Source organism: Trachypithecus francoisi, unplaced genomic scaffold, assembly GCF_009764315.1.
Source record: "Trachypithecus francoisi isolate TF-2019V2 unplaced genomic scaffold, Tfra_2.0 Lachesis_group6, whole genome shotgun sequence".
NCBI classification, from domain to species: Eukaryota; Metazoa; Chordata; class Mammalia; order Primates; family Cercopithecidae; genus Trachypithecus; species Trachypithecus francoisi.
The window spans coordinates 88,560,513-88,632,601 of record NW_022681471.1 but is presented as its reverse complement, the minus strand read 5'-3'; the positions used below and the strand labels follow the sequence as shown (position 1 = coordinate 88,632,601).

The window sequence follows — 72,089 nt, the reverse complement described above, 5'->3', positions numbered from 1 at the left end:
CTCAGGAGTTTGAGACTAGTCTGGGCAGCATGGTGAAACTTGTCTCTACCAAAAAATATAAAAATTAGCTAGGTGTGGTGGTACATGCCTGTAGTCCCAGCTAATCAGGAGGCTGAGGTGGGAGAATCACTTGAACCTGGGAGGCAGAGGTTGCAGTGAGCCAAGACCACACCAGCCTGGGCAACAGAGTGAGACCTAGTCTTGAAAATAAAAAAGAAAGAAAGAAAACTACAGGCCTATATCTCTGATGAACATTGATGCCAAAATTCTCAACAAAGTACTAGCAAACTGAATTCAATGACACATTAAAAAGGTCATTCATTATGATCAAGTGGGATTCATCCCTGGGATGTAAGCATGGTTCAAAATATGCAAATCAATCAATGTGATACATTATATCAACAGAATGAAAGGCAGAAACCATATGATCATTTCAATTGATGCTGAAAAGAATTTGATAAAATTCAACATCCCTTCATGATAAAAATTCTCAAAAAACTGGGCATAGAAGGAACATATCTCAGCACAGTAATAGCCACATATGACAGACCCACAGCTAGGATCATACTAAACAGAGAAAAATGGACAGCCTTTCCTCTAAGATCTGGAACACAACAAGGATGCCCACTTTCACCAACTGTTATTCAACATCATACTGGGAGTCCTATCTAGAGCAATCAGACAAGAGAAAGAAAGGGTATCCAAATTGGAAAGCAAGAAGTCAAATTATCCTTGTTTGTAGATGATATGATCTTATATTTAGAAAATCCTAAAGACTCCACCAAAAAGCTATTAGAACTGATAAACAAATTCAGTAAAGCTGCAGTATATAAAAATCAAAATTTAAAAAAATCAGTAGCAGTTATATATGCCATCAGTGAACAATGTGATAAAGAAATTTAAAAAGTAATCCCATTTACAATAACTACAAATAAAACAAAATATCTAGGAATTAACCAAGGAAGTGGAAGATTTCTACAATGAAAACTATAAAACACCAATGAAAGAAATTGAAGAGGACACCAAAAAATGGAAAAATATTCTGTGTTTATGGATTGGAAGAATCACTGTTGTTAAAATGCCCATACTACCCAAAACAATCTATAGATTCAATGCAATCCCTATCAAAATACCAATGACATTCTTCACACAAATAGAAAAAAAAAATCCTAAAATTTGTATAAAACCAAAAAAGGTCCAGAATAGTGAAAACTATCCTAAGCAAAAAGAACAAAACTGAAGAATCACATTACCTGACTTAAATTATGCTAAAGTATAATAACCAAAATGGCATGGTACTGACAAGGAAACAGACACAAAAATCACTGGAACAGAATAGAGAAATAAAACTACTACAAGAAAACATTGGAGAACCTCAAAGATTTCTTGAGAAATACTCCAAAAGCACAGGCAAATAAAGCAAAAATGGACAAATGGAATCACATCAGGTTAAAAAGCTTCTGCACAGCAAAGGAAACAATTAACAAAGTGAGGAGACAACCCACAAAATGGGAGAAACTATTTGCAAAGTATCCATCTGAGAAGGGATTAAGAACCAGAATATATAACGAGCTCAAACAACTCTATAGGAAAAAATCTAATAAACCAATTTAAAAATGGGCAAAAGATCTGAATAGACAATTCTTAAAAGAAGACATGCAAATGGCAAACAGGCATATGAAAAGGTTCTCAACATCACTGATTATCAGAGAAATCCAAATCAAAACTACAATGAGATACCATCTTGCCCCAGTTAAAATGGCTTTTATCCAAAAGACAGACAAAAGCAAATGCAGGCGAGGATGTGGAGAAGAAGGAACACTCATACGGTGTTGGCGAGAATGTAAATTAGAGCAACCACTATGGAGAACAGTTTAGAACTTCCTTAAAAAATTAAAAATCTGCACTCCATGTTTATTGCAGTTATATTCGCAATAGCCAAGATTTAGAAGCAACCTAAGTGTCCATCGGCAGATGAGTAGATAAAGAAAATGTGGTACATATACACAAGGGAGTACTATTCAGAACTAGAATGAGATCATATCATTCGAAACAACGTGGATGGAAGTGGAAGTGATTACGTGAAATAAGCCAGGCACAGAAAGACAAATTTCACACATTCTCACTTATTTATGGGAGCCAAAACTTAAAACAATTGAACTTGTGGAGACAGTAGAAGGATGGTTACCTGAGGCTGGGAAGGTAGTGGGGGGTGGAAGGAAGTAGGGATGGCTAATGGGTACAAAAATATAGTTAGGTAGAATGAATAATATGTATTATTTGATAGCACATCCAGGTGACTACAGTCAACAATAAATTATTGTACATTTTAAAATAACTAAAAGATTGTAATTGAATTGTTTGTAACACAAAGGATAAATGCTTGAGGTGATGGATACCCCATCTTCCATGATATGATTATTATTGCTTTGTATGCCTGTATCAAAAAGCTCATGTACCACATAAATACACCTGCCATTTACAAACAAAAATTAAAACTTAAAAAAAAAATAGCTTTTGAGTCAATGAACAAAATTGAATCCCCAATATAACCAACATGGGAATAACCCTGAACTTAATTTCTATGTAAATACTAAACCATTGTTGTCAACTGAAATAAGCGAAGAAAATGGGTGGTAAATATTCTTACACTTGATTATCTCAGATTTGTGAAGGCTCTGGAAGCAAGGTATCAAAATTGACAGCTTAAAGAATACCAAAATTTAATTCAGTAAAATCAGCTGGCCAATGTAATTGACCTAATGCTTTCAGTAGCATAATATCAGAGGACTGTGTTGGGGAGAAATAATATCTTTTCCTTCTACCCTTCTTAGTTTCATTGGCTGGAGCCCCTGTAACAAAAGACAAATTAACAAGAGAAAAGCATATGAATTTACTTAATATAAGTTTTATGTGACATGGGTGCCTTCATAAGGAAATGAAGACCTGAAGGAGCAGTTCAACCTGAATGTTTTTATGCTAGGTTGGATAAAAAGTGAAAAGTCATGGAGAAATATGATAGGACAAAGAGGTTATGAACTAAGCGTTAGAAACTGTGGAAAACTTAGCAAAGCCTGTTCATTCCTACTCCTTTCTGCGTCCTGTTTCTTTGGAGATAAGGATGCTGCTTTCCTCCAGGCATAGGGGTCACCTCTCATTATGGTCTTATTACCTGCTTCAGAAGAAGGTCAGAAAATCCTTGCTAAGTTTTATATCTTGCTTCAGGAGAGAAAAGCAGGAGTGTGGGGGAGGTCAGAGTGACCTTCCCAGTTCTGCGGATTTCTGAAATTCCTCCATCTTAAAATATTTAATATGCTAATGTGCCATATTTTGGAGTAGCATGTCCTGAACCACATTGTATGAAAATAGGCTTTTTTAATAGAAGGATTTTTTTAAATGAAAAGGAAGATGCTGAAGCAATAGGTAACTTATAGATTGTTAACATCCTTTCTGTTAAAGAAAAAATTATTCTGACATTTTTCTGAATGGTAAGGAAGACTTTATTCAGGACTATTGTGATAGAGTCAACACTATCTTAATAGGGGAAAGAGATTGGGATGAACTATAAATACTACAAAGATAGCTGAGGGGTTATATCCAATGAGCAGAGTGAGGGGGTCAGTGGGTAGAAAATTACTAAGAGAAGATCTCAAAGGTAGGGAGAATTCTTGATAAACCAGTTGAACAAGAATCTTGCTAAAGGCAGGTCAGGTTGATCCGTAACAAGGGTGGGGGAATTCTCACTAAACTGATTTAGTAGCATTCTTGCTACAACTGGATGAAGTAGATCAGTATATGCCACCTCAAAACACGCCACTTTGGCACACAAATTATTTTGAGTGGAAAGTATTTGAGTTTCTGAAATCCTTTGTATGTCTAAAAGCAGAGTCTCCAAAAAAAAAAAGGAAAAAACAAATTCAACAAAATTCAATTGTCATAAATCCCCTGCCCAAGAGCAACTTCAGTCTTTTCAGAAGTAAGAAGTCAGCACCACACTCAAACACATATCATCACAAGACTATCATATCTCCCATCTATTCTCCTAAGGGTCCATTTATATTTCCAAAAAGTTATTTGCTTTTCTACAAGCACCCTTTCTCCCTCCTCCCTTTCTTCTACTAAGTTGGGTATATGGTCCCTAACTTCTAGCCACCCCTTTGAGTTACTCATCACTGAGTGCTCCCCTGTGTATATAAGATGTACATGTTAACAAATTTCTGCTTGTTTTTCTCTTGTTAATCTGTTTTTTGATGGTGAAAGTTATGGGGCCCCAGACAATGAATCTAAGGTGGGTAGAGGAAAAAGTTTAGTTTCCCCCCCCTACATAGCCTAGGCAGGCTGTAGACAGGACCCAAGGCCTAGTAGGCAAAAAGGACTCAAAGGAGCCTGTCTAAAGTTTGGCCAAGGAATGAGTCTTTGTCAGGCCTGAGCTCAAACTGTAGCTGACCACACTATTTATACGGCGTCATCTAAACTCCAAAGGCACTCTGTGGCTATGGTCTAAATGGAGCCAAAGACACAAATGTGGCATTTGAGCCTTCTGGCTTTGTATCTTAGTTTCATGTTGCTTTTACTACACTATTCACAAAAAATGAAAGGACAAATGTCACCTGACTAAAAATGACCCAGTGGTTTTTCATAAATCTCCCCCCAAATCCTATAAAACTGAAGGTTCTCCTGGGATTTTGCCATAGAAGAAAATATTTAAATTATTTTTTAATTACAAAGTTATTTTTTAATAAAAGGGGTAGCAAAGATTGTTGGCTGCATTCAGGAAGCTTTTGAGCAAAATTAATATGGGCACATTCTAGCAGGAGTGTAATTTTGGTGCCATTTCCTGACTAAACCATTTGTTGTGATGAGTCATTCTAGTTCTTGTCTTTTATATCTCCCCCACCACACACACCCTGCCCCGTCATGCTTATCTTTATCCCCATTCCTCCTCTTACCTAATTATCCCCCTTTGGGGCCACTTCTATCTAACTTAGTCCCTCTGCTCCAGCAGGCAGTTTATGAAGCTTTGGCCATTCCTTTTGACTCACCAGAGCAAGACTGTAGCCATTAAAATGATGAAGGAAAGGAGAATATGTGGAGGAAAAACTGTTCTGAGGGAAAACTGAAAAGGTGTACAGGGTCATTTTAAAAATAAAAGCCAACTACAGAAAGATAAAGTGTATCTAATTTCTCTTTTTCTTTCTCTCTCCATCTGTGATTTGTTTTTCTAAGACCACCAGAGTGGGCACAAAGAACCAGGGAGTAGGCAAGGGTAGGAGCAAAACTGCAAATTTATTTTTGGTCACCTAGCTTCAGGGAAGAAGGTGGGTAGGGAGAGGTCTGTCGGCCTCCGGCAAAGGAGGCCAAGAGAGTCGCCCAGTGGAGCTCTGGGACGGAGTTCCTGCAGTCCCGACAGGAGTGGGGACTAAGGAAGTTCGTGCCGTGCGTCTGCCCGGAGCGGCTTTTCTAGGAGTGGGAGGGCAATAGGCGGGGCATGGGCGTGTGGGGGGGGGGGGGGCGTTCTGTACGTGCGACCAGGTAAATCTTGGTCTCTTCGGATTGACGTCACCTGGCGCATGCCCGGTTGGTCTGCACCTTCCCGGGCGCCGGCTGCATTTTCGCGCCCTTGGGAAAAGTTGGTGATGAAGAACCTGGAAGTGCGCCATCCTGCTTCCGTTCCTCCAAACAATCTGCCCCTACAGTTCTAAGCTTTCCAATATTTTCAAAAAGCCTCTTAAGGAACAACTTCAGAGAGTACCTGGCTCAGTGAAAAGGTCTGTAGCTGCAGCAACTAGAAGGAGCTAGAATCAGGTGACAGGAATCTGTTAAAGGACAAAATTACAGCAAATTTAGCTATAGATCTAATTGGCTTTTATTCACAATTCATGACTCTGGAAAATCTCTATTCTACAAGCAGAATGAGAGCTCCCACTAGGCAATGGCAGAGTGGTGTAAGGCAGGAACAAGGTAACAGAACAATAGAAAAAAAAAAAAAAAACTGTTGATTACCATTAGGTTACTTCAGGTTACTTTGGTTTTTAAGGTTAAAACAGAAGGGACTTCCTTAGTATGCTGACTCGGGTAGACTGGAATCTCCTGTTTTGTTTTGTTTTGTTTTGTTTTGTTTAAAAAAAACTGGTCTGTTTGGGGATCTATCTACTTCTTTAAAGTTTCAACTTGATAATGTGGCATTTAGCATATGTGACTGCATTTTGGTTTGGTCTGGTCTGTTGGGGCCTAGTGCAGGAGCTCAATCTGAAACAATGGCTTCCCATAATTTTGTTTATAAACCTCAAAGCCATTAAGATCAAATATGCTTCCAGATTCTCGGCTGGGTCTCTGTAACAAAAGACAGATTGGCAAGAGAAAACCATACAAATTTATTTGATGTAAGTTTTATGTAACACTGGAGCCTTCATAAGAAAATGAAGACTGGAAGAAACAGTTAAACCTGAATGTTTTTATGCTACATTTGATGAAGTGTACAGAGTTGTGGGAAAATGTTGATAGGACAATAAGGAGTATTGTGGAAACTTAGTAAGGTCTGTTCATTAAAATTGTTCTCTGGGTCCCTTGATAAAAATGCTCTTATCCTCCAGGTATAGGGAGGACACCTCTCACATAAAGGCCTTATGATCTGCTTCAAGGAAAATTCAGAGTCCTTCCTGCACCTGCCATTTCTCAAATTCCTTCAGCTTAAAATATTCAATATGCCAAAGTGACATATTTTGGAGCAGCATGTACTGAACCCTATCAGTGCATACCCTGGAACTCTATGCATTAAACATTTAGAGACTCTGAAATCAAACCTTTTCTTTCAACCTGAAATTTAAAAAAAAAAGAAAAATCACTGTCTCATGCTGATCTAACTGCAAGTCCAGTCCAATAGGTTTACTTTTCCTGACTTCTTTACTATTCCTAAATTTCTACTCTGACTTCCCAGCCTTTAGCCCCTTCTGAGTTGCCTTAAAGAGAAATATTTGTTTTTCAATGGAAAACTCTGCCTTTCAGGGTTATCAGAGTCTTGCCCTATTCGTTCTCTTTGAGCTATTTTGCAACTCTTTGTACGCTGTAGGTAACTGATAGATATGTAAATTTTGTTCTGTCTAGAGGTGGTTTTCATTAACTTCCTCTCTCTAGTGGAAAAACCAGTTTTGTGGACATTTGCAATTCATTTCAACATTCTTTCATTTCATATAAATCAGTGCCATTTTGACTTTTCCTTTGAACTGGTTATAACATTGGCCGGTTTTCTCATATCATAGGACTGACAAACACTCTACCCTCAAGCTCCTCTGAGCCCTCTTCCCAGCCTTGCCACACCCTATCACCCACTTTCAACCCCCTTATTCCTGAGCCTTCATAGCCCAACTATAGTCAGAATCCTGCTTAGTTAGTTTAGCAAGAATCCTCTACCTTCTGTCTCTTCTTAGTAATTTTTCATCCACTGACCCCTCTCATTCTTCCCCTGACTGTAAATCCCCAGCTGTCTTTGCTGTACAGTATTTGGAATTGAGCACACTTCTATGCCAAGGTCTCTTTTCTCCTATTGCAATAGTTCTATACGGGCCAATGGAAAACTTCCCCTTTGCCCTCTGAAGGTTTGCTGAAAATAAACTGACAATAGCAGATCAATAGGCCAAAAACATACAACATTTTATTTTAACAAGTCTAGCACAGGGGAAACGCAGGAGAAGGATTACCCAATAACCCAACGGGGTACAGAAGCTTATATACCCTTTTCCATAGTGGGAGACGGCAGATAAGGAATGTAGACAATTCTTTTGAGGGGCAGTATATGATTATTAGCAAGAATGAATAAATAGAAATTAACTTGTAAATTATTCTATTTGAAATTTAAATGAGCCCAAGAGGCAGGCATTATTGTGTTTCTTTTGCAAAGAAGCCTTTCTTGGTTAAGTAAAAAAAACATTCTAGAGAGAGTTACTTCCTGTGCTTGAGGATGAGGGAACAAGACAAGGTTGGAGGGACCTTGATTCTAAGGCAGCTTCTAAGGCCTCTCAGCATGTCAAAGCACCAGTCTTTGTGGTATTTCCTTCTGAGCCTTATCATTCCCCTGTCTAAAACTACCCTAGAAGTTCCATACGTTAAAAGCTGGGTTGGTAGCTGTGGAGAGGAAAATCGAGTCAATAGCTGAGTGGTAAAAGATCCCATTAACCAGTATCTCATTTTGTGCTTCTCTCTTTTTTCTTTTTTTTTTTTTTTTTTTTGAGATGGAGTCTCACTTTTGTCACCCAGGCTGGAGTGCAATGATGCTATCTCCTCATTAAGTGGAAGAGACAGGGTTTCACCATCTTGGCCAGGGTGCTCTTGAACTCCTGACCTCGTGATCCACCCGCCTCAGCCTCCCAAAGTGCTGGGATTACAGGCATGAGCCACCGTGCCCGGCCCTATTCCTTTACTTTCTTAATAAACTTGCTTTCACTTTATGAATTTGCTTCAAATTATTTCATGTGCAAGATCCAAGAACCCTCTCTTGAGATCTGAATCGGGACTCCTTTCTGGTAACAGGGAGACAGGACAAGGTTAGAGGAACCTTGATTCTGAAGCAGCCCCTAAGGCCTGTCGGCATTTCAAAGTGCCAGTCTGTAAGTCTCTGGTTCACTTCGACAGGAGTAAAATAAATTATTTAACATGAGTTCATTTTCCTATCTTTATGAGAGTCATGATTTTACCTTTTCCTGAAAATTATCTTTTTACAGCCTTCTCTGACTCTCACCAAAGCATATCTCTCACTTTTTCAAAGAAAAATTGATTTAATACATATCTCTTCCAGAAAATCTTCATGATGTATTCCTTTAGTGCTTAACCACTTTATGTGTGATAAATCTGTGATGTTGTTACTTTGTTCTTATGAGGATTTACTATCTAAAATTAGATCAAGTTCCCAAGAATTAAGTCATGTGTTTCTTTGATATACCCAAACAAGGATCTTGCATAAGACTCTGTGTGGAATTTATGTTTGCAGTAACATCCTTCTAAGGTGTCAGCCTGACAGCCACCTCCACAAAGGCAGAGGCAGAAGGCAGGAATCATGCAAAAAAAAGGCAGTGGAGCTCAGAAAACAGCCATTAACAAAGCCAATGCTCTAAAACTGACCTATTTCATTGCCCTGAGCCCTCATTCAGACTTTGGAATTCCTCCCCTTGCACAACACTCACTAACAAGCTTGTTGTCTAGTCTCCTCCTATAGCAAATTAGAAGCAATTACATGAAGTAGGTTCTTAGAAATAGGCATGTTGACAGAAGAATAAGGAATAACTGTTGAGTAGTTGAGGGAAGGATTTTTTTAAGTAAATCAAATAAAATTAGTGATTATATTGCTGGCTACTTTAAAAGCAATGGATATCTATAGAAAAGGGCTTGGAACTGTGAATAATATCTTCTGCTAATGCAGAGCAAAATATAATGTATTGTTGGAAGATGTACTTCACATAAGTGAAGGATTCATATATATGACATGCCTCCATTCACAAGTATATTATATTTGGTATACTGAAAGACAGAGAATACTACCAAATTATTGTTTGGTTAATATTATGATATCAGTACCTGCTAAGGCACTTACATTAGAGTCTAATGATCAGAATACTGGAAAACTGATTATCATTTTAAAAACAGCTGCTGAAGACACATCTTATAGTCAGGTACTACAGAATATACCTCTTTAGCATAATGATATTTTGAGCTGATTATTTTGAGAAACTGCAGACACAGGAAAAGCTTTGAAAACAGAGTAGAAGTTACTATTTTATTTTATTTTTTTTTTTTTTTATTTTTTTTTGAGACGGAGTCTGGCTCTGTCCCCCGGGCTGGAGTGCAGTGGCCGGTTCTCAGCTCACTGCAAGCTCCGCCTCCCGGGTTTATGCCATTCTCCTGCCTCAGCCTCTGAGTAGCTGGGACTACAGGCGCCCGCCACCTCGCCCGGCTAGTTTTTTGTACTTTTTAGTAGAGACAGGGTTTCACCATGTTAGCCAGGATGGTCTCGATCTCCTGACCTCGTGATCCGCCCGTCTCGGCCTCCCAAAGTGCTGGGATTACAGGCTTGAGCCACCGCGCCTGGCCGAAGTTACTATTTTATAAGGGAAATTTACATGTATAAATGAAACCTCAATTTATAAGGGTGTCTCTCTCTCAGTACCAGGAAGAAAATGATTACCGTAAATCACTAGAGATTCTTATCAATGGGGAAGGCATAGACTTAAATCTGTATAACAACCCTTGCCCTTATTTTCCTTGCTTTTCCTGGTCATCTCCCCATAACTGGCCTCCCCAGCACCATTATTTCTTTGTTTTAATTGAAGATGTCATTAAGACTGAATTCTAAGCCACCTCTTGGAGATTATTCATTTCTCTGGGTATCTCTCATGTATACATGAGGTTTACATGTGGATAAACTTCCGTTTGTTTTTCTCTTGTTAATCTGTCTTTTGTTACAGGGGTCCCTCCCAATGGAGAATTATGAAGGTGAAGACTAAGCTCTATTTTTTTTTTTTTATCTTGCCCAAATTCCTATCTAAGGGGCCTGGGGAGTCATGCCCTACAAACCATAAATTCTCATCAGATGTGTTTTATTTAACTCTATATATCATGGCTTACTTTCCAACCTGACTCTGGCATAATATTACGAGACATGGAAGAAAATCAAAATATTTTACCCCAAAATATGTTTCTCTGCCATATATTGAAATGACCTTGCAAAGCCATCCTTTGTGGGGGACCATCTGCGTCTATAAAGAATCTCTATTAACATAGCTAGATCTTTTTCTTCCATGCCTTCCCAATCCTAAAGAGATTAACTAAAGTCTACCACCTTTTAAAGATCTGAATAGGAAATACTTGTCATCTATTGTCTCTAAGGGCAGCCACTATAAAACTTTTTCTTTTCTATTGATCCCAGGTTCCCGGGTCTTTAGACAAACTCAACCAACTGTCAATCAGAAAATGTTTAAATTTATCTGTAGCCTGGAAGCCGCCCCACCATCCCTCGCTTTGAGTTGTCCCGCCTTTCTGAACCAAACCAATGTATTTCTTAAATGTATTTCATTGATGTCTCATGCCTTCCTAAAATATATAAAACCAAGCTGTACCACTACCACCTTGGGCACATGTTCTTGGACTTCCTGAGGGCTGTGTCACAGGTCACGGTCACTCATATTTGGCTTAGAATAAGTCTCTTCAAATGTTTTACAGAGTTTGACTCTTTTTGTCAACAAAGGGTAAAGAGAAAATTAGTTTTCTTCCCCTACAAGTCCAGTATTCTAGAGAACCTGCTTTGGGGTTCAGATGACAGCAGGGCTTTTCATCCCTTAAGCAAGCCTTGCAACAAACCCAATTTTGAGTATTCCCAACTGTGCTAAGCTCTTCCTACGAAAGGCAAGACTACGTTTTGATGAGCTTACTCAAAAATCAGGAGCTTATCGTAAGACCATCACTTACATCTCTGGCCATGTGGCCGAGGCTCATCTCCCCTGTTTATATGCCATGGGGCAGCAGCTAGATTTGGTGGAAGCTCCAGCAGATAATCTTCTTTGCCTCTCCCTCACCCTAGAGATTCCTGAGGAGTAGAAATCTTATTACTTTAGAATAACACACAATGGTTATCAGCCAGTCTCATTGCCTTCTATGAAGTTCTGTTATGTTCTGCTTCACGCAAAACTGTTAAATGTTGTTCTAATCTAAGTGCTGATATCCTACTTCCTCTTTTGAATGACTGAATGTCATGACTGTCTAGCAGCTATTTAAACTCTCAGTATTCCTCAGACTGACACTTGATACTCTTCTACAGCAATGCTTCTCAAAATATGGTCCCCAGACCAGCAGCCTTGGCATCATCTGGTACTTTTTCTGGGATCCACATTGTTGGGCCCCACTCCAGATCTTCTGAATTCAAAACTCTGGGAGTGGAAACCAGCATTGTGTAGTTCAACAAGCCCTCCAGGTGATTCCGACACATGCTAAAGGTTGAGAACCTTGAGAACCACTGGCTAGAAAACTCTGATATGATGTTTGTTGATGGCTCATATCTTGAGAAGAAGCAAAGCATATTTTGTGCTGGATATGCCATAAGTTCTGATGATTCTGCTATTATATCTGTTCCTTTATCAATAGCTCACTCCATTCAAATAGCTGAATGACAGTTACATCACCAGCATGTCACCTTACTAAACACTTGAGTGCACATCTATACAAATAGATGTATCTTTGGAGTTGCTCATGATTTTTTAGTACATTATGAAAACAAAGAGGTTTTCTAATCTCTTCAGGCACCCCAACTAAAATGAAAAAATAGTAATTTATTAGATGCACTATAACATCCAAATGAAGTATAGATTGGAAACAGAGAAACTCATTCTGAAGGTAATACTTTTAAAGCAAAAGGGAATTTCTGACTACTATGTAAAACAAGCAGTCCTTTCTGTTCTTGCTACAGTAGGTATTCTAAAGACACTTACTCAGTCTGACTTAATGAATCCTGAAAGGCTTATTCAAATATGATAATCTGCCACCTCAGAAGAAAAGAAATAGTGGCCTTCTCCAAACTGTCACATGTGCGATAATGGGCATTGGCATTGCCAGGATGAGTGCTTAATGTCACCAGAGGCCATCTCCAGACCTTTAGTGCTTTCTCTGTGAAATTATTCACAATGATAAACTGCTCAAACTTTTCAAAAATCTTGCTGAGAAAAATCTTCCTCAAGACAGGTGGCCAAATCTTGCTTTCTCTGTTGTTATCATGACCCAGGAAAAGCTGCAGAAAAAGGCAAAGTTCAGAACCTTTGCCTCAAAAACCGTTTGAACATTTCCAAATGGATTTCATTCAGTTATAATGGTATGTTAGGTTTATAGTTGGATTAAAGTTTTGCCTTGCTAAAAGGTGAAAAGATAGATAGATAGATAGATAGATAGATAGATAGATAGATAGATAAATAGAGATAGATAGATAGATAGATAGATAGATAATAGATTGATAGATATTGTTTTTCCCACCTGCATTACTCTCTAGTGATAGAAAGAGTACATATATTACTCTCCAGTAATAGAACATCTTACTTTACAGGTGGAAATACTTAAGAAACTGTGTAAAGTGCTCCCATTAAAACAAAAACTTCCTTGCTCACATTTATCTACTCACTAAGTTTTGGCAAAATAGAATGGGCCAATGATCTCTCATAGTACTCAGACGAGTTTAATCTCCCCTGACCTAAAATCTAACCATCAGCTGTAACCATAAGGCAATAGTCATATCATCTCAAAATCTTTACGGACTCTCCCCTTGAAACAATTCCGGGAAGACCCATGAGACTGTGATGACTCCTCCTCTATTGGATTCCACCTTGTAAACACTTCAAGCTTGTCAAATATTGTCCAAAACGACATCATATGCCCAACTGATATGCAAGTTGCATTTTCAATGAGAATATTACCAGATATACCCTTACATGATTTGTAGTCAGGAGACTGGAGATGCTGCAAGAGAAACCAATGAAAGTCAGCCTTAGAAATGCACTAGATGGGCAGGACAAGGTGGGAGGATCACTTGAGGCCAAGAGTTCGAGACCAGCCTGGACAACATAGCTACACCCTGTCCCTACAAAAAACTGTAAAAATTAGCTGGGCATGATGGTGTGTACCGTAGTCTCAGCTACTCAGGAGGCTGAGGCAGAGGATTGCTAGAGCCCAGGAGTTCAAGACAGCAGTGAGCTATGATCACACCACTGCACTCCACCCTATGCAACAGAATGAGACCCTGTCGAAGAAGAAGAAGAAGAAGAAGAAGAAGAAGAAGAAGAAGAAGAGAAGGAGAAGGAGAAGGAGAAGGAGGAGGAGGAGAAGGGGAAGGGGAAGGAGAGGAGGAGGAGAAGGAGGAGGAGAAGAAGGAAGAGGAGGAAGAGGAAGAAGAAACACACTAGAAAAGACCATTTCAGGTCCTTTTAACTACAAGCACTACATTTTAACTCCAGGGTGTGTAGCCATGGGTACATGTAAGCCAGTGTCAGTGTGTTAAGTATCCTACCACTGAGCCATCTCTCCAGTCCCACTAGAGACTTAACTCTGAGAGTCATCAAAAAGGACTGCATAAGCAAATACTTCCTGAAGTGGACAGCCCTCTCCCAAGACCTTCTAGTTAAGATCCAGAATCAGGGCAACAGACCCTCATTTTATTATTTGACTCTTCTTTTTCCCTTTATTGTTTTTATTTTGTGGTATCTCAAGATACTAGATTATTAAAATGGTCACCCTACTCTTTTTTTTTTTTTTCATTTTTTTAACACTTTCATTTTCCAGAAACTCTGTGAATTCTCCTTTCTCAAACAACTGCAACAACAGCCAATCTTTTCAGCTGCTGGATTTCTCATCCAGCCCCAGATATTCTAGTAAGACTCTTATACCCATGCCTATAGGACTAAATGGTACCAGATCTCACCCTAAGACTGACCACGTCATTCCCTTGTATCTTCAATACAGAAATATTAACCTTGAGACATCTATATGCCTTAACTTGATACTAGGCCATTAACAATTAACTATTGTTTCTGATATTTCCAAGAACTTGCAACAAAAATATGATAGACATGAGACTAATGATGCAAACTATAGTCCAATTATTTTACCACAAATCTAAACAGAAACTATATAAATGATTTATTTAACTCTAGGATGTTGTCATCAACAAACAGATCTATTAAATTCAGACAATAAGTGGTACCTACCATAAACAACACATATATGCCTTCTCAATGTGCACTTCTGGGACTTTCTTTGGATGTAATAAAATGGATTTTCTATGCTCGCTGCATTAAAATACGCTGTACACTTTCGGTATATTCATTCAGCCTTTCCAAGCATTCAAAACAGAACTTTCCAGTGATCTTATTTTATTAATATTTTGACATGCTACCTTGCCAGGAGGTATCCATGATACTGTATTTTACTGATTTGTGCAGGGATTTATACTCTGAACAGGAGTTCCTGAAATAGATCATGTTATCCACAATTTATGTCAGACTTTGGCTCAAATAGCAAGTGAAATAGCTCAAGCATTAGAAGCAGAACATGTAAGCGTAAATCTATCAGATAGGATTTTTATTTGCTCACCAGCCAAGCTGGAATCTTCGAATTTTTATTTGCTCACAAGCCAAAGTGAAGTCGGGGCAATGGGTAACACATTTTATTATGTCTGGATAAATACTTCAGGAGAAATGGGGCAATAAATCAATGAATGAGTGAAAAAGCCACTTGCTTCTCTAATATTGGCCAAACTAATCTTTTGGCAAGTTTGACAAAGCCCAAATTACTCTCCTGGTTGGGCTTTGGGAAACTAAAACATTGGACATGAAGTGAGTTTCGATATTTATTATCATTATTGCCCTTAGGCTTTTTGCCCTCCTCCACCGTCTAACTCCAACTGCCTAAATGTGGCTGCACAGCCAGGATCTCAAAACAACAGTTAACCCACGATCAGAGTCAAAAGGAACCTGAAACCTTCATAGTCAGCCCAGCTTGGTTGCTGAGTGACTGAGGCAGTAGTTGAGAAATTCTGGAAGGGAGCTGGTGCCCAACTGACATAGCTGAGATGGAGGTGTTAACTAAAGACAGTGACAGCCGAAACACAGAGACAGCCTGTCACACATTGCCCAGAGCTAAACTTCCAAGGCCTTATGCCGAATTTGTTTTATTTGAGGACCCAGTCTGCTGTCCAAGGGCAGAACAGCCCACCTGGCCCCTTGCTGGTCACCAGTTCGCCCAGCAAGAGGAAAGCAGGGTTCACCATTTTCAAATATGCCTGTGGTTTTCCTCCTTACCTCTCTCTTCTTCCTTGTAGATAAATCCTTTGTTAGATGAAATCAATCTGTTGTTAGTATTTTGCATTCAAGTAAGTTAGCATGATAATAACTAACAATATGCCTTTGAGTTATTCTTTGATACATGCCACCTAACCTCAATGAGCCTCAGTTTACTCATCTTGTGAAATGGGAATGCACGTTACACATCTAGAGAGAATTAAGTGAAATCAGGAAAGTGACAGTGCCTAGCACTGGATCTGGCACATATGCAGAAAAGTTGCCTGCCCAGATGGAGTTAATGAGGAAGGTGTTCAATCAAGCAGTCAACAAGCATTACAGGTAGGTAAGTGCCTAAGTGGAATGCTCAGTGAAATCCTAATCAATCAATTAACCATCATGTGTGTTTTCAGTTCCTCGCTCTGGGGAAGATATGAAAGGACAGACAAGATCCCTTCCTTTAAGGAAACAGAAGATGAGTCAGAGAGAGAAAATACACACATGGCGCAATATGTCAAGAACATGGCTATGGTGGGACTTCACAATTTGAAAAAACTGCAGAAGGACAAAGGAGGGTGAGGACGCCTAATGTAAGAGTGCATGAAGGTAAGAAGGAGCAGAGTCAGGCCCACCAGGTAATCAGAACCCTCCATCTCAGCTCCCTTCTGGTGCCCCAACAGAGTTCTTCAGCACATGTTATAGGCAATACCCTAGAGCAAGCTTGTTCAGCCTATGGCCTTCATGCCGCATGCGGCCCAGGACGGCTTTGAATTCGGCCCAACACAAATTTGTAAACTGTTTTAAAACATTATGAGATTTTTTTTTCAATTTTTTTCTAGCTCATCAGCTGCCGTTAGTGTTACTGTATTTTAGGTGTGGCCCAAGACAATTCTTCTTCTTCCAATGTGGCCCAGGGAAACCAAAAGATTGGACACCCTCACCCCTCCCCCAGATTGAAAATTATCTGTTCCTCAGTTTCTTCATCTATAAAATAGAAATAACAATACCTACTTCCAAGAGTTGTGTGCTTTAAATGTGATAATGGGTGAAAAGCACTTAGCACAGAGCCAATACAAAGCAGGCAATATATAATAGTTATTATTATTTCAGTTTTTGTCTTTCTAGTCTCTATTCTCTCACATCCTCTCTTCCAACCATGTTAGAAAATACCACTTTGCTCCCAGTTTCACAGATTCCTTGCTCTTTCTGGCTTCTACCTTTGTTTATGCTGAATGTACTACAGCTCGTTCCCTCCACCTTTACCCTCCAAACCCACACAGAACACATCAACCTGCCACTGCCGTTTCCAGTTTTCAAGGCCTAGATTAAATCTGCAAAGACTTCCCAGATTAATTTGCTCACCACTCTATTGCAAGGTTTTTACCTTTTATAGCACTCTTCACGGACAGCATTGCATTATGATTGCTTTTGTAGGCAAAAGCCTCTAATTGGCTTCTGAGGCAAGCATACTGCTTTATTAACCTTTGCTTTCCCTACGGCCAGTCTAAACAAGGTACATAGTAGGCTAGTTAGAACCAAAAGCCAGAAATTCTTCATTTGGGTTCTCCAGGATAAAGGACAATTAGCAACCCCTGCTTCTAGAGCCCACCAGGATTCTGCATTGTATGCATGGGTAGGCTATAGGAGGAACTGATCCAGGAATCAGAACCAACAATCTGAAAATATGTGTGAAGTGTGCATCCTTACAGCATTTTGAACAACACTTTTGGCGCTGAAACCCCTAATGATGATAATTCATAATTACTGGATTGTATGTGTGCTGGTGTGTGTCCATGCATGCCCACATGTGTACAAGTCCAAATGCCAAATCTCTGTATTGTGTGGCTTCCTGCATGTTTTTCAGGGTTGCAAAACCCACTAAGCAGAGCATATTCAGCTTTAGCCTTGGCTTATATGAGAGCTTTTGCTGTGTTGAAATCTAAGGCAAGTATTTTTTAACAAAAGTAAAGTGTGCCCTTTGGGTGAATTGAATTCGATCTCACAGTGAAAGATTGCATTTGTCAGTTTTGATGTACTGTTACTTTAAATATCACATCTTCTTTTACATGTTTATTAGCTTCATTAAAGATATTCTGTCTTTTTCATGACATATCTATCTTTTCCACATCCTTAAAGGCAGAGAAAGACTCAGGAGCCATCAGAGCTCCCCGTAGAGTCCCCCTTCCTCTCTGCTCCGTCCTACCAGCTACTGCCCTGCCATTGGGAAAGATAAACAGAATAATCCAAAAGATGCCCTTGCAGTTGCAGGAACCTGGAGCCATCTGGTCAGGACAGAAATAAGTCAGGAATGAAACTTGAATGAATCTCCAGGGGACTCTGGGACTGAATTAACATTAATCACGTTGAAGAGCAGAGGAAACTGGCAGCAGAGACCACTGAAATGACTTTAATTAATACACAGGGAGCAAAGAGCTTTTAAAATGAAATGCCTTGTATTGAAGCTAAAGCCCAGACAATAATGTGAAAGTCCCCCAGCTTGATAAAGGTATATCACAGCATGTATGATTGGCAGATAAGCTCTGGCCTGGTACAGAAACACAACACAACAAAACAGAAATGTCATTTAATTGTCACTTAAACCACAGAGCTCAACTGATCAGAACTATCCAGCCGCCTTTTGTTAAGAAAGCAGTACACCTCTCAGAATTCTGTGTGAGCTTGCATTTTTATATATGCATAGAGTTCCAGATATAGCAAATCACAATTATGCAATATTTGAAACATACAGTCATGCATCTTATAAGGACATTTCAGTCAATAATGCACCATATATATGACAGCAGTCCCATCAGATGATAATAGAGCTAAAAATTCCTATAACCTAATGACATCATTATGGAAATTCCTATTGCCCAGTGATGTCACAGCCATAATGACATCATAGTATAACTCATTACCTTGTCTATGTTTGGATATGTTTAGATACACAAATACTTAGCATTGTGGGACAAATGCCTACAGTATTGGGTACAGTAACATACTGTACAGGTTTGTAGCCTAGGAGCAATAGGCTATACCATATAGCCTATAGGTGTGTAGTAGGTTAGACCATCTAGGTTTGTATAAGTACACTCCATGATGTTCACACAATGATGAAGTCACCTAACAATGCATTTCTCAGACCATATCTGTATTAGTCCATTCTCACACTGCTATAAAGAACTACCTAAAACTGGGTAATTTATCAAGAAAAGCAGTTTGGCTGGGCGTGGTGGCTCACACCTGTAATCCCAGCACTTTGGGAGGCTGAGGTGGGTGGATCACAAGGTCAGGAATTTGAGACAAGCCTGACCAACATGGTGAAATCCTGTATCTACAAAAAATACAAAAATTAGCTGGACGTGGTGGCATGTGCCTGTAAACCCAGCTACTCAGGAGGCTGAGGCAGGAGAATTGCTTGAACCTGGGAGGCGGAGGTTGCAGTGAGCCGAGATTGGGCCACTGCACTCCAGCCTGGGCGACAGAGCAAGACTCCGCCTCAAAAAAAAAAAAAAAAGGTTTAATTGACTCACAGTTCTGCAGGCAATACAGGAGGCATGACTGGGAGGCCTCAGGAAACTTACAATCATGGCAGAAGGTGAAGGGGAAGCAAGCACCTCCTTCACGTGGTGGCAGGAGAGCGAGAGAGCAGAGCGGGAAGAGGAACACACTTTTAAACCATCAGATCTTGTGAGAACTCACTCACTGTTACAAGAACAGCAAGGGGGAAATCCACTCCCATGATTCAATCACCTCCCACCAGGCCCCTCCTCCAACACATGGGGATTACAATTCCACATGAGATTTGGGGAGGACACAGAGCCAAACTATATCAATATCCCTGTTGTTAAGTGATGCATGACTACAGTTATACTAAAAAATCGTTTACTGTTTATCTGAAATTCTAATTTAACTGGGTCTCCTATCCTTTATTTGGCAACCTTACTGTGGAAATAAATGAAGACCACCCAAATGAGAACAAACAGAGGCTATTTATTCAGAGGTTGCTACAGAAAGAAAGTCAGCCACCATCATTTGTGGTTGGCAGAGATTCAAAGGCAGGTAGGGGAGTGGAAAAGAGCTTCAGGTGTGCCCTGGTTGGAGGTTATTGGTGGGCTAACTAGGAGCTGGACATGTTATATGATTGGTCTGGGGAGTCCGATTTGGCTTTCTCCAGTCAGATGTAAGTTGGAAGCTGGGGCCAAAAAATAGGGCAGTTGTTGATGAAGATCTGACTGTTCTGGGCCAGCTGCTGCAGAGATTGTGGTCTGAATTTCCAAGATAGCTGTTGCAGAGGTGGTAGTTTAACCTGCTATAAAGGTTGCAGCACAGGTGATAGTTGGGCAAAGGACCTGAATAGACATTTCTCCAAAGAAGATATACAAATGGTCAGCAAGCACAGGAAAAGATGCTTGACATTGTTTGTTATTGGGTAAATGCAAATCAAAATCACAGTGTGATACTACTTCAAACCCACTAGGATGGCTATAATAAAAAAGATGGAAAATAACGAGTGTTGCTGAAGAGGAAGAGAAAGAAAACCTTCACACATTGCTTGTGGGAATGTAAAACGGGGAAGCTACTGTAGGAAATAGTTTGGCACTTTAAGTTAAACATAGAATTAGTCTATGATCCAGCAATTCCACTCCTAGCTGTATACCCAAGAGAAATGAAAACATATGTCTATAGAAAAACTTGCACACAAATATACACAGCAACATTATATACAGTGACCAAAAAAGTAGAAAGACCCTAAATGTCCATCAGCTGATGAATTGGTAAACAAAATGTGGTACATCAATATAATAGAATATTATTCAGCAATAATAAACAATGAAATACTAATACATGGTACAATGTGGTTGAACCTTGAAAACATTATACAAAGTGAAAGAAGCCAGACACAAAAGGCTACATATTGTATAATTCCATTTACGTGAAATGTCCAGAATAGGAAAATCCATAAAGACAGAAAATGGAGTTTCTTTTAAGGGTGATGAAACTGTTCTGGAATTAGTACTAATGGTTGCACAACTTTTGTGAATATACTAAAAATTACTGAATGGTATACTTTAAAAAAATACTGATTTTCCTTAGGGGTACATTTTCTAGTCACCACTCTTAATAAGTAAGGTATGTCTTCTAACTTTTGCAGCCCTCGTAAATGTACACTCCCAGGCAGCTGTACAAAATGGACCTGCTTTTGGTCTCTTGTTATGTCTTATGTTCTACAGACATAGCTTCAATGTCTTCTATCTCAGTCCGTTAGTTATGACTGGCAAATGCTGATAGAGACCCACATAGAGGACTTTAAAGGTTATCCAGGCCGCTTTATAAAATAGACTAGTTCAGGTGATATAGTAAGGACCTACAAAACACACTAAGGGTTTAGGAAGGTTTTTAAAATAGTTATAGTTTTTTCTCCCTTTCCTTCTGCATTTATTCTCTCTATAGACTTAGAAAAGATAATTGTCATGGCCTCTGATTAGTTTTAATCATCTGGGAAAACCTGAAAGGCCTTAAATTGCAGCTCTAATGTCCCTTTAGCTGTCTCTGCTTCAACATCTACAACTATTTTGCTTATATTTGATTTACCTCAAGCAGGTAAATCAGTCTTCCAAATGTGTCTGATCAACCCATCTCCAACAAGCTGGTTGACTTTAAGATGGTAAAAGCTGGCCGGGCGCGGTGGCTCAAGCCTGTAATCCCAGCACTTTGGGAGGCCGAGACAGGCGGATCGGAGGTCTTACTAATCTGGGAAAACCCTGAAAGGCCTTAAATTGCAGCTCTAATGTCCCTTTAGCTGTCTCTGCTTCAACATCTACAACTATTTTGCTTATATTTGATTTACCTCAAGCAGGTAAATCAGTCTTCCAAATGTGTCTGATCAACCCATCTCCAACAAGCTGGTTGACTTTAAGATGGTAAAAGCTGGCCGGGCGCGGTGGCTCAAGCCTGTAATCCCAGCACTTTGGGAGGCCGAGACAGGCGGATCACGAGGTCAGGAGATCGAGACCATCCTGGCTAACACAGTGAACCCCGTCTCTACTAAAAATACAAAAACTAGCCGGGCGAGGTGGCGGGCGCCTGTAGTCCCAGCTACTCGGGAGACTGAGGCAGGAGAATGGCGTAAACCCGGAGGCGGAGCTTGCAGTGAGCTGAGATCCGGCCACTGCACTCCAGTCCGGGCGACAGAGCGAGACTCTGCCTAAAAAAAAAAAAAAAAAAAGATGGTAAAAGCTTTATATCTTATCTTTCTCACTGCTCTGAACGCTTTGTCAAATGCCTATTGGTATTATATGTTCTAAACTAGCCATCCTCAACACCAGATACAAATTTAAATAACCTGAGAAATACTTTTTAAATGCTCATAAATAAATGACTAAGCCCCAGACCCAGCTTAATTGTCCTGGGGTGGAGCCTGATAATCGATATCTTTGTGTGTTTGTTTTGTTTTGTTTTGTTTTGTTTTGTTTTGTTTTTCTGGAGACAGAGTCTCACTCTGTCACCAAGGCTACAGTGCAATGGCACAATCTCGGCTCACTGCAACCTCTGCCTCCCAGGTTAAAGCAATTCTCCTGCCTCAGCCTCCTGAGTAGCTGGGACTACAGGCACTTGCCATGATGTCCAGCTAATTTTTATTTTTTTGTTTGCTTGTTTGTTTATTTTTGAGACGGAGTCTTGCTCTGTTGCCCAGGCTGGAGTGCACTGGCGCAATCTTGGCTCACTGGAAGCTCCGCCTCCTGTGTTCATACCATTCTCCTGCCTCATCCTCCCAAGTAGCTGGGACTACAGGTGCCCGCCATCATGTCTGGCCAATTTTTCATATTTTTAGTAGAGATGGGATTTCACCGTGTTAGCCAGGATTGTCTCGATCTCCTGACCTTGTGATCTGCCCACCGCGGCTTCCCAAAGTGCTGGGATTACAGGCATGAGCCACCGTGCCCGGCTTAATTTTTGACTTTTTGTAGAGATGGGGTTTCACCATGTTGGCCAGGCTGGCCTTGAACTCCTGACCTCAGGTGATCTGCCTGCCTTGGCCACCCAAAGTGCAGGGATAACAAGTGTGAGCCACTGTGCCCAGCCAAAAATCAGTATTTTTTTAATGTTCTACTAGGCAATTCCAATGGGCAGCTAGGGTTGATGAAAACTGCACCAAAAACACAGCTATTAGAATGATCAAAATTCAGATTACTGACAACAACAAATGCTGAGGAGGATGTGGCGCAACAGGAACTCTCATTCATTGCTGGTGGGAATGTAAAATGGTAAAGCCAATTTGAAAGGCAGTTTGGCAGTATTTCTTACAAAACTAAACAAACTCTTACTATTAAGTCCAGTAGTTGTACTTCTTGGTATTCACCCAAGGAGTTGAAAACTTGTGTCTGGACATAAATGTTTAAAGCTTTTTTAAAAGAGCATCTTTAAAGGCTTTCCCAGATAATCTTAACATCTCTGGTGTCAGTTGTTTGTCTTTCTTCATTTGAGATTCCATAACTTCCTTTTTTTTTTTTTTTTTTTTTTTTTGAGCTGGAGCCTCACTCTGTCGCCTAGGCTGGAGTGCAGGGGCTCGATCTTGGCTCACTGCAACCTCTGCCTCCCGGGTTCAAGCAATTCTATGCCTCAGCCTCCGGAGTAGCTGGGATTACAGGTGACCACCACTATACTCAGCTAATTTTTGTATTTTTAGTAGACACAGGATTTCACCATCTTGGCTAGGCTGGTCTTGAACTCCTGACCTCGTGATCTACCCACCTCAGCCTCCCAAAATGCTGGGATTACAGGTATGAGCCACTGCACCTGGCCGAGATGCCTAACTTTCATGGTTCTTCGTATTCTGAGTAATTTTGAATTACATGCTAGACATTTTGAATATCAGGTTTGAGACACTTGAACAATTTCTTTTTGCTTTGTTTTAGACACAGGGTCTCACTCTGTTGCCCAGGCTTGAGTGCAGTGTGTGATCATAGCTCACTGCAGCCTTGAACTCCTGGGCTCAAGGGATCCTCCTGCCTCAGCCTTCACAGTAGCTAGGACTACAGGCATGTGTCATCACGCTCAGCTATTTTTAATTTTTTTTTGTAGAAACAAGGTCTCACTATGTTGCCCAGGTTGGAAACTCCCAGCTTCAAGCCATCTATCTTCTTACTTCAGCACACAAAAGTGCAAATCGCGCCCAGCCCACGCATTTATAAAATAGCATCTTTAAAGGCTTTCCCACATAATCCCAACATCTCTTATCTTAGCAGTCGTGTCGGTTGATTGTCTTTCCCCATTTCAGTGGCCCTATTTTCCTGGTTCTTCATATTCTGAGTAATTTTGAATTATATGCTAGACATTTTTAATATCTGGTTATGAGACTCTTAGTCTTGTATAATGCTATTGGCCGGGCGCGGTGGCTCACGCCTGTAATCCCAGCACTTTGGGAGGCCGAGATGGGCGGATCACGAGGTCACAAGATCGAGACCATCCTGGCTAACACGGTGAAACCCCGTCTCTACTAAAAATACATTTAAAAAGAAATTAGCGGGGCGCGGTGGCGGGCGCCTGTGGTCCCAGCTACACTGGAGGCTGAGGCAGGAGGGTGGTGTGTGATTTGCTTTCTAGGAAACTGATTTGCTTTCTAGGAAACCGATTTGCTTTCTAGGCTCACCAGGGCGAGTATTAAAGGACCAGCGAGTAGGCAAGGCTAGGAGCAAAACTGCAAGTTTATTTTTTGGTCAGCCAGCTTTGTGGGGGAGGGGTGAGGTCCCTCGGCCTCCCCTGACGGGGGAGTCACCCAGTGGAGCTCTCAGGCGGAGTTCCTGCAGTCCGAACAGGAGTGGGGGGCTGAGGAAGTGCCTGTGGCTGGCCGGGAGCGGCTTTTATGTCCTGGGCCTGGGAGTGGGAGGGCAGTGGGCGGGACATAGGCGGGTGGGGGGGTAGGCGTGGCTAGGTGGGTTCCGGTTTTTTTCCATCGGAGGTCGGGTTGCGCCTGCCTAGTGGACCTGTGTCTTTCCTGGGCGCGGGAAAGCTGAAGGTGAAGAACCCGGAATTGCGCCATCTTGCCTCCGTTCCTCCAAACAGTGTGAACCCGGGAGGCGGAGCTTGCAGTGAGTGGAGATGGCACCACTGCACTCCAGCCTGGGCGACAGAGCGAGACTCCGTCTCAAAAAAAAAAAAAAAAAATGCTATGGGGTATGTTGCTATTTCTGTTTTAGCAGGTGGTCTACCTCGCTTCACAGGCAGCCACCATGGTCCTTGCTCCTATGGTGGGGCCAGAGCAAGAGAGGGCCCTGGACTGGAGGGTGGCTCAGTTGAAGGTGGAATGAGTTTTGAGGGGAGCACTATTTGAGGTATTTGAGTACGCGAGGCATATGAAACAGCCGAGGGAGGTCGGATTCCATTATCTTCACAGGAATGAAAATCGGGAGTGTGGGGCGTGGTGCTGGGAACTGAAGCCCCCCCTCTTCCCCCGCACCACGGTAGCTGCGCATGCTCCTTGGGTGCCGGCCTCAGTGCGCATGTTCACTGGGTGTCTTCCCGTCCGCCACTTCGCCCACGTGGAGAACGGCAGGGAGCTGTGACGGTGTGCAGTCACCTTTGTGCTATCCGGACACTTTTTCCTCTACTGAGACTCAGCTGGTAGATCCACAGGTCAGTCCTCCTGGGGGCTGAAGTGTGAGTGAGGGTGAGGAGGAGCCAGTGGGCTTAGGGCAGGTTCGGTGGGTCCTTGGTGTGGTGATCTGTGGCTTTTGAGGGAGAAGGGCCTCAGTGGCCTCCGAAAGAGAGGGGCCTCGAGCTCGTCCTCCTTCTCCTCACAGGCTGCAACACCACCATTGACTTTGTGGTCATGAAGGGGCCAGGACAGGAGGAAGGTGGGCCGTGAAGGGGAGGCGGTCAGGGGCTCAGGTGAAAATGGGGCGAGTGTTGTGGGTGCTGTTGGAGGGGTCAAAGTCCCGAGGTGATAGGAACCCGTGACACAGGGCACATTCCTGAATCCTGAATAGGGCCCTGGGGCGGGATGTGGGTGGTGAAGATGGCGGTAAAGAAGGGGCCTGGAACCTGGCAAGGCTGCGGGCTGGTGAGTGCCCCCCAGCGGTGTGGAGTGGGGAGTGCCTGAGTGAGAAGCACCCGAGTGAGAGGCGTGGCGAGGTCTCACCTCTGCCATGGAAGGTCCAGAAACAATGGGAAGGACTGGGAGAGGCTGTGCCGTCCAACCAAACTTGATTTGAGGCGAGTGATGGCTCTAGTAAGTGGGAGTGTGCCAAAAGCAGCAGTCACGGGAATTGTGATTCACTAGTGTTTTCATGTGGAGTCTGCTTGTGAAACTAAACCTCATCAGAAATGCCCTCTGTCAGGGGGGCGCAGTGGTGCGCGCCTGTAGTCCCAGCTACTCCAGATGAGGCAGGAGGATCGCTTGAGCGGGAGGTCGAGGCTGCAGTGAAGTGTGATCACGCCACTGCATTCCAGCGTGAGCAACAGAGCGAGATCCTGTGTCTAAAAGAAATTTTAAAATAATGTCCTCTGCCTTTTCCACACGCCTTAAGATGACTGCACTGCCAGCTTGGGGAGCATAAGTGGCTTTGCAAGCACTCAGAAAACGTACACACTTACACTTAACTCTGGGACTTATTTTGAGAGTATTTTCAAAATTAAAATGACAAGTTAATATTTAGCCATGGAAGTGATCGAATATAGCTGTCCTCTCAAGTGCATGTTCCCAGTCACGGTTTTCTCTTTTCAGTGTGAAATATGGGTTTTCGGAAAAGATTAATCTATCGGCGTAGACCAAGAATGTTTGTAGAATCTTCTGAGGTAATTGGGCATATGCTGTTGAGCGCTTTAACGTTAATTCGATGTTTTCTATTAGCATAAATTAATTTTTGTGATAGTATTGTTGCATTAGTATAGATACACTAATAAAGGTAGTTCATGCTGATAAAAAATGATTCTGGCATCTCGTGAAAGAAATATTGATTTAGGAGGATTTTTTTTCTCTTGTGTTCTCCAGCTTTTGGCCATGACTTCCTTCTCATGCTTTGCTTGTTAATGACACATAGATTATACACATCTACTCCAACATAGAGTATAATCGCTTCCAAAGTCCTTGTGGGTAACTTTTCTCGCAGTAACCTTTCTGTGGGTAGAGTAGCCTTATTAACCATATAAAATAAAGTTGGAGAAATGTCTTTAGGTTTAGTTATGATCAGAAACATCTATGCATTTTCTGTGTGTATATATGTACATATTTTTTGACATGTATTAATAAAACTTTTTGTATTTGCACACTCACACACGTATGCCCCACCACGAGCAGTCCAGTGATGAGCTACCTGAAGAAGTGGAATCACCAACTCAAAGTCAGGATTCTGCTGAAGAGGGAGAGGATGAGGAAGCATCTGGAGCTCAAGGTGAAGGGAAAGGGAAGAATGCCTGTTGGTGGGTGTGTGTGTGTTTGTGTGTGTGTATGTCTCATGCATTGTCACATACCAGGAACAGGAGGAATGAAAACGATGCAAGCGATGCCTAGAAATTGACTGGAAAAGTGAAGAGGGTATAGTTTGCAGCTTACCTTAGGGAAATAAATCCCTCACTATGATAAAATTTCTCCACTTTATGAATGAGAGAACAAGGCTCGGGGATTGTGTTTTGTCCAAGAACACTTGACTGGTGAATACAAAATTTGTGTTTTGTTCCAAAGTTTGTGTCTTCCTACCATCTATGTTGCTGTAACAATAGTAAATGATTTTGCTGAAAGTGCTTAAAACTCAAATGCTTTACTGTAAGGTAGCTTAATACTGGCCCAGGAATAGACCCAGTTCAGAGGAGCAGGAGCAACTCCAAAAACTGAGTTGCTCATTGCTGGCCACCATTTCCTTTGATATTTTTATGTGGTAAGTTTGATGAAAGCTGGAGAATTCAGGATACTGCCATACAGGTAGCTGGTGTAGTATGATTTTTTAAGTGGCTTTTAGAAAGTGATTAAATCCTTTTACGGTTAGAAAAACCAAAAAAAAAGGAATTATCCTGAGATTAACATGAGATGGAAATAACTTCTCCGAGATAAAATATTTTGAAGCAAAACAATTACAAAACTCAGGTCATGGATTATTCTAAGGATTCACTGTTAAAGGTTTCTAGAATAAGACTGACAGCAATGCCCATCAATTGCTCTCCACCCATTCCTTTATTCTCAGAGTGAGACAGTATATTTGCTGTAATTCACAAATAATGTTATTTTTGATGCTTTGTTCTACATGGGGTTCATTTACGGAATATTACATTTAGGACCTTTGAACCTAAATGTAACTTTACTTGAACAAAGTTCAGTTTCTATTTACCCCAGTAGATAATGGGTGTCATGACTGTAAGATTTCCCATAGTCCTCAAATCCATTCAGCTAATCAATCCTTCAGAAATTGACACTGTAATTGTAACTGAAATCCTATCCATGTTGTAGACTTCAGATTTCTTAGCTGATACACACTGCCCTTGGTATTCTGTGGCTGAATGTAAGCATTAAACATGTCCTGTGGTTTATCCTTAGATTGTCATTTAGTAGAAAGGTCTCAAACTGGGCTTAGTGCTGTGCAATCATAGTCTCAGCTACTTGGGAGGCTGAGGTGAGAGGATCGCTTGAGTCTAGGGTTCAAGACCAGCCTGGGAGACATAGTGAGACCTCATTGCAAATAAATAAATTAATTAATTAATTAATGTTTCGTTATATAGGAAAACAAACATGTAAAGTTTGTTCTTAGTTGCTGGTAATGTTGCAAGTTACCATGGTAAATTTTATGTTATGTGTATTTTTTACCACAATTTAAAAAAAAACTTCTGTCTTCCTAAAGTTCAATGTAGTTGTCATATATTCTTACAAGTTTTTACTTTATATATTTTCAAGACATAACATTTGTAGAAAATTTGCAAGAATAGTATAATTAACTCATATACTTTTCACCTAGATTCACCAGTTGTTAATAGCTTTTGCTCCATTGGTTTCATATCTCTTCCCTCCCTCTCTTACCCTGCTACCCACATACTCACATACACACTTATGGATATTGTGTTTACTCTTATTAATGCTCCATTGTTCAGATAAAGTTTCAGGTATTATGGCCCTTACCCTAAGTACTTGAGAGTGTTTATATATCCTCAGAACAAAGAAAAAGTCATTCCTTGGATAATCACTGCACAATGATCAAACTTAGGAAATTTAACAATAAGAACCTGCAGTCATTTAATATACAGAGTATATGCAGATTTTGCCAGTTATCCAGATAATTTTCTTTTTTCTTTCTTTTTTCAGACAGAGTCTCACTCTGTTGCCCAGGTTGGAGTGCAGTGGCAAGATCTAGGCTCTCTCTAACCTCTGCCTCCCAGGCTCAAGAGATCTCATGCCTCAGCCTCCTGAGTAGTTGGGACTATAGGCAAGGGCCACTGCGCCTGCCTAATTTTTTTTTTTTTTTTTTTTGTATTTTTTTGTATTTTTAGCAGAGCCTGGATTTCACCATGTTGGCCAGGCTGGTCTCGAACTCCTGACCTCAGGTGATCCACCCACCTCAGTCTCCCAAAGTGCTGGGATTACAGGTATAAGCCACCACGCCCGGCTGGCTGATACTGACATTTTTCAAGAGGATAGACCAGTTGGTTTGCAGAATGTTTAGCACTTTGGGCTTTTTCGTGTAGTTTCTAAAGACTGCTTTTTCACTCACCATTTATTGGTGGCTACTCATGCCATATAACTTGCTAGGTGCTAGGAGTCTAAATGCTAATGAGAGACAGGATGTCAGCCTTGAGTCATTTAATACGATAAGGACAATCAGAAATACAATAACAGAGAAGTGCAAAGGAGGCAACAAAGTTGTCTGAGGGCAGTCTTCGGAAAGGAAGAGGGTAATATTTGGAAAACCCTGTTTTCTTGTTTTCTGCCAACAGACTCCTGAAATAATGTTCTTGGATTTTTATCAACACGTTTATTACAGTAACTAAAGCTTTTATTTAGTAAGACAAGAGCATGAATATTATTTTCTTATTCATATTTCATGTGTTGCTGCTTAAAATGATAATTTTGTTTTATCTTCAAGGGCAGGAGCCTGAAGCTGATAGCCAGGAACCGGTGCAGCCGAAGACTGGCTATGAGCTTGGAGATGGTCCTGATGCCAAGAGGATGTGCCTGCAAAACCCAGAGCAGATGAAACTGCCTGCAGAAGGTAGGTAGTCCATTAAACATGCAAATTGTAGGGTGTCTGTTTCCACAGTATTATAATTTTCTTTTTTTTTCTGAGATGAAGTCTCACTCTGTCACCCAGGCTGGAGTACAGTGGCCCGATCTTGGCTCACTGCAACATCCATCTCCTGGGTTCAAGTGATTCTCCTGCCTCAGCCTCCTGAGCAGCTAGGATTACGGGCATGTGCTACCTCAGGCAGCTAATTTTTGTAATTTTAGTAGAGACGGGGTTTTGTCATGTTGCACAGGCTGATGTCGAACTCCTGACCTCAGGTGATCCACCCAGCTTAGCCTCCCAAAGTCCTGAGATTGCAGCCCTGCCACAGCACCTGACAATAAATGTTTCCTTTTTTGTGTATTTTTAGTAGAGACAGGGTTTGACCACATTGGCCAGGCTGGTCTTGAACTCCTGACTCAAGTGATCTGCCTGCCTTGGCATCCCAAAATGTTGGCATTAAAGGTGTGAGCCACCATGCCCGGCCCAGATAACTTCCTTTATAGAATTTCTTTTTCTGATCCAGAGTCCAGTTTAGGATCACGTCTTGCATGTGCTTGTCATGTGTTTTTAGTTTCCTTTAATCTGAAATGTTTCCTTAATTTTTCTTTGTCATTCAGGATACTGACATTTTGAAGAGGATAGACAAGTTGGTGTGCAGAATGTTCAGGATTTGGGGATTTTTCATGTATTCTTTAAAGACCTTTTTTCACTCAGTGTTTATTGGTGCTACTCATGCCATGTAGGAGTCTAAGTGCCAGGAGTGTAAGTGCTATGAGAAACAGGGTTTCAGCCTTGAGTCATTTAATATGATTAGGACAATCAGAAGTGGAATAACAGAGAAGTGCAAAGAGGGCAACAAAGTTGTCTGAGGGCAGTCTTAGGAAAGGAAGAGGGTAATATTTGGAAAACCCTGTTTTCCTCTTTTCTGCCAACAGACTCCTGAAATAATATTCTTGGGATTCTTATCAACACATTTATTAATACACTAGTGAAAGCTTTTATTTAATAAAACTGAGAGCATGAATATTATTTCCTTATTCATATTTCATGTTTTACTGCTTAAATTGATATACATATACATATACATATATACATAATATATGTTTTTTTTTTTTTTTAAGGGCCAGAGCCTGAAGCAGATAGCCAGGAACAGGTTGACCCGAAGACTGGGTGTGAGCGTGGAGATGGTCCTGATGTCCAGGAGTTGGGCCTGCCAAACCCAGAGGAGGTGAAAACACCTGAAGAAGGTAATCAATCCATTAGGCATGCAAATTGTAGGGTGTCTGTCTCCACAGTATCATATTATAATTATATTATTTTTTTGAGACAGTCTTGCTCTGTCAACCAGGCTGGAGTGTAGTGGTGCCATCTTGGCTCACTGGAACTTCTGCCTCCTAGGTTCAAGTAATTCTCCTCCCTCAGCCTCCCAAGTAGCTGGGATTACAGGCGTGCTCCACCGCATCCAGCTAATTTTTGTATTTTTAGTAGAGACGAGGTTTTGCCATTTTGCATAAGCTGATCTCAAACTCCTGATCTCAGGTATTCCACCTGCCTCAGCCTTCTGAAGTGCCAGGATTACAGGCATGAGCCACTGCGCCTGGCCCAGTATTATGTTTTTAATAACACAGAGGTGACAATACTGCCTCTTTAATAATAGAGCTCTTATATAAAGGTTATTTGAAACGTAGTTCAGGTTCCAGCACCCAACTTATAGACTGTCAGATACAGAAACAAACTGAGTGAAAGCCATATTGAATTACAACTTTTGAGTATAAATCCTTAAACCAATAGCTCATGATATTCAGATGCTTTTGTAAAGATCTACTTTTAACAAATACATAACACATTGTAACACCCATCACTTGGTGTGAAATATGCTGAAGCACTGATGCAGATTCTAATACCAGCTCTTACATCATTGGTGAGATTCTGAGCAAATCCCTTACCTTCTAAACCTATCTCTACTAAAAATACAAAAACTAGCCGGGCGAGGTGGCGGGCGCCTGTAGTCCCAGCTACTCGGGAGGCTGAGGCAGGAGAATGGCGTAAACCGGGAGGCGGAGCTTGCAGTGAGCTGAGATCTGGCCACTGCACTCCAGTCCGGGCGACAGAGCGAGACTCCGCCCCCTCAAAAAAAAAAAAAAAAAAAAAAAAAACTATCTTTGGTTTTATGAAAATAGTGAGTTTAAATCAGCTATTTTGAAATCCTTTTCCATTCTGGTTCTTCACACTCTGATCCTGTTGCATAGAATGCATGGGATACAGAGATCATCTATTTTGCATGATTTGTTCATCATAAATCATCAAACCTGGCCTGAATCATCTGAAAACCTCTGAATTGAGATTTCATTGCTACTAAGAAAGTGAGGGGCACTCTGCTTCATGTTAGTTTCTGTGTGGAGACTGAATGCCTGTTCTTAAGTTCTGTCAATTTTTGAATTCTCTGGCTTTTTTTTTTTTTTTTTTTTTTGTATGTGTGTGACAAATTCACTCTGTCACCCAGACTGGAGTGCTGTGATGTGATTCAGCTCACTGCAACCTCGGCCTCCCAGGCTCAAGCGATCTTCCCAACTCAGCCCCCTGAGCAGCTGGAGCTACAGGCACAAGCTGCTATGCCTGATTGAGCTGTTTTTTTTAAAAAAAATTTTGGTACAGACGAGTCTCACTATGTGCCCAAGCTGGGATTCTCTGGCCCTTAATGAATAATTGCTTTTTAAATCTTTCTCCGAGGGAAACCTTGAGTGAGTGAATAATCAAATGGTGAGAGACCATTTAGTTTCTATTTTCTGTGGGATGTAGGTCAGTGATGCTCAGCATGGGTGTGAGTAAGATGCCTGTGCTATTCACGTTCCCTGCCCTCCTGTCAGTCTTCATGAGCCACTATTGCTAATAAGACTGTAGACACATATGTGATCTCTAACCATATCAAATGTTGCATGTAAGTTTCAGCTTTTGAGGCATCAGTTGGTAAGATTTGAAGTTCAAAGACCATGACTCCAGTACTTTCTGAGTAATCCACTGAAGTATGTTTTACACATGTGTTTTCCAAATTTCTGACTGTTAATTACAAGTGCTTCTGGATTTAAAGGAAGCACTTTATGTTTACGGAATTAATTACCTTTAAATTCTACATGTCTACCGTCAAAGTTTATAGGAGGTTACTTGGCTATAAGATACAGGATCGCCCTTAGGGTTCTATTGTAGTCCATTTTACAAAACCCAAATGTAGTGTCCTTTGTGTGCCTTTAGGGTCATCTAAATAATCGCTCTAAGTCATGTTCCTAACTGTTATGTTTCTGTTACAGATGAAGGGCAATCACAACGTTAAAAGAAGACACGCTGAAATGATGCAGGATGCTCCTGTGTTGGCAATTTGACCATTAAAATTCTCCCAATAAAGCTTTACATCCTTCTGCAAGAAGTCTTGTGCATCTTTTGTTAATTTTATTTCCAGTATTCGATGCTCTGAAAGTTGTATCATTCTTTGACATTTTATATGCTAGCTGTTTGAGCTGGTATGTAGAGGCATAATCCTACATCCCGAGTTCTATCCAGCAACCTTGTTAAATATGCTTAGTAATTCTAAAAGTTTACTTATAGATCCTTTTCAGTTTTCAACATACAGATTCATATCATCTTTGAATAAGAACAATTTTGTTTCTGCCACTTTTTTTTCTGTTTTCTTTTGTATTTTTTGTAAACACGTGATTTTGCCATGATGCCCAGTTTGTTCTTGAACTCCTGAGCTCAAGTGATCCACCCACCTCGGCCTCCCAAAGTGCTGGGATTGCAGGCATGAGCCACTGCGCCCGGCCTGTTGCTGCCATTTTAAACACTTTTATTTCTTTTCTGATTTTAGGGGCATTGGGCAGACCCACCTGGTATAATGGTGGTAGTGGACATCCCTGTGTTATCCCTGATCAGAAGTGGAAAATTTTCAACATTTCAACATATTTGCTGTACTTTTTTTGTAGATTGACTTCAACAGTCAGTCATTCCATTCTGTTCTAGTTTGCTGAGAGTATTCATTTTGAATATATGTTGAGTTTCATCAAACACTGCATCTATTGTGATTATCACAGCATTTTTTTTGTTAATCTGTTAAAGTAGTGAATTAGATTGATAAATTTGTACTTTTTTGTTTTATATTTTTAAAAATTGAGACAAGGTGTCACTCTGTCACCTAGGCTGGAGTGCTGTGGTGTTATCACAGCTCACTTCATCCTCACCTCCTGGGCACAAGGGATCCTCCCACCTCAGCCTCCTGAATAGGCCTATAGGCACATGCCACCATGTCTGGCTAGTTTTTCTATTGTTTTGTAGAGATGACATTTTGTCATGTTGCCCAGGCTGCTCTCAAACGTCTGAGCTCAGGTGATCTGCCCACCTCAGCCTCCTAAAGCGCTAGGATTACAGGTGTGAGCCTTGGCCTGGCCATGTTTTTCTTATATGAGGGGGATGGCCTGCCCCTCCACACCTGTGGGCATTTCTCGTCAGGGGGAACGAGAGACTTGAGAAAAGAAAGAGGCACAAAGTAAGAGAAAGAAAAGTGGACCTAGGGGACCAGCGCTTAGCATACAGAGCACTGGTTCCTTCAGTATTTATCGATCATTATCTTTACCATCTCGGAGAGGGGGATGTGGCAGGACAGTAGGGTAATAGTGGGGAGAGGGTCAGCAGGAAAACGTGAACAAAGATCTCTGAGTCATAGATTTAAGGAAAGGTGCTGAGCCTTGATGTGCATGTATGCAAACATCTTCACAAACACTTCTGTGCATTAAAGAGCAGCACTGCCGCTAGCACATCTCACCTCCAGCCCTAAGGCGGTTTTCTCCTATCTCAGTAAACAGAACATACAATCGGGTTTTACACTGAGACATTCCATTGCCCAGGGATGAGCAGGAGACAGATGCCTTCCTCTATCTCAACTGCAAAGAGGCCTTCCTCTTTACTAATCCTCCTCAGCACAGACCCTTTATGGTGTCGGGCTGGGGGACGGTCAGGTCTTTCCCTTCCCACGAGGCCATATTTCAGTTTATCACATGGGGAGAAACCTTGGACAATATCTGGCTTTCCTAGGCTAGGCAGAGGTCCCTGTGGCCTTCCGCAGTGTTTGTGTCCCTGGGTACTTGAGATTAGAGAACGGTGATGACTTTTAACAAGCATACTGCCTTTAAGCACTTGTTTAACAAAGCACATCCTGCATAGCCCTAAATCCACTGAACCCTGAGTAAACACAGCACAAGTCTCTGCAAGCACAGGGTTGCGGGGTAGGGTTACAGATTAACAGCATCTCAAGGCAGAAGAATTTTTCTTAGTACAGAACAAAATGGAGTCTTATGTCTACTTCTTTCTACGTAGACACAGTAACAGTCTGATCTCTTTTTCTTTTCCTCACACTTACATAGGGGTCTTGTCTATGTAAAGACTCAACTTGCCCATACCTTTGTGTGAGTGGAATAACAGCATGATGAAATTTATCGTTCTATTGATTTAAAGAAAACTATCCTTGACTTTCTAGTATGTAAGTCCATCAAAGCATAACTATAATTATTTTGAAAGCATATATTGTTATGGGTATTGGGACCCCTGCACTTTCCGCTGCTGTGGGAGTATGTCCTTCTAGGTATCTTTAGTCTGTTTTCTCAACTGCAAACATCTTAGGACCATGGGTTGTGACTGGCAAGGAATGTGTCTTGCTAATTTCAAGATGGAGTTGATTTTCAAGTGGTGTCACTCTGGCTGTCCTAGGCTCCCGTTTCCCTAACATTTTCACTTCTTCTGTGATTCTGATGCTACAAATGATAGATATTTTAGTATTTTCTTACAGGTCCACGAGGTTGTATTCCTTTTTCTTTCCGTTTCTTTCTGACTTGTTCATATTGAACAATTTCTTTTTGTTTTGTTTTAGACACAGGGTCTCACTCTGTTGCCCAGGCTGGAGAGCAGTGGTGAGATCATAGCTCACTGCAGCCTTGAACTCCTGGGCTCAAGGGATCCTCCTCCCTCAGCCTTCACGGTAGCTGACTTCAGGCACGTGTCATCACACTCAGCTATTTTTATTTGTTTTTTGTAAAGATGAGGTCTCACTATGTTGCCCAGGCTGGTCTCAAACTGCTAGCCTCCAGCCATCTGTCGTCTTACTTCAGCCTGCAAAAGTGCTAGGATTACTGGTGTAAGTCACTGCTCTTGACCAGATAGAACAATTTATTTTTTTATCTCTTTGTGTTCACTAACTCTTTGCTTGTCTCCATTCTGCTATTGAACCCATTCAGTGGGAATTTTTCTTGGTTATCATATCTTCCATTTCTAAACGTTCCATTGTTTCTTCTTTAAATGTTCTTTTTTTTTGTGGCGGGACTTTCTGTTTTTTTCTGTTGCAAAAGTGTGCATGATTGCTTGTTTAAGCACCTTTATTCATAATTGCCAAAACTTGGCAGCAAACAAAGTGTCCTTCAGTAGGTGAATGGATTAATAAACTGTCTACAGATAGTCAGTGGAATATTATTCTGCCATAAAGTGAAATGGACTATCAAGCCATGAAAAGACATGGAAGAAACTTTATTTCTATTACTAAGTGAAGGTAGTCAGTCTAAAAAGGCTACATACTGTATGATTCCAGCTATATGATATTATGGGTAGGGCAAAACTATGGAGACAATAAAAAGATCAGTGGTTGCCAGGGGTTATAGAGCAGGAAGGGATGAATAGGTGGAACATGGAGGATTTTTAGAGCAGTGAAACTACTCTGTATGATACTATAATGGTGGGTACATGTCATTATACCTTTGTCCAAACTTATTAAATGTACAACACCAAGAGTGAATCCTAATGTAAACTATGGACTGTGGGTGATAATTATATGTCATTGCAGGTTGAATTGTAACAAATGTACCACTCCTTTGGGGGATGCTGATAATGGGGAGAATTGCGCATGTGTTGGGCCCAGGAGTATATGGGATATCTCTATACCTTCCTCTCAATTTTGATGTGGTCCTAAAACTTCTCTTAGAAAAAGAGTCTGTTAATTTTTTAAAAAATTAATAAGTACTGAAAAAATTTAAATATTCATTCCTGGGCCAATTAAAAGATAGAGATTAACAGAGTGGATAAAAAATAATCAAACCATATGCCATGTACAAGAAACTCATTTCACATATGACCACATATGTAGATAGAAACTAAAAGAATGGAAAAACATATGCAATGCAAACATTAATCTTTTAAAAATTGAGAGTGGGCCAGGTGTGGTGGCTCACGCCTGTAATCCCAGCACTTTTTTAGGCCGAAGTGGGTGGATCATGAGGTCAGGAGTTTGAGACGAGCCTGGCCAATATGGTGAAACCCTGTCTCTACTAAAAATACAAAAATTAGCCAGGCATGGTGGCACGCGCCTGTACTCCCAGCTACTCGGGAGGCTGAGGCAGAAGAATTGCTTGAACCTGGGAGGCAGAGGTTGCAGTGAGCCAAGATCGTGCCACTGCACTCCAGCCTGAGTGACAGAGTGAGACTCCATCTCAAAAAAAAAAAAAAAACTGGGAGTGACTGCATTAATATTCAGTAAAGTAGACTTCAGAGCAAAGTGAATTACTAGAAATGAAGAGGGACATTACATAATAAAAAGATCAATCCACCAAGAAGACATAATGATATCAATTGAGGCAGTAAACAAAAAAAAACACTTAGCAAACCATGAATACAGTGGAATTTCTTCAATTTGATACAGTTCATCTACAAAAAAACTAAAAATCATACTTAATTGTGAAAGACTGAATGTGTTCCCCCAAGGCCAGGAAAAACCCAAGGATGTATGTATCTCACCACTGTTATTCAACATACTACTGGAAGTTCTAGCGGTGGAATAAGACAAAAAAAGAAAGAAAGAAAGAAGGAAAGAAAAGAAAGAAGAAAGAAAGAGAGAGAGAGAGAGAAAGAAAGAAAGAAAGAAAGAAAGAAAGAAAGAAAGAAAGAAAGAAAGAAAGAAGGAAAGAAAGAAAATAAGAAATACAGATGGAAATGGAAGAAATTAAACTATCCCTGTTTGCAGATGGCTATATAGAAAATCTCAAAGAATATACCAAAAAAATCCCCTCTATAACTAACATGTGAGTTCAGCAAGGATGCAGAATACAAGATGATAAATACACAAAAATCAATTGCACTTCTATGTATTAACAACAACTTGTGGAAACTGGAAATTAAAAACATAATACCATTTACAATTGCGTTAAAGAAAACGAAATACTTCGGTATAAATCTAAAAGCATGTGCAAGATGTGTATGCTGAAATTTGCAAGAGACTGATAAATCAAAGACCTAAGTAAATGGAGTGACATACTGTGTCTGTGGATTGGAAGACTCAAAATAGTGGAGATGTCAAATCTCCCCAAATAGATCTTTAATTTTAATGCAATTCCTATCAAGTTTTTTGTAGACATAGACAAGCTTATTCTAAAATTCATATGGAAAGGCACAAGCCCTAGAATAGCTAAAACAATTTTGAAAAGAATATATTGGGAGGAATTGCTCTAACTGATGACTTGCCATCTAGCTATAGTAACCAAAGAAATTATTACATTGTCCAAGAGATAGATATACATCAATGGAACAGAATTGAAAACCCATAAATAGACCCACACAACTGATTCTATTTTTTGGTGGGTGGGGTCTTGCTATGTTGCCCACACTGGACTTGAACTCCTTGGCTCAAGTGATCCACCTTAGCTTTCCATGTAACTAGGATTACAGGCACGCACCATCACACCGAGCTTTCCAACTGATTATTGACAAAGATGCAAAAGCAATCCAATTAAAAAAGGAGAGCCTTTTCAACAAATTGTGCTGGAACAATTGGACATCCACAAGCAAAAAAATTTAAACCTTGACCTAAACCTCACACCTTATACAAAAATTAGTGCAAAATGAATCATGGACTTAAAGCAAAATGTAAAACTCTAAGACCTTTAGAAACAAATCATAAGAGAAAAATCTTTGGGTCCTAGGACTAGGTGAAGAGTTCTTAGATTTGACACCAAAAGCCCAATCCTTAAAAGGAAAAATTGACGAATTGGACTTTATCAAAATCAAAGACATTTGTTCTGTGAAAGACCCCTGTTAAGGAGATGAAAAGGCAAGTCGTATCACAGACTGGGATAAAATAATTGCCAACCACATATCTGACAAGGGCCCTATAGCTAGACTATATAAAGAACTCTCAGAACTCAACAATAAAGAAGCAAACAATCCAACTAGAAACTGGGCAAAAGACATGAACATATTTCACCAAAGAGAAGATGTGAATGGCAAATGAGCACATGAAAGGATGTTCAACATCAGTAGCCATTAGAGAAATGTAAAATAAGAGCACGAGGAGCTATCATTATGCACCTATTAGAACAGTTAAAAAGTGATAATACCAAATGTTGGTGAGGATGCACAGAAGGATGTGTTGCCGATAGGAATGAAAAATTGTGTGGCGACTCTAGAAAAGAGTTGGGGAATGAATAAAAAGAGATAACATGAAGGGATTCTTGTGTGGTGATGAGCCAGTTCTATATCTTGATTGTGATAGTGGCACAGAACTACACACACACACACACACACACACACACACTAATGCAGTTTTCTTAAAATGGTAGAAATAGAACAGAATAGAGAACCCAGAAATAAATCCACACATCTTCAGTGAACTAATTTTCAACAAAGGTACCAAGAACATACATTGGGGAAAAGACAGTCCCTTCAATAAACGGTTCTGGGAAAACTGGATATCCATATGCAAAGAATGAAACTAGGCCCCTATCTCTTGCCATTATAAAAATCAACTCAAGATGGATTAAAGACTTAAATCTAAGACCTCAAACTATGAAACTACTACTAGAAAACATTGGGAAAACTCTCCAGAGCATTGGTGTGGACAAAGATTGCTTCAGTAATACTTCAAATGCACAACCATCCCAATCAAAAAATGGATAATGGGATCAAAACAAGTTCAAAAGCTTCTGCACAGCAAAGGAAACAATCAACAAAGTGAAGAAACAACCCACAGAATGGGAGAAAACATTTGCAAACTACCCATCTGACAAGTTGTCAATAACCAGAATATATAAGTAGCTCAAACAACTCAACAGGAAAAAAATCTAATAATCTGACCTTAAAATGGGCAAAAGATCTCAATAGACATTTCTGAAAAGAAGACCTACGAATGACAAACAGGTATATGAAAAGGTACTCAACATCATTGATCATCAGAGAAATGCAAATCAAAACTAAAATGAGATATCATCTCTCCTCAGTTAAAATGGCTTTTATCCAAAAGACAGGCAATAATGAATGCTGGCTGGGATGTACAGAAAAGGCAACCCTCGTACACTGTTGGTGGCAATATGAATTAGTAAAATCACTATGGAGAAAGGTTTGGGAGTTCCTCAGAAATTAACAGAGAGCAACCATATGATCCAGTAATACCACTGCTAGATATATTCCCAAAAGAAAGGAAATCAGTATATCAAAGAGATAGCTGCATTCTCATGTTTATTGCAGCACTATTCACAATAGCCAGGATTTGAAACCAACCTAAGTGTCCATCAACAGATGAAGGGATAAAGAAAATGTGGTAAATACACATAATGGAATATTATTCAACCATAAAAAAGAATGAAATCTTGTCATTTGCAATAACATGGATAGAACTGGAGGCCATTATGTTAAGCACCATAAGCCAGGCACTGAAAGACAAATGCCACATGTTCTCACTCATACATGGGAGCTAAAAGCTAAAACAATTGAACTCAAGGAGATAGTAGAATGATTGTTGCTGGAGGCGGGGAAGGGTAGCAGGGATAGGGGAGAAAGTGGGCGGGGGGGGATAATGTGGGGATGAGGGTATAAGAGTATAGTTACAATGAAAAAGATCTAGCATTTAATAGCACAACAGGGTGACTATAGTCAACAATAATTTCTTTTATATTTTAAAATAGCTAAAAGAGTTGGATTAGAATGTTCCTAACACAAAGATATGATAAATGCTTGAAGTGATGGATACCCCAATTACCTTGATGTGATTATTATACATAGTATGCCTTCATCAAAACATCACATGTACCCCATAAGTATATACACCTATTATGTGTGCATAAAAATGAAAAATTAGAAAAAAAGAATGTTTTAAAGACTCATGAGTGTCCCTGCCCCATTCTTTCCTGTACTCAAGGAGCATATGCTAATGAAGCTTTCTGTACATGCCTGAATGGTGGCAGTGTGAATCTCCCCACTCTGGGTCTCAGGCATGTGACTGATGAAAGCAGATAGTGTTGACCCAGGCCCACTACCCTCTGACTTTTCAGAACTGCCTTATGTAAGCGGAATCTGATGTCAAAGTACAGAGACTCAGGTATCTCGGCTGCTGCAAAGAGGCAAATCATGGTGGGACTCACTAGATTTTGCGCCCTGCTTATGAGGTAGCCAACCAGCAGGACTTGTTTTCTGGTCAAAACCCTGCTGACCAAAACAGGATCTGGTCCAGATGGGATAAAGTGAAGAAACGAGCAGGAACCAGCAGAAGGCAAAAGTGATCTTTAGTTGCTGTCATTGCTCAGTGGCATAAGACACTCCCACTAGCACCATGACAGTTTACAAATGCCACGGCAGTGACCCAGAAGTCACGTCACCACCTCTTTCCATAACAATGGCTTGGAAGTTACCACCCTTTTCTTAGAAAGGTCTAAATAACCTGCCCCTCATTTGCATTGACTGACCTCTTAATTTGCATGTGATTGAAAGTGGATTTACATGAGTATTAATGCAGTTGCCAAGAGCCCCTTAGTTGCTGACTCTGGACCACACTGCCTGTGAGTTAGCCCTGCTAGGCAAGGAGCAATAACACTCAATAGAAGATTGCCATCCAACACCACCACTTGGCCCTTGAATTCCTTCCTGGGCAAAGCCAAGAGCCCTCAGGGGCTAAGCCCCAATTTTGGCAGGGAGCTTCCCTGTCCTGCAACACTTAATACAGGCACAAGGATGAAAAGAAAAATCATCGCTATTAAATGAAATAAAGTCTGTGTCTATAACCCTTAAGAGCATCTAGCTCCTTAGAAGAAAATAGCCTCACATTTGAGGCTATATTTTACTTAGATTATTTTTGCTATTAGAGATGGATAACATAGTAAAATAACCATTAGAGGATGCCAAGCTTATGGGGCAAGAAGGATCAGACCATAAGAAAAAGGAAGCTTATGATGTTGAAATGTGGTATTGGCTTGATTAATGTGGGAAATCCACCAACACGTTGCCTCCTTCCTCTATACCATACTGGCCTCTCTCCCTTCCAAAAAAAAACCAACCAAACCCAAACAGTCAAAGCATCAGACTCAAATAGATAAAGTTCTGGCATCAGATAAACCAACCAGATAGCTAACCCAACATTATTTTCTCCTACATCCACTCAAGGCTCTTGGTAATCACATGCTCTTTCTCTGTATAATCAGCACGAAATTTGTACAGCTCTGAGATATGGTTTCTGTGATGTTCCAGCTTGTGTTCAAGATTTGCACAGCTTTCAGAAGCACATAATGGAGATGTATGGGTTTAACTTTTTCCTGTCCTTGATAAATGACAATATATAGTGCAGCCTTTAAAACTGTGTTTTTATCCAATTTTGTAATGAGAGATAAATACAAAACACCAAAGCAACAGAAATTAACTTCTCTCCCTCCCATGTAACAAAACTGAATAATCTCTCCTTAGCTTTACTGTTGCTTGGGCTTCTTTTAAAACAACAATAACAAACCTATAGTCAATATTTATAAAGTTGAGTTCAACTATTTTTCAGTTAGCATTACAGAAGTGCTCGAAAAATGTCATTTGTTTCAACATTATTTTATTATTACCTTGATCAGGGAAAAAAATCAATTCCCAGCAGGTCTATTGTCTCTGTGGAGTTTGCAGATTTACCCATGTCTGTATGGGTTTTCTCCAGTTACTCCAGTTTTCTCCCATATCCCAAAGCTGTGCACATTAGGTGAATGGGTGTGTCTACATGGTACCGGTCTAAGTGAGTGTGAGTGTCTGTACAAGTGCGCCCTACAATGGAATGGCATCCTGGCCAGGATGGGTTCCTACCTTGCCCCTTGAGCTGCCAGGATAGGCTCTGGCCACCTACCACCCTGAACTGGAATAAGCAGGTTGGAAAGCAAATGAATACAAATTATTGTAAAATAAAAATGTTTTAAGTAGACTATAAGCCTACAGATGCATGACAATAAATGATGTAGTGCAAAAGCATTCAGTGAACCCACATAAAAATGACACATTCTGACACACTTGGTTTTCATAGCGTAAAAAGCATAGCATTAAAAAGTATCCAAATTGCAAGCTTGGATGATTGGAGCAGTTTGGGATTTCTGAGAGATTTAGGGACTGAGATTTTGACAGAAAAGCAACTGAACTGGAGATGCATGTCTCTAAATTCTTCAGCACTCAACAGGCTCCTTCTGCCAGTCTGGACTTTTGCTCCAAAGACACAAAGCTTTGGGAGTCACCGAGAAACAGGGCCTGTGCCAAACAGACAGAAGCACACAACAAACATCACCCCATTTTTCTTTGGGGTACATCTGAAATGCCCAACATCAAGGCAGGAGAAATCCCATTTGGAGACAGAGATTACTGTTACAACTGAATGCCAGGGGTCAGGGATGGCAGTCTAATTGCTGACACACACAGTTACCTCATCTACTGGGGTCAAACACCAAGCCACACAGAATTTGGGGAGGGGACAAGAGTTTGTCTATGAAGATCAACAATGAGGGGCTGATGAAAGGGAAACAGGAGCATCATCATGAGTAGGAAAGATGTTCTGGTGAGCAACGTTTCTTACACTCAAGTTGCTCTTGAGTTTTATAGAACCTGGTCATGAGGAGATCCTATGCAGGAAACAAGAAAAGAGTGCTTGTGAAATAAAGCAAAAAGCTCTGAAACAAAAGCTATTAACAGTAGCCTGGATGGACATACTTGCTTACAAGTGGATGGATGCTTAGGAGTGCTGGCCCCTTCCTTCAACACTAATAGCAAAGTCGTTGGTCTTAAGAAAAAGACCCAAGAGAGGTAATTATGGCAAACATAATTTTCAAGGAGTAGAAAGGATACCATCAGTGTAAAACCCTGAAGTAATCATAGCCATAGTTCAGTGGAGCTAAGGACGTGCTGGCTCTTAGAAACTAGTGGTGATGAGGCTGCTGGTGGGAAAAGAAGAGAGCATTCAGTTTCTGTTTATGCAAGACTTATCTCTCAGAAACAGCTCAAATTTCCTACCATGATTGAATTTAAGCCACAATACACAAACGTTTTAATGATAGTCCTTTCTAATGATACTATTGACTTGTAATGTGTGTTGTTTTAGGGTTTAATTTCTGCCCTTAGATTGGCACATGGACTGTGCTTTTAGATAAAATGGCATCTCTCGTCAAAATGTGATCATGAATTCTGTCTGAATGTGTATGTGTCACTGTCCTTGGAGTCTGTCTGTAAGGCGAAGAAGACAAAGCCATCTTATCTGAAGAGAGAGAAGACTTCTGAGGAAGGAGCTGTGAACAGTTCCTGGGGTGAAATGGTGCTCAGGGGAAAGGAAGGGAGGGGAAAGGAGAGGAGAGGAGAGTAGGGGAGGGGAGGGGTGGGAAAGGAGCCTCATCTTGAACTCCAAGCTGCTCAAGATGAATACCAGAACCTAGGGTCCATTTATGTGCTGATGTGCAAATCCTCAGGCTGACTCTTGGCCCAGGACCATGCTATAGGATAGACCAGGGATATCTCCCCTGTTCTTGGTACCCCTCTTTGTGCCGTTCTTTGTGCTATTTTATAGGACCCTCACATTTTAGGCTTCCAGACTTGTTTTCCAAAGTGTTCTATGGCCTGGGTCAGTGGGAATAGAACATTTTGAACAAATCCTTTCACGCTGAGTTAAGACTCAGCATGATTCCTTAGCCCCACTCCCACCTTTATGTTTTAAAAAGGGATACTGAAGTGAGCAATGGATAACCCAAAGTGAGGTCTAGGCAAATATGCAGTACAGCCCCTTTATCCCCCTGACCCTTAAAATAGACATCTGATTGTTTCCATTTCAGCGTCTATTTGCCCTTCTCTGGTAAAAGAACCCCTTTATCCTGCAGAAAACCCAATATCCTTGTAGTTTGTTTAGAGTGAAACTATTTGCCCCTCCTGACCACTGGGCTGGGCCTCCTGTGGTTTAGGCTAGCCAATCAGCATCTATCATCCTCTTAAGCAGAGTGTTTGGATGAAAGGGGGGTACATCACACAAATCAGCTAATCAGAGCCCTCCCTGGGACCTTTTTTGCATACCAGGGAAGACATCATGGGGGAGCACTGATGAAGCTATTTGAGCCCCTGGATCCAGCTGCGCCCCCAATGCATAGAACCCTGCACTTCCCATTTGTGTAAGCCAATAAATTCATTTAAATTCATATTATATACCTTGGTGTATAATAGGAAGGATCCAAAAGAAGTAATCATAATTACTAACTATATTTTCTTCCTCATTGCTGTGTCCTTCTCTCCAAGTCACTCTGAGTCTTTGAAAACAAGTAGAAGTTGAGGCCCACGTATTGGAGAGATTGGATGGAAATAATGATGACACACATCATCATGTGGGAGACATATTTGGGAGTAGATACTTTCTGTGAATCCCTGGAATTACACCATAAAGGAATCTATCCACTCAGTGCAGATATATGGTCCCTCTATCAATGAAATTCATTTCTGCCTAGGACAAATGCAACAGGTTTTAATACAAGAAGGCAGGTGGAAGACCATGGTAGGTAGTTAGGTCAACTATCCGATATGCCAAGGAAGAAAATTTTAGACAAATGCAACCCCCAAGCTGAATAAAGGATGTCTAACTGGAGAAAAATATCTATATGGAAGGTTATCTTGTGGCAACAAGGCAGCCTCAGTTGCCTGGGTGACTCCCACAAGAAGATGTTAGCCGTGAAGCTTTCCTTATAACCTAGCAGGATGGATAATTAGCTCCAGGGTCTGATATCAGGTGCTCCAGATAAATGCTTGCTTGCTATCTTCCAGGCCATAGCAAGGTCAGTTCAATTAAGAAAAAGCCAGGGCTTAGAAGTAGACCCACTAAGCCCTTATCACAGGACAGCTGACTCAACTTCAAATGCAGAGGCATTCCCTTTCGAGAGGACAAATGTAATGCCCAGGGGCTCTGGAAGCAAATAGCAGAGGGCAGTCTAGGTCAGTAGTTTACGTAATTTGGCTGAGGGGGGCAGGGGAAGTTCCAATTTGAAGTGCCAGGAATTCTGGCTGGTTCTCAGGGTAGGGAGACAGGGTATCAGTGGCAGGCTACACATTGGCTGCTGATTCTTGGAAGTCTAAGCAGGTTGGGAGTCAGCAGCACGGTCATCTTACAAGAGGGAGAAAAGTGATGGGTACTGGGCTAGATATCAAAGGTAAAAGTTGACTCCATGCACAGTCAGATGGGAGAAAGGTGTTAAGATATACTAGAAAGAGATAAGCACAGAACTCTTATCTGAGAGTGTCCAGCGGAGTGGACCTGTTGTCATGGCATATACCCAGGCTGGAGAAACCAAACAGAAGCCCAGTTCTGTGAAATGAGCTATAAATAATGCCCAGAACCAATTTTGAAGCAAGCAGAGCCCAACATTGAGCTTCAGAATGTTAAAACAGGGCTCCAGAAATTTCTGCTAAGAACAGACAGCATCTATTGCAGAGAATGAGGCAAGGCTTAGCCTCTAGGTGGGAATTGAGAAGCCCCTTTAGGATAAGAGGGACTAATAGTGGCTGAGATTCCAGCTGGAAATATCACTGCTGCCAACCTGAAGCCTCCCCTAGTTCTATGTATGCCACTATTAGAAATGGGTTTTGATTTTAGCAAAGGGCTATTCCATTCCTTATAAGAAAAATTCCTCTTAGTATACGGATCACAATTTAAATGGTTATCAGCCATTTATACTTAGTATGAATTTGCTTACATATTTTCTCCCTGAGAGTAGGTTTTGTTGGGGGTTGGAAGAAATTATTTATTTAGCAGAGTCTTACTGACAGTCCATGAATCAGGCACTGTGCTATGTACTAGGGATAGAAACATAAGGCAAAGCATCTGTGCTTCATCCCCAAACCATTTTACAACCTTCTAGATTTAAGGTGGAGAGGAAGCCACTAAAAGGAAAGAGATACAGAAGAAGGAAGCTGGATAGATTACAGACAAAGATTTTCTTATTTTCCGATGTTTCCAAATATGACTCATTTCTCCATGGAAATCTCACAAATGATCCTTGTCATCTTCCCACAATCCTTAGCCCAACTCATCCCCAACTCTTCAAAAAGCAGCAGGACTTCCTGGTCCATGCTTCATTCAGGAATAGAGATGCCGGAAAGATCATTGTCCAGTCTCCTTTGATTTATTGTCACGGAAAATCAGGCCTGAGAGGTAAAGTAACCAGAAGAAATCATGAAGGGAGTTCCCTCTGGTTAAAACCTTTTTACCGAATCATAGCATCTCCTAACAGTGGGCCAGGGTGCGGAACGACAATATCAGAGAAACTCTAGGTTGGATTGCAGCAGTCATTCCTTCAAACACTTCACTTGTTTGAACCCCTTGGGCAGGCTTTCAAATCCTTCCATTCTCATTGGTCTATGTAACTATACTACTTTGTCTCATTACTCACCTGCTTTAATTATTTGACTCATAATTGCCAGAATATCATCTGTGTTTTCCTATTTCCGTGACCTTGCTTATGCCACCCTCTCCACCAGATGCCCTAATACCACCTCTATATAAAGAATTCCTGCCAGTTTTTCAGTGCTGTCCCATTTACAAAGTCATCCCCAATCTCACATGAAGACATCTCTAGCTATTTTTGTGCTTGTACCCTTCAAACGGCTGTTAGCACATACCATCTTCTAAGATGGGCATTCTGTAACTGTCTTATGTCTAAATGAAAGACAGGAACTCCTCCCTGTATATCTGGAACTCCCGCAGCTCCCAGCATAGTAAATCCTGGTTATAGTAAATGTCTGATGAATGAATGAAGAAACTAAGTGAATCTGAATTTATGTTGACAGAAAGGAAGAGAACAAATCATAGCAATGCAGTTCTAAAGTTTAGCTTGGCTGGGGCAGGCTGCATAGGCCAGAGAAAAAGAGATAAGTAGGAGACTGCAGGGGAACCCATGATAAACTGCACGGTTATCATGGAGTGAGGAGATAAAAGTAAGATCCGCACCGGGCATGGTGGCTCACGCCTATAATCCCAGCATTTCGGAGGCCAAGGCGGGTGGATCACCTGAGGTTGGGAGTACGAGACCAGCCTGACCAACATAGAGAAACCCCGTCTCTACTAAAAATACAAAATTAGCCAGTCGTGGTGGCGCATTCCTGTAATCCCAGCTACTTGGGAGGTTGAGGCAGGAGAATTGCTTGAACCCGGGAGGCGGAGGTTGTAGTGAACTGAGAGTGCACCATTGCACTCCAGCCTAGGCAACAAGAGTGAAACTTGGTCTCCAAAAAAAAAAAAAAGGAAGATCCGGCCAGGCGCAGTGGCTCACGCCTGTAATCCCAGCACTTTGGGAGGCTGAGGCAGACCGAGTACTTGAGCCCAGGAGTTTGAGACCAGCCGGGACACTGTGGCAAAACCGTCTCTACAAAAAAATACAAAAATTAGCTGGGAATGGTGGCATGCACCTGTAGTCCCTGCTACTCGGGAGGCTGAGGTGGGAGGATCACTTGAACCTGGGAGGCGGAGGTTACAGTGATCCGAGATCATGCCTCCGCACTCCAGCCTGGGTGACAGAACCAGATCCTGTCTCAAAAATTTTTTTTTTGTTGGAAGGTGTTTTGTGGAGACATCTCAAGGCCACCAGGGCTGTCAAATGGCAGCCCAGGCAGGGCTCTGGAGCTCAGCTAACCTCACTTCAAACACTCCACTGTGATGTATCTTGTATTTGGGGGTTTGCTATAAGATGTATCTTGAAAAGAAGAACTTGCTGTTTAAAAAGTGTTTTATATGCCCCAGAAACGCTATTCCTTTCATTCAAGAGAAATGAAAATATGTCTGCACAAAAACTTGTATTTGAATGTTCATAGCAGCATTACTCATAATAGCCAAAAGATGGATACAACCACGTGTTCGCCAACTGATGACTGGATAGACAAAATGTGGTTTATCCATGCAGTGGAATATTATTGTTATAAAAAGGAATAAAGTACTCATACATGCTAAAAGTGAGTGAACCTTGAAAGCATTATGCTGGGCCGGGCGCGGTGGCTCAAGCCTGTAATCCCAGCACTTTGGGAGGCCGAGACGGGCGGATCACGAGGTCAGGAGATCGAGACCATCCTGGCTAACACGGTGAAACCCCGTCTCTACTAAAAAAAATACAAAAAACTAGCCGGGCGCGGTGGCGGGCGCCTGTAGTCCCAGCTACTCCGGAGGCTGAGGCAGGAGAATGGCGTGAACCCGGGAGGCGGAGCTTGCAGTGAGCTGAGATCCGGCCACTGCACTCCAGCCTGGGCGACAGAGCGAGACTCCGTCTCAAAAAAAAAAAAGAAAGCATTATGCTATGTGAGTGAGGCTAGTCGCAAAAGACAACGTATTGTATTATTTCATTTATATGAAATATCCAGAATAGACAAATCCATAGAGATAGAAAATAAATTAGTGGTTGCAGGGGTTGGGGTGATGGGGAGGGACTGCTAATGGGCACAGGGTTTGTTTTAGGGAGGGCAAAAATGTCCTAAAATTAGACTGTGGCAACGGTTGCCCAACCTGTAAATACATTAGAAACCACTGAATTGCACACTTTAAAAGGGTGAATTGTATGGCATGTAAATTATATCTCAAGAAAACTGAGATTTTTTGTAATAAATGTATATTAGAATATCTTACTCGAGGGCAATGGAAATTTTGTCCCCCAGGGGAATTCAGCAACGTCTAGAGACTATTTTTTTTTTTTTTTTAAATAGAGACGAAGGCTCACTATGTTGCCCAGGGTGGCCTCGAACTCCTGGGTTCAGGCAATCCTCCCTGGGCTCTAGCAATCCAAAGTGCTAGGTTTACAGGTGTGAGCCACTGTGCCCGGCCATCTAGAGACTTTTTTTTTTTTTTTGAGGTGGAGTTTTGCTCTCGTTGCCCAGGCTGGAATGCAATGGCACGATCTCAGCTCACTGTAACCTCCACCTCCCAGGTTCAAGCGATTCTCCTGCCTCAGCCTCCCAAGTAGCTGGGATGACAGGAGTATGCCACCACATCTGGTTAATTTTTGTATTTTTACTAGAGACAGGGTTTCACCAGGTTGGTCAGGCTGGTCTCAAACTCCTTGACCTCAAGTGATCCGCCCACCTCAGCCTCCCAAAGTGCTGGGATTGCAGGTGTGAGCCACCACGCCCAGCCTAGAGACATTTTTGATTGTCACAACTGGGGAAAGGATTACTGGCTTATGGTAGGTAGAGGTCAGGGATGCTGCTGAAACATCCTACAATACACAGGCAGCCCCCACAACAAAGGATCATCTGGCCCAAATGTCAATAGAGTTGAGGTTGAGAAACCCTGTTCCAGGGTATAATGCTTTAAAATAAAGATTGTTCCCAATTTTTTCTTTTTACTTTATTTATTCATTTTAAGACAGGGTCTCTCTGTCATCCAGGCTGCAGTTCAGTGGCATGATCACAGTTTGATGCATACTCAACCACCCAGGCTCAATCAATCCTTCCACCTTAACCTCCCAAGTAGCTGGGACCACAGGCACATGCCGCCATGCCTTACACATTTTTTCTATTTTTTGTAGAGAAAGAGTCTCGCTTTACCCAGGCTGGTCTCAAACTCCTGGGCTCAAGTGATCCTTCTGTCTTGACCTCCCAAAGTACTAGGAGCCACTGCACCCAGCCTGTTCCTATTCTTTTTATCAGGGTTGTTGCTCTTTTATGGCATTTGCTACCTACCCTCATCCCCTATACACCTGTAGAACTCTGGAGTTGTTTCACATCTTTCATAATTGACTTCTCAAGGCTAACGTGGCCACTAGGACGTGTGAATCCTGGTGTCCATGTGTTTGTAGCAGCAATCAGCTCCTCTTCTCTCGCAGTCATTAGAAACTACTTCAGGATTACAGTCAGAGCTCTTAAAAATATGTGACAAACAATTAATTTTTCAAGATACTTATGGTTCTACATAACAGGCAGGGGCTATCTTAACATTCTAAATAGAGTGTCTTATTTTAGAAAGTAGAGAAACATTTATATTTTATATTCTATAAGATTTAATATGCTTTAAAAAGAGAACTTACATGCAATGCTTACACAAACCAGCAAGTCAACATGTATTTACATAAAAGGTACATTATAAAGTTAGGGGATCCTTGAGTCCAGGCAAGTATTTACAGCCCAGATCCAAAGGAAGCTGAGTGTTTATGGAGAGATTTTTGTGACAGGGAAGTTGAAGTTCATGGAGAAAAGCCCTGTAGAGGGCCAGCTCTCTACAACATTGGGAGTTCTGAAACATTTGTTTTCAGAAGTTAGACCCTCCTTTGGCTGCTTTATTGGTTTCTGTCAAGGACACCTGTCAGATGCTAGAGGCATTGTTCTTTCTAACTTAGTCCTACCAGACTTCAAAACCTATTCTCACAAAAACAATTCTGACAAGATCTTCACCTGAAAGTGTACATGTCTGATCATGTCTACATTTTACCTTTCTCGAGAGGGCATGTATTATAAAAGCTATCAGAGACTTTAGCCAAAAGAATGAGAGTATAAATTGGAAATTTCAGACTTACTAGATGGGGCTATAAAGTTAGCACATTAAAGAAACCTTGAAACCAGCCCAAGTTTCCCGTAAAACGAAGCTTTAGAAACTTACGTTTGTCTTGTCTGAGTTCCTTTCTCAGGAGACTGACCAATAGGCCCCTAGATGGTGTCAGTGGGGCTGGGGCTTTTGAGATCAACACAACCTGCTGCCCGTGACCAACTCCTCTTCCTTAACCTCTCTGATTCCTGTTTTCCTTTCCGCTATATAAACCCATAACTTTAGTCAGTTGAAGGGACAGATTTCCGACTTGTCTCTCATCTCTTTGTTGACATCACCTGCAATAAAGCCTTTTTTCCTGGGCAACACTTGTCTCAGTGATTGGCTTTCTGTGTGATGAGCAACTGGACCTATGCCGAACATTTAGTGTTTGGCAACAACATCATGAATGAATCTCAAAATAATTACACTACATGAATGAAGCCAGATGAAAAAGAGTATATACTGTATGGTTCCATTTTTATAAAATTCTAGGCCATACAAACAGAAAGCAGTCAGTGGTTGCAAGGGGATGGGAAGGTAGGAGGAAGGGATGGGATAGAGGGATGACAAAGGGACATGAGGAGACTTTTGGAGGTGATGCATATGTTCACTATCTTGATTCTTGTGATGGTTTCATGGGTGCATGCATATGCCAACAATCATCATATTATCTACACTTTAAATATGTGTAGTCTACTGAATAACAATTATAACTCAATAAAGTCGTAGAAAAAAATTAGGCTGACAAGATTAAATAAAAAGTACTATGCAGGCCAGGCACAGTGGCTCACGCCTATAATCCCAGAACTTTGGGAGGCCAAGGCGGGTGGATCACTTGAGGTCAGGAGTTCAAGACCAGCCTGGCCAACGTGGTGAAGCCTCCTCTTTACTAAAAATACAAAAATTAGCAGGGCGTGGTGGTAGGCGCCTGTAGTCCCAACTACTGGGGAGGCCAAGGCATGAGATTCACTTGACTCTGTGGAGACACGGAAAAGGGTCAATCGAGTCTCCCCACTAAGAGCAAGGACACCCACGTCTGTGGCTGGTGCTGTGCCAAGTTCTTCGAATTATCACATCTTCTGCTCCACAAGAAGAACTGTACTATTCAATTAGTTTTATTTGTAAATGAAAATCCAGCCTCCCCACCCGAAACCTTCTCCCCCAGAGTCCCTCCCAATAATCCTGATGAACAAATGAATGAAACAGTTAACAAAACAGATCAAGTGGACTGCAGCGACCTTTAAGAACACAACAGACTCAACAGGGAAGAGTCCATGGAGGTGGAGGCCCCGGTAGCTAACAAAAGTGGCAGCAGCACTTCCAGCCGCAGCCACAGCAGTATTGCCCCAAGTGGCAGCAGCAGCAGCTCCCCTCACAGGTACCTCAGCGATCACAGCCTCTCTACCTCAACTCGGGGACCTGACAACACTGGGCAACTTCTCCATGATCAACAGCAACGTCATCATGTAGAACCTCCAGAGCACCAAGGTGGTGGGTCCCAGTTCTCCCAGAAAGCGAGGTGCAGCGGGGCTTCCGGGAGCAAGCTGGCCGTCCCAGCCCTCATGGAACAGCTCCTAGGTCTGCAGCAGCAGCAGGTCCACTAGTTGCAACTGATCGAATAGATTTGTCACCAAATATTGCTGTTGGCTTCTCAGAATGCAGACTTGCCAGCATCTTCTCGTCCTTCTCAAGGTACTTTACAAACATCTGCCAACCCCTTGTCCATGCTAAAGTCCCATTTATCTCAGCAGCTGGCAGCAGCAGCTGGAATGGCACAGAGCCTCATCAGCCAATCTGCCAGCCTTAGTGGTGTGAAACAGTTACCCCTAATCCAGCTACTTCAGAGTAGTTCTGGCAACACCATCATTCCATCCAACAGTGGCCTTTCTCCCAATATGAACATATTGGTGGTGTCAGTTACCACCCTGTCCTTGGAAAAAGTGGCTTCAAGCACTGCGGTCTCCATGTCAGTAACCCAGCAGTCTCATCATCATCCTCACCAGCTTTCGCAATAAGCAGTTTGTTAAGTCCTGCATCTAATCCACTTCTACATCAGTTGGTCCCCGCTAACTCGGTTTTCCCCAGCCCTTTGCCCGACATCAGAACAACTACAGAGGATTTAGACTCCTTGTCTGCCTTGGCCCAGCAAAGAAAAAGCAAGCCACCAAATGTCACTGCCTTTGAAGTGAAAAGTACTTCCAATGAAGCATTCTTCAAACACAAGTGCAGATTCTGCACAAAGGTCTTTGAGAGTGACAAGTGTCTTATAGATCCACTTGCATTCCCAAACTGGAAAGAGGCCGTTCAAGTACAACATCTGTGGGAATGGGTTCTCCACCAAGAAGAATCTGAAAGTCCACTTTCAGTGCCACAAAGAGAAATACACTCATACCCAGATGAACCCTTATCCTGTGCCTGAGCATTTGGACAATATCCCCATGAGTACCCACATCCCATACGGCATATCCATCCCTCCAGAGAAGCCAGTCACCAGCCGGTTAGACACCATACAAGTCCTGGTTACTCTGACCACTTCAGTCAGCCTTCCATTGCCCCCAACCCTCCCAAGCCTCATACTCTTCATCAAGACAGAAGAGCCAGCCCCCATCCCTATTAGTCATTCTGCCACCAGTCCCACAGGTTTAGTCAAAAGTGACTCCAGGGTCGCCGAGCAGGCCACAAGAAACCTAGGTGGGCTCCCGGAGGAAGCTGAAGGGTCCACTCTGCCATCCTCCAGTGGCAAAAGCAAAGAGCGGTGTGGTCACCAACTCAGTAGTGACCTAACGGTGAGCAGTAGTGCCCTGAGCTCCCAGGCAGCAGACTGGGGGCCCCTGGGGAAGCACCACCACCTTCACCAACCCTTTGTTGCCACTCATGTACAAGCAGTTCAAGGCCAAGTTTCCTTTTGGGGGACTCTTGGACTCAGCCCAGGCATCAGAGACATCCAAGCTTCAGCAACTGGTAGAAAACATTGACAAAAGGCCACTGACCCCAGTGAGTGCATCGTCTGCCACCCAGTTCTCAGCTGTCAGAGTGCCTTGTAAATGCACTATCGGACACACATTAGGGAGGGGCCTTTTACGTGTAAGATCTGTGGCCAGGTTTTCATCACAAAAAGGAATCTTAAAACCCACTACAGGATCCATCGTACTGTGCCCCTGCTCAGAGCCCAGCATTCCTGCCCCATCTACCAGAAGTTGACAGACGAACGCTGTCATCCTGCAGCAGCACACTCGAATGCATATGGGAGGCCAGGTCTCCAACACCCCAATCCCCAACAGTTACTCCGAGTCCATGGAGTCTGACACAGGCTCCTTCAATGAGAAAAATGTTGATGACCTAGACAAACTCTCCAATGAAAAAATGGAAGACTGTCTGAGGGCAGCTTCCCTGATATGCCCATGTCTGCAGAAAACTCCCAAGACAGCTTATCTTCTTCACCTTTGCCCCTAGAAATGTTGAGCATCACTTCTTTGGACAATCAGATGAAGATGATGAATGCTGGCCTAGTGGAGCAGCTGCGGACCAGCCTGAAGTCAGTGGAGAATGGGTCCATCCAGGATGATGTCCTGATCAACGATTCAGCCTCAGTGGGTGATGACATGGAGAGCCAAAGTGCTGGCAACCCAGCCATCTCAGAGTCTACGTCTTCCATGCAGGCTCTGTTCCCATCCAACAGCACCCAGGAGTTCCATAAGTCACCCAGCGAAGAGGAGAAACCACAGAGAGTGATCCCAGGCAAATTTGCCAATGGTTTGTCTTTCATTCCAGTGAATGACGGGGCTTTGGATCTGACATCTAGTCACATAGAGAAAATCATCAAGGAAGATTCTTTGGGGATCCTCTTCGCTTTCGGAGACCAGGGTAAATTTAGAAACACTACTTGCAGCATTTGTGGCAAAATATTTGCTTGACAGAGTGCCTTGGACATTCAGTATAGAAATCATACAAAAGAGAGACCATTTATTTGCAGTTTGCAATTGTGGCTTTTCCACAAAGGGTCATTTGAAGCAGCATGTGTTGGCACATCAGATGCAAGATCTACCATCACAGCTCTTTGAGCCCAGTTCCAACCTTGGCCCCAATCAGAACTCTGTGGTGATTCCCGCCAACTCGTTGTCATCTCTCAGCAAAACGGAGATCAATGGCTTTGTGCATATTTCTCCTCAGGACAGTAAGGACACCCCCACCAGTCACATCCCTTCTGGGCCTCTGTCTTTCTCTGCCACATCCCCAGTTCTGCTCTTGGCTCTGCCGGGGAGAACTCCTAAGTAGCACTACTGCAACACACGTGGCAAAATCTCCTCCGCGTTGAGTGCCCTGCAGAACTCACACTGGAGAGAAACCCTTTGCTTGCACTATTTGTGGAAGAGCTTTCACGACAAAAGGTACAAAAGGTACACATGGGCACTCACATGTGGAATAACACCCCTGCGTGACAGGGTAGGCAGCTCTCTGGGGATGGGCCCATGACATTTCTAGGAGGCAATCCCATCAAGTTCCCAGAAATGCTCCATAAGGATTTGGTGGCAAGATCAGGAAGTGGGGATCCTTCCAGCTTCAGAATGCAGCACCGCATTCCAGCGGGTTGACAATGAAGGCCAACGGGATCTCTGTCATTCAGAATGGTGGCATCCTCCAATTCCTGGAAGCCTTGACATTGGAAACAGCTCACCTGTTAGTGGGCTGACAGGAAATCTGGAGAAGCTCCAGAAGTCAGAGCCCACTGCTTCTCTGGCCAGACTGGAGAAAATGGCAAGCAATCAGAAGAGAACCAACTTGCGCTTCACCTGCTTCATGGAGGACAAGTTAAAGCGGCTCTGACTGGAAACATAGCATTCATTCCTGTTCAGAATACAACCTATGGTGGCCTCCTACTCCTTGCCCCCATACCCCTTCCTTCTGGTTCCCCAGATCTATGAATTACAACATTATGAAGACATTCTTTTGTACCTTGTTCAACTTTGGAGTTCTAAGAAAGCTTATTTATTAGCGATATAACCTTGCTTTGCAAACGGAATGAAAGTATTAACTTTGGTCTTCTGTTTGGGGACTAAATACTAATTAACTAGAGTGCTGTAAACTTGCTGTGATATTTATGGCAATTGCAAGTTGCTCTGCTAGGAAGTTGTAATCTGGCATTAACTTATTTTTTATATCCACTTTAATATGAATCTGGTGTTGACGCAATGCCTCGGTGATGCATTAAATCTCTAATAAAGTGTATATAAATGTACACTTTGATCCCACTGGAAATTTTATCAGCAAACACGTCTCATGTTTCAAAACAGATTTAAGGAAAGGACTGAAAGTACAGACTGAACAGTGTGGTTGTTTGACAGGTTTTTTTTTATTTTTATTCAAAAATTCAACCTTTTTTTGTTTTGTAGATTTAACCATTTCCATTTTGAATTGCTATTTGTATTGTGCTTTTTACATGCATCATCTTCAATATTGATACATTTCTGCACAGTGATAAGCACGCAGAATTCTTTAGAGAAACAATTGTTGTTTTGGTAGTTGAACTGAGACGTAACATTTTGCCGTATAGGTATGTTCACGATAGAAAATTTGTGCTAGAATTTCACAAGGCTGCTAAGCATAGCATCTTGAACAACGTTCAGTAGAGAAAATGTAAATGCTCTTGTATATACAATAAGAAACGTCACTTTCATTCAAGTGTACATATGCTCCTTACAAGAGTAAATGCTTCTTCTTGATCAAGAGTGCAGGAATAGTGTTTATTTTGTATTAGGTATGGAAGAAAAAAATGGACTGTTATATGCACTTTCTTGGAAAGTTGAAAGGAAAGGGGAGGAGTTCAGTTTCATTTAATACTTATTAACAACAGATAAACTGTAATTTACTCAAGCAGTCAAATACATTTTTTTGCAACAAAAAAAAAAGCCCTGTGCAGTTTCCAAAGGGAAGTTAAACTTGCAGGTTATAGAGATGTCAAAGCAAACTACAAAAATAATAAAATAAAATAAAAATAGGCCGGGCACTGTGGCTCACGCCTGTAATCCCAGCACTTTGGGAGGCTGAGGAGGTGGATCGCCTAAGGTCAGGAGTTCGAGACCAGCCTGGCCAACATGGTGAAACCTGTCTCTATTAAAAATACAAAAATTAGCTGAGCATAGTGGCGCGAGCCTGTAATCCCAGCTACTCAGGAGGCTGAGACAAGAGAATCGCTTGAACCCGGGAGGCGGAGGTTGCAGTGAGCCAAGATTGTGCCACTGCACTCCAGCCTGGCGACAGAGCGAGACTCTATCTCAAATAAATAAAAATAAAGATTAAAAATAGGGATGTCAAAGCAAAATTACACTCTAAAAATACACTGTTCTAAACTTCATCATAACTGGAAAAAAATGTAATTGGTATTTACATGGCAAGAGTGAAATGTAGTTCTACATCTAGTAGGCACTGGTTCAATAAAACTGAAGTAAACCTTGGGTGGAGGCTTGGACCTATTCCCTCTTTGCTGGTTCACTGGGCTAACATTGGTCTCTTCTGAACCTGAAATCAATGCGTTCCTTAAGTCTCTTCATTCATTCTCTGCTCTCTCCAAGATTCTTTATGCTCAGGCTATGATTAGCCCAAGGACAGGACTATGTTTCTCTCCAAGCTCCCATCCTATATCGCTACCTGGATGTTCCCATTCAGATGTCCTGAAATCACATTAAATGCAATATGTCCCCAATTCAGTTTCTTCTACAAACTTCCGCAGTTCCCAAGTTCCGCGCAATCCAGTCTACTCTGTCCCCTGTTCTCAGATATCTTGTAAGCAAAGGATTACAGTGGGTCATGATGAACTGGATGAAGATGGGGAGCTGTACAGGACATTGAGCAACTGCAGTGTCCACAGCCACACCTGGAAGGCCATCTGTCACTTATGCCACCTAGATGAGAGCCCTGGTGTCTTAAAATCTACCTTCATGGGTATCCTGTAGATTTCATTCAGGAGGGTGGGAAACAGCAGGAACAGAATGCTGGTTTCAGATGGTGACAGTCTTGAGGCCACTGATGTTCTGGTCAATATACAGTTTTCAGCTCTGCTACAAAGAGTTTCAAATGAAAGTAGGGAGTTTGGGGGTCTATTCTCATTTGTACCCTGTATATTTGTGTGGTGCTTACCCAGGGCTCAGGATGGGAGTACTGGGGCCTCAGGCACAGGGTCTCTCAGGCACCCCACTAACATGGGATCAGAAGGGACGGCTGCTTTCCCTTGACATCTGGACATGTACCCCTGTAAATTGCATGTTGGTGTGGGGTCCCTCAGTCTGGGGACAGAATTCCACCCACACAAACTTTCCATTAAGTGAAACAGGACCTTCAATGTCTGCAAAGCACCAGGGGGGCTGTACCAGTTCATCATACAGGCTCCTAGAGACATTTCTAACATTTTTTTCCCAAGAATTGGGACGCTCCTGGCCTTCCCAACAATGAGCGTGGCCTCCACAGGGCAGTGGCCCAGAACACAGGGTCTACTGCAGCCCGCAGGCCTGCAAGCACAGCCTTGGGGCTTACAGGAGCTCTGTGAGTGTCAGGCTAATCCCTGAAGGGAGGGAAGAACAGAGGGAGGTCTCTCAGCCCACTGGTGAGGAGATTGGCTGGGGCAGCTGGCTTCATGGTACATTTGGTATACCCCAGCTGGGCCCACAGAAGACACATTCATTTATTGATGTATATGATGCATACCCTATATTACCAGAGTAATTTACAGGTTGTGAAGCATGTCATTTCATATATCGCTTCATCTTCACAAACACTAGTGAAGTTAGAATCATTGCTCTGATTTTTCAAATGAGGAAACAAGCTCAGAGAAGTCCAATGGCTTGTCCCTATCACACAGCCTGATGGAGAGAAGTCACAAAAATACCTCTACCTTCTCACTGGCCGATTCGCTGATGCTACATTTGGTTCCCATTTGCGAGTTAATTAAATAATGTTAGCATTTATAATTGCACTATTTACAGACAATGAAGAGAAGCTTTGGGGGGAAAGTTGCCTTTCTAAATCTCTCTTTCTCTCTTTCTCTCTTTGCCCCTCCCTCCTTTACTTCCCACTGAACTACATAGTATAATTGTTTCCTGCCCCAAAGTGTAGGCAACTAATTGTGCTATGAAGTGTTCTTAAATGCAAAGCAGATCTGAAGAAAAGGTTTGTTGGGTAGAGAAAAGGTTTGGTATGCACACAATCATACAGCTTCATATCTATAACCACAATGCCTGAGTTTCACCATCAGAAATTAACGTCATGGGATAAGAATTTTACACTGGCCCAAAAACATTATCTCCAGATTCAAAAATTGGTCTTAAAGGCCATATGTTTTCAGGTATTATCAATCCCACAAAGACATGAAAGGGCTTATTTGTTTGTCAGCCCTGAAAGTTAGTTGCAGAGAGAACTGGAAGACCACGAGAGAAGGCTATAGCTGCCGGGAGGAAAGGAAAGTTCTAGACCTTGAATCCCAGCCCCAGGAGACCAGGCAGAACCACAGCGGTGGCAGGAAGTCATTGGATACTGGGAGGCAGGGAGGCTCAGAGAGGAGAGACAGAGGAGGGATACAAGAAGACAGGGTTGTGTGGGGGCCACAGGCCAAGTATCGTAGAGAACAGAGCCCACAACAGCTCACCCTGATTCAGGCTGAGGCTCAGTCACTTCTGCCTATAACACAGTCCTCCCTTTCCACATCTGTTCCATAAAGCTAAAATGAGGATAGTCAGTTAGATACGTATGAGGGTGTGGTATGGTGGGTGAAATAAGATGCTATGTGTGGAAGTCATTTGAAAATTGTCAGATGGGCTGGGCACAGTGGCTCACACCTGTAATCCCAACACTTCGGGAGGCGGAGGTGGGCGGATCACCTGAGGTCAGGAGTTTGAGACCAGCCTGACCAACATGGTAAAAGCCCATCTCTACTAAAAATACAAACATTAGCTGGGTGTGGTGGTGGGCGCCTGTAATCCCAGCTACTCAGGAGGCTGAGGCAGGAGAATCGCTTGAACCCGGGAGGCAGAGGTTGCAGTGAGCCGAGATGGCACCATTGCACTCCAACCTGGGCAACAAGAGCAAGACTCTGTCTCAAAAAACAAAACAAAAAAACAAAACAAAACAAAAAGAAAGAAAAGTTTCAGATGCTCTACAAACACACATAGAAATAGTTGAATGACAGGGGCTTGCCAGAAGCCCCGATCCCTGGTTGTGCGTGCGTGTGTGTGTGTGTGTGTGGTGTATGTGTGTGTGTGTTAGAGAGAGCAAGAGAGAGAGAGAAAGAAAGAGACAGAGAGAGAGAGAGAGAGAGAGAGAAAACTTCCACAGGGACCTGCATGCCATTCATTCCACAAGGATATACAGAAGCTGACCCCTGTCCTGCTGGGCACCAAGTTGTCTGACGCTGGGCAGTTCAGAATGTAACTTTGCCTTCTGGTGTGAGATCACACAAACAGCACTGGGCCCTGCAGAAAATACCCACAGGCCCTTGGAGTCACAGTCTCAATGGTTCCAAACACTCATGCACTGTGCCCTATGTACTCCAGTTTTAAAAATAGAATCTTAACCTCTAAACTGGCTACACTAGACCCAGATTAAAGTGAGTGCTGTTTAGAATAAATACTTCAATCTTATCAGGATTGATAATATCTAACAACGGCCGAGGTGCTACAGTTGCAGCACTCTGGGCCAAGGTGGGAGGACTGCTTGAGCCTAGGAGTTGGAGGTTACATTGAGCTATGATCTCATCACTGCACTCCAGCCTGGACAACAGAGCAAGACCTTGTCTCTAACACACATGCATATATACATACATATAAACAAGTGGGCCAGAGGCAGTGGCTTAGGTCTGTAATCCCAACAATTTGGGAAGCTGAGGCAGGTGGATCACTTGAGGTCAGGATTTCGAGACCAGCCTGGACAACATGGCAAAACCCCGTCTCTACTAAAAATACAAAAATTTTAGCCATAGGAGTGATGGCACATGCCTGTAATCCCAGCTATTCAGGAGGCTGAGGCCCAAGAGTTGCTTCAATCCGGGTGGTAGAGGTTGCAGTGAGCCAAGATCACGCCACTGCACTCCAGCCTGGGCAGCAGAGCCAGACCCTGTCTCAAAAAAAAGGCGGGGGAGGGGCGTGTCAGAATGATGTTTAAATTTTGAGATAACATTATTGGAAGAGTGCAATAACTGACATTGAAAAGGACACTGATTGTTTCTAAATCGTAAAGTTTTATGGATTGTCTTGTGCATAAAACATTTTAGCCGCCAGTTGTGGTGGCTCACACCTGTAATCCTAGCACTTTGGGAGACTGAGGTGGGTGGATCACTTGAGGTCAGGAGTTCAAAACCAGCCTGGCCAACATGGCGAAACCCTGTCTCTACAAAAAATGCAAAACATTAGCAGGGTGTGCTGGCCCGCGCCTGTAATCCCAGCTACTCTGGGGGCTGAGGCAGGAGAGTCGCTTGAACCCTGAAGGCAGAGGTTGCAGTGAGCCAAGATCGCGCCACTGTACTCCAGCCTGGGTGACAGAGCGGGACTCTGTCTCAAAAAATAAAATAAAATTTTTTAGCTTGTTTGTTGTCATCTCTAGCCAATGATTGTAACCGCTGTACTGTAACCTCCAATGAAAAAGGACAACTCCAACTGAGAAATCCCCCTCCTTTCCCCTAAACTTTCTTATCAAAGCCTTCCAACTTGTAACAGACTCTTAACACAAACTTTTTCTTGGTGTGCCTTCCCAGGTCAATCCTCACATCTGACTTCCAATAAACCTTTATGAAATTATTCTGCCTCAACAGACTTAATTTTGGTCAACACAATGATTATTAAACTGTCAAACAAAAAGTAGACTCCACTTTGTCACCAAAACCAAAATCAAGGGTTAAATTTGTGAGGGGGTGGGGAGAGGGGGGTAGCAGAGAGATCCAGCCACTCCTCTGAGACACTCATGACGGTCACTGCTAGAGTCTGTACTTGCTGCACCTTTTGTACCCTCTGTACCAGCTGAAAACCAACCATGATATTCTGATATAATAGGAAACGCATATTTAGACTTCATCTCCTGTTCCTGGCACAGAGTTTCTAAAACCCTTGTAATTTCCTGAGTGACAGGGATGGTAAAAGCATCTTTTGTTATAATATTTGGTCTTAGTCCCCGGTTCCTAACACAAGGCTCTTGGAATCTCTGGAGTGATGAGTGTCTTCTGTATGCTAATAATATGACTGGTGGCTGAGAGTGCTAGGTAGCTTCAGGATGGGCTGGTCATGGGAAAACTATGGCAGGATTAGAGGGTTAGGACTTTCCTCCCCACCTGCAACCTCTAAGGAGGAGAGAGGGGCTAGAGATTGAGTCGATCACCAATGGCCAATGGTTTAATCATGATGAAGCCTCCATAAGAACCCATAAAGTGCCGAAAGACTTCCAGGGTTTTAATCCATTCCCAACTATTTAATTTTGGGCAAGTTGCCTAAGCTCTCTGTGCTTCAGTTTCACTCTCTGTAAAATGGGAAAATAAAGGCACCTTCCTGACAGTGTTACTGTGGAGATGAAATGATTTAGCACAGGTAAAGTGTCTGTAACAGAGCCCAGCTGCCCATTGACAGTTAGCTCTTACTATTAACCAAGGCCCTCGGGACAATGGCTTCTGCCACAGATAGACAGAGTTTGAGCCTTGAATTCATTATCCACTAGTTGAGTGACCTGGAAGCAAGATCACATATCATCTCTGTGCCCCAGTTGCTTTATCTGTAAAACAGAGGTCACAATGGGGCCAGCACCTCCTCAAAAGATATTGTGAGAATTAAGTTAGAAAATTTCCAAAAAGCAGTTAGCACATCCCCAGCACTAAATACCTAAACAACAGCAAGAGTGTTCATAATTAATTAGCTAAACTGATGCTACCTGGTGAGCCCAGTGTCTCTTCTTGGGTAAGTCAATGCTGTTCCACTTGCCTGGTGTCTTAGTGGTTTTGTGTTGCTATTACAGAATACTTGAGACTGGGTAATTTATAAAGAAAAGGAATTTATTTCTTACGGTTCTGGAGGCTAAGTTCAAGGTTGAGGGGGCACATCTAGGTAGGATGGTCTTGCTGGTGAGGACTCTCTGACAGTCCTCAGGCGGTGCAGATAGGTATCACATGGCAAGGGGGCTGAGCGTGCTAGTTAAGGTCTCTTTTCCTCTTCTTATAGGGCCACCAGTCCCACTCCCATGGTAACCCGTTAATTGATTAACCCTTTAATCCATTCATGACAGCAGAGCCTTCATGGCCCAATCACCTCTCAAAGGTCTCACCTCTCCACATTACCAAATTGGGAATTAAACTTCAACATAAATTTTGGAGAGGACAAATACTCAAACCATAGCAGTGACCTGTCTTCTCTGAGTCTCATTCAAATGCCCACCTTGGAGGACATCTGTGCATCTTAGTGATGTTTGCAATGTGCCTGGCTCCCAGCCATTCTTCAACAAGAGTTTTCTAAGAATCTGCTATGTGTCTGAGTGCTGTTCTAGGTGCTAGGGATACAACAGAGAACAAAACCAACAAAGTCCCTGACTCACCCCAGAGGCTACAGTAAAACTCTGGAGCCCAGACCAAACTGGCAGAAAATTAAGAATTCTTCCTGAACTCAGCATCCCAGATTTCCAGGCTATGGTCAAGACCAGGTGGTAAAAATTTCTCCTTTCCAAGTTTAGATTAATAGGAGAAAACATTTGTATGAAGTTAGTTCTCTGGGTTTGTGTGACTTTGATCATTTCTTATTGATCCATCTCTCTCTCAAAGGGTAGCCACAATATTCTTTTGTCTCTGTCTTTTGTGTCATTTGTCATAAGAGGAAGAATCATAGGGTAAAATGCAGGCATACATCCTATAACCCTGTTGTTTGAGTCAGTCTCACAGATTGGTGAGTTTACAGTTCTCACCGGACCAGTTTCCATTTGAACCAACTTTGCTGTGGGTCACCAATGTTTTAAAAAGATGAGATTTTTCTTCCATCTTATCTTGTGTCTTGAGAGCTTGACTTGGATCCAGTGAGAGCACGTTCTCCCTGGTTTTTCTGCTGGGGTTGCAGGTTGTTGGGCTTGCATCTGTAGGTGGTGAGCTATCAGGATGAGAACCCGGGATACTTTGCCTAGCAACTGTGCTAATTTTCAGAGCTGAGTCTGCGTCTTTTCTCTTTGCCGCCTATTTGTGCTAGGGAAAGTCCTATCCCAGTATTGCCTACCTGGTGTCACAGATTAGTGGGTCTGTGATTGAAGGTGTCTCACTTTTGTGGAAGACTGGAGTTTCCTTACCACCTGTGACAACGAATGTCTTCATATTCCATGTCTATCTTTGGGAGTGACCTATTCGGAATCACAGGGGCAATATCATCTGCACCCGTTTCAGGGATGTCTCTTTTGTCCATGGTAAAAACTTATCCTCAGCCTGGAAATTTGCCTCTGAGTCTTTCCATCAAAAGGCTTTACGGTTTCTGGGAGTAGGTGTATCATTCAGAGGTCCTATCCACTGATGGCCAGACACAGATCCTTTGGTTTGACATCTAAAATAATCTTTAGAGAGCACTCATCCGAAACAAATATCCTCTTGGTACCCATGGAAAGATAAGATGCAAAGAAGAAAAAAAGAAATGGGAGAGTGCACTTCTGAGAGCAAAAACCCCCTTAACTAGATTAGGAAGCAGAAATCAGACTTAGAATAAAAGTTACGAATTACAAAAGACATTCAGGCAGGTGTGGGACTTATACAAACACTGATAGCCAGCAACTAGCTAACAAAGCCGCCCAACCTCTGACCCCCCAAGAATACACAGCAAGGTTGTTTTACTGCCCCTTACTCTATAACCAGTGATTTGTTTTTCTAAGACCACCAGAGCGGGCACAAAAGAACCAGCGAGTAGGCAAGTGTAGGAGCAAAACTGCAAGTTTATTTTGGTCACCTAAGGTGTGGGGAAGAGGTCTGTCGGCCTCCCGCAAAGAAGGCCGACAGAGTCCCCCGGTGGGGCTCTCAGACGGAGTTCCTGCAGTCCTGACATCCCGACAGGAGTGGAGGACTGAGGAAGGCCGCGAGTAGCGTCTCTCCGGAGCGGCTTTTCTAGGAGTGGGAGGGCAATAGGCAGGGCACGGGCGTGTCGGGGGCGTTCCGCAGGTGCAACCAGGTAAATCTTGGTCTCTTCAGATTGGCATCACCTGGCGCATGCCTAGTTGGTCTGCACCTTCCCGGGTCGGCGGCTGCATTTTCGCGGCACGGGAAAAGTTGGGGGGATGAAGAACCCGGAAGTCCACCATCTTGCCTCCGTTCGTCCAAACAACCAGTCCCCATCAGCTCCAGACATTCCCACGCAATTCCCATTGTGGATGCATTTTGGACCCCCACCACAAAGAAATCTGCACTTTCTAAAAAACGTAAGTAACAATTGCCCTGGGTTTCCAACAGTAAGCAAATGTGCCCTAAATCCCTCTCAGAGAAAATCTACAACTTTTCTCTGTCTCTTGGAGTTATAAATCTTACCATATTTTAAAAATGTAAACATCCAGGCTGGTGCGGGGTCTCACATCTGAAATCCCAGCACTTTGAGAGGCTAGGGCAGATTGATCCCTTGAGCCCAGGAGTCCGAGACCAGCCTGGGCAACGTAGCGAAAAGCCCATCTCTACAAAAACATGCAAAGTTAGCCAGGCATGGTGGGGTGCACCTGTGGTCCCAGCTAATGAGGTTTAATGAGGTATTATTTATACCCTTATTAAACAGGTAACCTTAATTTGTCCATCTGCCAAAAACACAATTGGATTTGACTATTGTATATAAACTAGTGAGCTTTTCATTACTACTTTTGCCTGATTCATAGCTAAAAATTTTAAATGAAAGCTATAAGATCTCTATTTGCATTTGCCTGTACATTTGTCTATGTATGTATGTATATATGCTACGTATATGTTGTATTTTCTACCTTGCAATAGTACTGTCAAAATTAACTCATAAAATCCTGTAAAAGAGCTCTGCTTTAATTGGCCTAAAATAAATTAAACACATAAATTAAGCATTTCTAGAACTCTTAGAAAACTAGAATCCAATCCATTTTATTTTTAATTCACATAATCTAGGATAATCTTTGGTAAATAAAGTTAGGTTAAGATTGCTGAGTTAAGATTTTTGGTTAGGTCAGGTGTAGTGGCTCGCACCTGTAATCTCAGCACTTTGGGAGACTGAGAAGGGAGGATCGCTTGAGCCTAGGAGTTTGAGATCAGCCTGGGCAACCTAGTGAAACCCCATCACTACAAAAAATACAAAAATAGCCAGGCGTGGTGGTGGGGGCTAAGGTGAAAGGATCACCTGAGCTCGGGAAGGCCGAGGCTGCAGTGAGCCATAATTGTTCCACTGTACTCCAGCCTGAGCAACAAAATGAGACACTGCCCTAAAAAAAAAAAAAAAAAAAAAAAAAAAAAAAAAAAAAAAAAAAAAAGATTATTGGTTAAATAAAAACAGCATGTCTTCAGGGTTGATGGCATTAAATATTATACAGACATGTGATTTTATTCTCTTGGGTTTACAGGTTAAATAATGTTATATTATCTCTACTAGGTATTTAAGATTTAAAAATAGGGCCGGGCGCGGTGGCTCAAGCCTGTAATCCCAGCACTTTGGGAGGCCGAGACGGGCGGATCACGAGGTCAGGAGATCGAGACCATCCTGGCTAACACCGTGAAACCCCGTCTCTACTAAAAATACAAAAAACTAGCCGGGCGAGGTGGCGGGCGCCTGTAGTCCCAGCTACTCGGGAGGCTGAGGCAGGAGAATGGCGTAAACCCGGGAGGCGGAGCTTGCAGTGAGCTGAGATCCGGCCACTGCACTCCAGCCTGGGTGACAGAGCAAGACTCCATCTCAAAAAAAAAAAAAAAAAAAGATTTAAAAATAATAAATTTAAGCTAAAAACCAAATGTACAATAAAAACAAATTGCTGGTGGGTGGGGCAGGAGGATCACTTGAGACTAGAAGTTCAGGCCAGCCTGGGCAACAAGGTGAAACCCCCTCTCTACAAAAAATACAAAAATTAGCCGGGTGTGGTGGCATGCACCCGTAGTCCTAGCTACCAGGGAGCCTGAGGTGGAAGGATCACTTGAGCCCAGAAGGTGGAGATTGCAGTGAGCCATGATGGCGCCACTGCACTCCAGCCTGGGCAACAGAGTGAGACCCTGTCTCAAAAATAAATAAATAAATAAATTGCTTGTGTTTATCAAGCACACCAGTAAAAACAAATCTGGGGAGCCATGTGTTTAATTTTTTGGGTGCTTTGTTCTGTAATGTTTGATACTTGCCTAATATACATGTGTTATAAAATTGGTCAGCAAGAAAAAGAACTTAAGATGATAGCTAGCTTTGCTAATGCCTTGTGAAATTTTCATGAACAATTCATGCATAGTTGTTAATAACAAGTGAATTAAATGAATATAAGTGGGATAAAAGTTTATAAATAAACCTTCCAACAGTAACTATTGTATGTTTTCTTGATTGATTTATTTATTTTGAGACAAAGTCTCACTCTGTCGCCTAGGCTGGCGTGCAGTGGTATGATCTCACATCACTGCAACCTGCATCTCCTGGGTTCAAGCAATTCTCCTGCCTCAGCCTCCCGAGTAGCTGGGACTAAGGCGCCCATCACCACGCCCAGCAAATTTTTTTTCTTTTTTTTTTTGTATTTTTAGTAGAGACGGAGTTTCATCATGTTGGCCAGGCTGGTCTTGAACTCCTGACCTCAGATCATCTGCCCGCCCCAGCCTCCCAAAGTGCTAGGATTACAGGCGTGAACCACCACGCCCAGTCTATTACATGTTTTATAATATGTTTGCTTGAAAATGGTTCCAAAATCTTTTTGGTAACTTGAAATCCTAAAAGTATACTAAGTTACATTAAATGATAGATAATCATTGAATATCTAGATCATTAACAAATAATATAAATCGCTGCAACATCAATTGCTAAACATAAGTTTAAATTCATCTACTTTTGGCTTCTTAATTTTTACAAAGCTACTAAAGATATTGGAACCTGTTGCTAAAAATATCCTTTGCCACATCAAAAAATTATACTACCAGGAAGCGTATATGTCTAGGAATTATGAAAGGGTGTATCCATAAATTTGCTAATCTACTACAAAATGTTGGTATATGACAGTTTACACTTCCTTGCTTTCTAATTTTAACTGAGAATGAAGACTACTAAGGGTTAAGAATTCTAATCAATATATTTAACTACCAGGAATAATAAGGATAAAGAAAAAATTTCTATATGCAAAATGTGCAAGGAAAATAAGATGTGCTTTGGTAAGGAAAGGTATGAGGTATGAAGGGTGCATTTTTGTTAAGGGAAAAGGAGAGAAATTTTGTTCTAGTTCAGGGGTTACTTAAATTTTGTCTTGAAAGGGGAAAATAAAGGACAAAAACACAAAAACTGAAATGGATATAAAATGTAAAGAAAGAGACAGAGAGACACAGAGAGAGAGAATCTTATCTCCTGTGGTAGAACAGGCCTTAGCCTGTCATTTCAGCTTGTCATTTTAATGACAATTAAATTGTCGTCTATTTTAATTGAATGAGTTTATTATAAGAGTTTTAAAATTAGATTTAATATCAATAATGTACTATACAAAACTATAATTGAATTTCTTTCTCTATTAAAATGAAAAAATTGGATTATTGTAAGGAGGTTTTCTTTACCTATTGAGTAAGTAATAGAAAACAAAGATTCTGTGTCTTTTCAAATAATTTCAAACATACACTTAGATAAAAGGAACAAGTTTTAGTGTTTGAAAACACAGTAGGGTGACTATAGTTAACAATTTATTGTATATTTCAAAAACAGCTAGAAGTGGCCAGGCATGGTGGCTCATGCTTATAATTCCAGCAGTTTAGAAGGCTGACACGGGAGGATCGCTTGAGCCCAGGAGTTCAAGACCAGCCTGGGCAATACAGTGAGACCTCATCTCTACAAATAATTTAAAAAGTTAGCTAGGCATGGTGGCATATGCCTGTGGTCCCAGCTACTCAGGAGGCTGAGGTGGGAGGATCACTTGAGCCTGGGCAGTTGAAGCTGCAGTGAGCCATGATGGCACCATTACACTCTAGACTGGGCAACAGATCAAGACCCTGTGTTAAGAAAAAAAAAGGCTAGAAGAGAAGATTTGAAATATTCCTAACACAAAGAATGATAAATGTTTGACATGATAGAAGTCCTAAGTACCCTGACTTGAACTAAGTATGCATGTATCAAAATATCACCTGTCCCCCACAAATATGTGCAGTTATTATGTATCAATAAAAGTTTTTAAAAGTTATTTTCTGTGCTTCATATTGTCTTTACCAAGCCTTTGATTACTTAATGAAATGGAATTTTCTCAGTATTGAAAGAGCTAAGCAATTTTTTATACATACGTTACTTTCTATACTTGCCTTTGAAATCTTTTATTGTCATTTTGGTTTAAATAGATAACTGAGTATTATCTCATATAATCAGGTTTTTTTATCTCATGTGATCTCATATGATCTCATATAATCAGGTGTTCAAACCTTTTGACATTTTTTTACAAACTTCCCCAAATCAAATTCTAAATGAAATCCTTTTTTGCCTCAAACTGACTGAGATTTCCCAGAGGGCCCCTGTAAAATCTCGAAGGACTTGTTCTATCACCTTGTAAAAGAGAAATGCTAAACTAATTAGATTTATTTAATATGTTAAATTATATGGGAATCATTGTGAAATATGAATTGATGCTTAACCTTCTTTAGGTTATATTTGTAAATATCTATGTATTAATGTAAGTGTTTCAGGCCAGGCATGGTGGCCTGTAATTCCAACACTTTGGGAGGCCCAGACAAGAGGATCACTTGAGGCCAGGAGTTTGACCAGCATGGGCAACACAGTAAGACCTACGCCTCTATGAAAAATCAAAACATACATGTGTACAAGTGTTTTGGAAATTGTATAATGTTCCTAAAAATTTGTCAATGTCTTTACCATCTATATCTTTCAGTATGATATTAGTCATAATTCCAGATATTATGTTAAAATATCCTATGTCACAGAAATAACCAAATTTCATCATCAATTGCATTATAATGAGTTAGATCTTTAGCCATGGCTATTTTAAGTATTTTGTCATTCACAGACAATTATTATTTTGGTTTTTCTCTGATAGATTTTACAATTACCTGTAAGCAAAAAACAAAAGTGCTCCATCTTCAAAAGGATTCAAACAAAAGACTATGACAAGTATTCCAAAGTATGGATTTCTGATAACTTTAAGATCATTCCACTGAACTTGGCCAGGCACTACAGCTCACACCTGTTATCCCAGCACTTTGGAAGGCCGAGGAGGGCAGATCACTTGAGGCCACGAGTTCGAGACCAGCCTGGCCACATGGTGAAACCCTGTTTCTACTAAAACTAAAAATTATCCGTGCATGGTGGCAGGCGCCTGTAATCCCAGTTGCTCCAGAGGCTAAGGTAAGAGAATCGCTTGAACCCAGGAGGTGGAGGTTGCAGTGAGCAGAGAATGCACCACTCCACTCTAGCATGAGTGACAGAGCAAGACTCCATAAAAAAAAAAAAAAAAAAAATCTGAGTAAAAATTCCCAGAACTCCGGTTTAAAAAAAAAAAAAATTCTTGTGATTTTATAAAGCTGCTAACCCAAGATCAAGTGCGACAAAAATTAATTACATGGCCCTGAATAAACTGATGAAGATGATTATAATTTTTATGACTTTCATTTTGAAACATTGTAGGTTCTTTAGTGTTTTATTTTCCAGATTTAAGAAAACCCTTTTTCTCTTTTCTCTTAAACTATTTATAACTTACAACAATTTGATAGATTATATCTTTGTAAGTGAAAAGAAAAAATTTATTTTTCTCCCTGTCTCATCCTTCCAGAATTCAGAAACTCTTATTAAATATTATTTTCATGGTACTATAGTTATTGCATATGTTCAATAAGGATCTGTTCTGTAATAGGATACATGATAATATAGTCATTGCATAAGTTCAATAAGAATCTGTTCTAAAACAGGACAAAATTAGAAACACTGGTTATATTACCAAGGATTTGAATGGAATGTCATATTTAAGAATAAGGAACATAGAATCAGATAAGACCAGACAGATATAAGGCACTAAGGTTGACTTTATGGAGCCAATGTTTACAAAGCCCTCTTGGAACACCGGCTTGGTACCTGACTTACAGGATCCCTCTTCTTACAGATGAATAAGGAAGGC

At 41.7% G+C, this 72,089-nt stretch overlaps 1 protein-coding gene and 1 pseudogene across 2 annotated transcripts; both read left to right on the top strand.

The window, feature by feature from the left end:
• The first annotated feature begins 25,334 nt into the window (after window positions 1-25,334).
• Window positions 25,335-33,425, top strand: PAGE1 (PAGE family member 1). Of its 2 annotated transcripts, none has more exons than XM_033201168.1 (6): window positions 25,335-25,460; window positions 26,527-26,597; window positions 27,100-27,193; window positions 29,867-29,992; window positions 31,129-31,254; window positions 33,313-33,425. In XM_033201168.1, exons 2-6 carry the CDS (start codon window positions 26,535-26,537, stop codon window positions 33,333-33,335), a joined length of 432 nt encoding a protein of 143 aa, XP_033057059.1. In that variant the 5' UTR covers window positions 25,335-25,460; window positions 26,527-26,534; the 3' UTR covers window positions 33,336-33,425. The 2 variants fall into 2 exon arrangements, with proteins under 2 accessions (XP_033057059.1, XP_033057060.1); XM_033201169.1 differs by having other exon boundaries at window positions 25,335-25,470.
• Window positions 33,426-52,825: 19,400 nt separating this feature from the next.
• Window positions 52,826-56,657, top strand: LOC117077783 (annotated as a pseudogene).
• Window positions 56,658-72,089: the final 15,432 nt, after the last annotated feature.

Coding starts and splice junctions, on each gene's coding strand:
- PAGE1 (XM_033201168.1), top strand. CDS start 26,535: ATGGGTTTTCGGAAAAGATTAATCTATCGGCGTAGACCAAGAATGTTT. Junction 29,993..31,128: donor GATGAAACTGCCTGCAGAAG/GTAGGTAGTCCA, acceptor TTTTTTTTTAAG/GGCCAGAGCCTGAAGCAGAT. Junction 31,255..33,312: donor GGTGAAAACACCTGAAGAAG/GTAATCAATCCA, acceptor TTTCTGTTACAG/ATGAAGGGCAATCACAACGT.